Genomic DNA, 72,089 nt, shown 5'->3' on the forward strand with positions numbered 1-72,089 from the left:
TTCTGTAAATGCGACTTATACGAGAATGAGATTATAAGTCGCATTAGTTGATATATTTTTAAAGTCATTATTTGCGATTTATAAATTTACGGGGATTTATATGCATTTGTGGAATGTGATTTATAAGTCGGTTTCACTTTATTAGACCATAAGACAAAACAGCTCAAAAACTCCGTCTCTCTCTAGCTCTCTCATTGCTGAATATCTCTCGCAGTCTTCACTCCATCCAATTTCGATTCAGCAGATTTGAGTATTTGTAGCTTTCAAGACTGATAATTAAACTTCAGCTCTAATTAAGCCAATGTCGTTGCACCAACTAAAGCTAATTTAACCAATTATCAAATTTTTTTCTTTACTCATGCTTGCTATAAACAGCTACAAGTAGTTGATGTACATGTAAAAATCTCCACATTTATTCAGATTTTGTAGATGTGGGGTTATTTCTACAATTATTTTAAAAAGAAACTTTCTTTCTTATCTTTTTTGCAGTGTCTGTCTGAAGAAGCTACTTATTAGTAGTAGTTAAAGTGGAGGTGATGGCGAAGGTTGCAGCTGCAGGTCTCTCCGTCTCTACCACTTTTTCCCTATTTTACACAAAGTTTTACCTTTTATAACAAAGCTCATTGTTTTGTGCGTATGCATGTGTGGTTAAAAGAGGTTCTACCTTTGTAGCGTAAGGGAATATGCAATTTTAAATAGTAAAGAATGTGTATTTTGTAATTGGAGTGAAACCTGTATGCAAAATTTGGAGTGGAGAACATAATATGGCGCCCAACATTGGTATATATTATAATAGGAATGTGTCTAGTTCTGTTACTAGGTAAAAAATGAATCTTGGACTTAACTCGATTTCAAAAATTAGCTCATGGATCTTGGCCCAAGTGAAAAATGCAACGGAAATACCTTCCGTAGTGTCACAGATCTCTCAGTGGGTAGTGATAAGTTACATGGCTTGTCAACAATTGATATGGTACGTATTCTTGCCAGTATTTATCCTCTTTGAATTGCTCTTTGTACTCTGTCAAAACCAAAGGACTTAACTCTTACCATTTACTGCTAGGATAAAGCTTTAAGAGGTCCGGCTGCCCATGAGCATCTCGTTGTTTCAGCTAAAACTGCTTAATCGTATGAAAGAATTGGTAGCTCAAAATACAAAGGTTTCTGCTGAGAATTCCCATTTACCATGCAAGATGATGCCACTGGATTTGACTTTGAAGACTATCTTAAGAGTCGATCAGAAACCAAAGGTTCTCACTCATACATAAACAAATACTAAGTAAGTAATTTAGGAGAGATCAAGCTTTCTGTATACGCAAATCCTTCCTGATAGGTATCATAACATTGAGGCCATAATCCAAATGGTCCTGTGGATGTCCTAAATACCGTACCATAATGTTGCGAATGTCCACAAGACAGTAAAACTTTACCATTCGCAAATATGTATTTCGGTCTGACTAAAAGAAGACCAATTTCTTTTATTGTAAGCAATTCAGTCCAAGATTCCTTGACACCCTAATCGATGAATATGAGTAAAATGAAAGCAAATCATTCCTCCCAAACGAAACGTCAAGCTGGTCGGTCCCGGAGTTGGATACATAGCACATTCGCTCTAGCACGGGAATCTCTCCGCACACCTCATTTGAAACAGTAAATGACACCACATAACAACCATAAGATGACTGAGTCATATATCGGTACGCACCAAGCCAGTGGAATGCTCCATGTACAAATGCCAAAGGATACATATTAGGGTCCCAAAGAGACGACACAATGATACTCTGATTACCAACATTTCTCCAAGAACCACCTTTCAACTCAAGAATTTCATAGGGCACTATGTAATCATCGAGTACATTTCCATCAATCTTAAGGATGTTATAATCATCACTATTAACTGTTATTCCCGCCAATATTGCTGTATTTGTAAATAATAATTCTGTAAAATATAAATTATCGTAATGAAACAGTAATTAATTCGAGCCCACTGAATTCACAGTGTTTCCTTAAGGAATTTAATCAACTCCTAGTACCCAAGGTTATGGATTATTTCCTCCCAGGATAGAACGAATCACACACTGGTGTAGCGGCACTTCAAATCCCAGTGTTTCAACGAACACAAAGTTCGGTAGCAAATCACACTTACAATTGCTTTGTTTGAAGTTAAAACAATGCAGAACAAAGGTGTAGAAACTCAGACTGAGAGGAAGGAGTACAATGTATAGCCAAATCTGTTGAGCGATTTCAGTTTTGTGTCTTGTGTATTGTGTGTGTCTTTCTTCAACAGCTACTGCACATATATATAGCAGCCAGTGTTGAAGAAGAACGACCGTCTACCCTCCATGGTGGAGCATGCATTAGCATGTTTGTGGAGCAAGCACTTGGCCATGGTGGGAAGAGCATTAGGCGGCTTGTTGTCGCAGCTGGTGGTCAGTACACGGATTGAAACATATCCGTTACAAATGCGGATAATCTTACGTTAATATTTACTATTAACAAATAAATTTGGTCCAAAAAATTAATCAATCAATCGATCATTTGACCAAATCCAAATCCAAATCCGAAGCCGAAGCCGAAGCCGAGCGAGCGACGACGGCGCGAGGCTTACTTTCTTCTTAACTCTTTAAGAGCTACAAGAAGAACAATTATATATATACCCACCAAAAATCTTTTCCTCTTCCAATATGGGACAATGTCTCATTGTCAAGAGGGAAAAACTTAAAATTTTACTCAAAAATTTTATTTTCCCTCCATTTCCCATTCACCCTCATTTTAAGACTATTTCATCTTAAAAACAAAACCTCAACAATCCCCCACATGAATGGGGAATGGCTATATCACAGAAGTATGCATGGAAAAACTGTGTGATTTGCAAGCAAGGAATAATTGCATCTGGATAAAGAGACTTAACAAGTCTACATACCTTCTTTTCTTTACCTGGAACCACAAACCCTTCAGGTTGTTCCATGTAAATTTCTTCCTCCAACTCTCCATTTAAGAAGGTCGTCTTAACATCCATTTGATGAATTTCAAGACCATACACTGCAGCTAATACTACTAACATCCGTATGGACGTAATTCTTGTAACTGGAGAGTATGTATCAAAGTAGTCTAGACCTTCTCGTTGTCTATACCCTTTGACTACGAGTCTTGCCTTGAATTTATCAATAGTGCCATCATCTTTGATTTTTCTCTTAAAAATCCATTTAGAACCCAAAGGTTTATTTCCAGGAGGAAGAACAACCAATTCCCATGTATGGTTGTTCAATATGGATTCTATTTCACTATTGACTGCCTCTTTCCAAAACAATGATTCGGAAGAAGTCATAGCTTCTTTAAATATTTGAGGCTCATTCTCCAATAAGAAAATCACAAAATCTGGTCCAAATGAAGTAGACATTCTTTGACGTTTACTACATCTTGGATCCTCCTGATTACATATACTTTCTTTTGTTTCTTCCCGAGGTCGTTTAGATCCTTCACCAAACGACTCACATTCCTTTTTATACGGATATATATTTTCAAAGAACTCAGCATTATCTGATTCTATAACCGTATTATTATGAATGTCGGGATTTTCTGATTTAAGAACCAGAAATCGATATGCTTTACTATTTGTCGCATATCCTATGAAAACACAATCAACGGTTTTCGGTCCTATCTTTACCCTTTTGGGTTTAGAAACTTGCACTTTTGCCAAACACCCTCACTCAAAAGGGTAAAGATAGGACCGAAAACCCCCGAACCCGAACCCGAATCCGAAGCCGTAGCCGAGCGACGACGACGACGGCGCGAGGCTTGCTTTCTTCTTAACTCTTTAAGAGTTACAAGAAGAGCAATTATATATATACCCATCAAAAATCTTTTCCTCTTCCGATATGGGACAATATGTCATTGTCAAGAGGGAGAAACTTAAAATTTTACTCAAAAATTTCATTTTCCCTCCATTTCCCACTCACCCTCATTTTAAGACTATTTCATCTTAAAAACAAAACCTCAACAGTAGCGTCATATACGATTCCGTAAGTAGAACATATATTCAAATACTCTGAACGGGGAAGTACTGTTGATTCTCTTGTGGAGGGGTTCCACAGCAAAAAGTGCTCATAAAATCCATCATAAACACCAAGAAGAAACAGCCCATCGCAACAACAATACATTCTGCAACCCAATGGTTTGAAGTTTAAAGGGCAATCAAGTATTTGTTCATTCTCAACCAGTTGAGCCGACGATAAAAAACAACATAAGGTATACATATCACATATATTAGGCAAATTTTGGCTAAGAAGAAGTTTTTCGGAAATTTGGGTTATTCTTGGCATGACTGAGATGCTTCATCTTAAAGTAAGGATCGGATATTAATGCCTTCCAAAATTTTGAAACACATTTTAATTGAACAAGAGACTGCACGGGTAACCTGCTGAAAATGTTCATAAAAATTTCCTCTTCAAAGTGAATTTCCAGGGCCTAGATAGGAAAGGAAAAGTAATCAGAAATTATTTTTCAACTACACAGAAATAAGACAATTTCAACCAAGAGTTCAGAAAAGATAAACCTGTAAATTTCTTCACTCTACTGTTTACTAACAAACAATAAAGTAGAAAATATCAAGTGGAGAAAAATGAAAATACTTGGCAACTGGGCAGTGGCAATAGGCAACAGACGAGGTAAGTACTTTAAGAATTTCCAACATGTTTGATGCCCTTGGCTGTAGTTGTGGTGTCTAGTTTGACAAAATAACTTAGTGAAGGCATAAACTGGTGTCAGAATGAAAAAGCATAAATTCCATTGTTTTCTAGTGGTGACACAAAAGTTATATGATTGAAACCATTGATGTTTGGTAGTGATTTATTTCGGTCTTTATCTCACTGAGGCGATGTGCCCTAAGGTTCCCAGGGAATTCCAGTGACTATACCAGCGAGCACGGTTAGGAAAATATTACAGTGATAGCATGCATTATTCCCTTTCTTTCTATTTACCACCAAATAATAAACTGCTAAGTTTTCCCACTAAGGGTCTAATACACTTTATTAACAATTTTAAGTGAATTAAACACAGGAATACACCTCTTAGCCATAGCAAACACACATAGAAATCAATCTAAGTCCAACCAACAACAATTAAACTTCATTGTAAGTAACACCTTGAACTCACCAATTTCAGTGATAAGAAAAACCAATGAAGCAGTCTTTTTTTTCCAACGAGGATGAGAAAGAATAATTGGCGCTGCTAGCTAGCCATATTATCTTCATTGAAAAATGTTATCTTTAATGTTTTTAAGCATAACCTGGGGAAATGTCTAATAAACCTAATCAATCTAAGTCCAACCAATAACAAATTAAACTCAATTGTAAGTAAGTAAGAGTGTAAGACCACCTTGAAATCAGAACTCACCTGATCAACATCCTTCTGCCCTGTATTATTATCCAACACGCTCTTCCCTGCAATTTCATGGTTGGTTAGCCCCAATTATATAAACAAACAATAATAAAGCACAATAGATAGAGGCCTCAGTGGGCAGAGTTAGTTGGGGGATATAAATTTTTTAATACACTTCAAAACTTATATAATTTTTTAAGACAAAAGTGTTAAAAAATAGGATAGAAGGGACACTTTTGTGATTAGGGTTAATGACATAAATTTTAAAAATCCCAAAGTTTTCTTATTTACCAAAACATCCCCTCCCCTTCCACCCCGATTGATGTGTCAAACATCCCGGGGATGTTTCAAACTTCACGGGAGATGTTTCAACTATCCCGATGGATGTTTCAAACGTCCGGGGAGATGTTTCAACGTCCCGATGGATGTTTCAAACGTCCGGGAGATGTTTCAAACATTCCGAGATGTTTCAAATATTACGGAGATGTTTTGACAGAATACTCATTTATGGGGATGTCTCAAAATATCTCGAGTATACTTTGTAAAATTTTATATTTTTCTCCTCTCTTGTAAATTTTAAACAAATTTTAAACCAAAGATAAAATGAAAAAAGAAAAAGAATATGAAAATGAGACGAATAGGGAAGGAAGAAAAAGACAAAGAAGAAAATGAAAAAGAAGAAAATAGACATACCTGAACCACCTGCAGTAGCAACAAAAGTTGAATAGAAAGAAAAAAGTAAGGAAGAAGAAGGAGAGAATGAGGAACAAAAAGAAAAAAGTAAGGAAGAAGGACAGAATGAGGAAGAGATAGAAAAAAGAAAAAGGGAAATAAAAATTTGAAATAATTTGAACGATTGTTAATATTTACCCATAATTTTTGTTATTTTTAATTTTACCCCGATCTCCTTTAATTACATATTTTTTATTAACAAAAAGAAATGTGTCCTATTCTTACGCAACACTTGAAAGTCTTTTTTACTCTTTTTTTGGGTGCAGGTGCATTAATAAAACACACACACAGAGACAGCAGCATCAGAAGAAACAGATACCTTTGCAAATTGGATGGGGAAGCACTGATTTCTCATTAACTTTTGTCTTTTGCTAATAATTTGATCGGAAAGATTATCCTTCATTGCATTTGCAATAGATTTCTTCTTCTATTGACCTTTCGCCATTTGTATATTTGGGGCAAAACTATTTGCTAATTTTCCCTCATTGGGATTAAATTCTTCTTCTTTTGTGTCATATTGAAAGATTCTGACTTTTTGTTTCGCTTCGATTTTGAATGCTAGGGTTTCTCTTTACGATCATTGCTGGGGTGGTTTATATTTCTGAAGTGGATGACACTTGCCATATATGTTGGTAATTTTCTAGCTGTACATTGTGTCTTGGCAAGGCAACAAAGGAAAGACTCCTACTTCCTTGGAATAATTTTTTTTTCTCATTATGTGTTTAATACACTTTCTTTTGGAATTTTCGCTAGTGGTGTATTATTTTTCAAAACAAGTGCACCTTTTCTCGTTTTATTGGTTACATTCGAAAGCCACCCTAATTTCTTCCTTACTTCTTTTAGCGCTCATTTCATAATTAAAGTGTCGTAAGAGGTAAAATGATCTAGATATTATTAATTAAGAACAAAAAAAAGGTATAGACTTGCAATGTGGGTGCCAAATAAAATTCTATAAGCTCAAAAGGCTTGACTATGAATAATTTTTATTTATGGTATGCATTAAGCATAAAAAAGATCAAAGAAAACCTAAAATCATTTTTCAAACCGACTCGGTTTCAATTTATATTAACCTATTTTCTTTTTAGTCACTAGTTAGTGCTAAAAAAAAAATAACATCTTTTCTTATTTGAAAATAATTTATACTTATGTAATAGGTTTATAAACACATAAAATATATGTGTCTCATTTTATACTTCAAGTTCAAAAGTCTTCTCTTTTTTCTTAAATTTCGTACCCAATCAAATAAGTTCAAATAAACTAAAATAGAGGAAGTATTTGCTTTGAAATTCCATTAATTTGAATTCGAGAAGTCTTACTTGGGAAGGTAAAGCCTCTCTACAAAAGACGATTCCTTCCCGAGCTCGAGATCTCTAGTGAAAAATGGAGAAATACGTACTATTCCACCACAATCTATGGTGGTAGAGGAAGAAAGAAAATAATTAAGCACAAGACAATATAGATATGTACTTTCCAAATATTTGATTGAAATGTTTAAATTAAGGCTGAATATATATGTTGCCCCTTAAACTTGTTCATTTTTTTTCATTTGGGTAGGGGTGTTCAAAATCGAACTGAAATCGAAAATCGAATCGAACCTGAAGCTTAATGGTTTATTGGTATCGGGTTAACGGTTTAACGGACGGGGAACATATTAAAATTTTTCTATTAACGGCTTATCGGTTTGGGGACGGACTATTCAATTTTCTTAACGGATAATCCGTTAACCCGTTAAGAATATATATAATTTATTTTTATCCATATTACTGCTTTAGACAATTATACAAAGTGCAAAGTGAATTGTACTGATTGCTTGGAAGTATCTAATTGGCATTGAGTCTCTTCCCCACTGGAGACTAATAATCAGTATTAAACTATTAATATTTACACTTTAGAAATCCTAGCATCTAAACCCACCAGCCAACCCTGTCGCATCTCCCTCTCACTCTCGGCTCTCGCCGACTCGCTTGCCTTTTCAATACTTAAACTGGTCCTAATTGGTACAAGTTTGAATTGAAAACATAAGGTCTTGAACTAATTTTCAAAATAAGGGTGGCCAAACGGGCCTGCCTTTTCAAATTTTAATGAATATCTTCATCAGTGACATTACCTTACTATGTCAAGAAATTCTCAAACAACAACCACACACACGCATAGCCAGCAAAGCAAGGAAGACAGAAAGAGGAGGTAAAAAAATGTATCGTCTGTTATTTTCCAATAAGGTATTTCGCCCAAAGTAATCTTTCATCATGGGTATAGTGATGGATCTCTGTAGATTACTTCTCTTTTGATATCCAGTATTTGATTCTAGTAATATGGCCTCATGGTGTAATTTAGTTGATATATATGTATGAGAAATGTTGACTATATTGTTATCTTGGGGATGTACTCCCCAACACTGTGTTGAAGTATGTTAAGTTTCAATCAACTGAAACTAAACCGATAACCGCCCGATAATAGCTAAACTGATACTAATCTGCCCGATATCTTATCGGATGGCTAGCAAATTAATACATTTTAAAACCGATAACCGATAGCCAAACCGTTAAGAGTAAATAATCGTCCGATCAGTCCGTTAAGCAGCCCTACATTTGGGCACTTAAACTAAACCGTGTTCCTATTGAACACATGAACTCAATTAAAAATGTATCAATTAGACACAAGTTGATAAGTAATGATAACATGTCAAAGTGAGTGTAATTCACCTCTTTTGAGAGCGTGAAGTGCTATATTTTATTTATTTAAATATTTTTGTTTCTCTTTCTCTTTCCACCATCTCCAATCTGCCTTCGCTTCCATAACACTAGCTCCAACACCATCTTGCCCGCCTCCACTATTATAGTCACTATTTCCATTGTTATTGAACCACCAAAAAGGCCACGGTCCACCAACAATGGAAACTACCGTCCAACTCCCCCATCACTATTTTTATTCATCATGTATCAGAAAATAAAAAAACATAGAAGCAAAAAGTGAAAAGGACAAAAGCAGGAAATGTTTTTATGCAAATGCGTAGGTTGAATTGGAGAAGCCACATGGATTCAACTTCAACAATATTTCACATTCAAACCAAATTGGAATCTAATAAGAACCAAGTTAAATACACCAAAAAATTATTTTTGTAGGAAGATCAATAACCCAGTTGGGGAATTGAAAGAAAACTATTTTGATACTAGGATCTCATTAATAATCGATGCTTCTTCACATTTTATATATCAAGTGGCAATTTGATAATTGGGTCTTCTGAAATTGCCCCAACCTTTGTAGATATAGAAGACAAGTTTGAAATTTCTGGGATGTGATCAGTGCTAGAGGGAGCATTTGTTGTTGGTGGAGGTGGTTTCGAGTGGAGGACAAAGCAGGGGTGGTGGATGCAGAAGGCGGAGTTGCTAATAGCGATAGGGTGGCTGGGGGTCGTCGGCTGTGATCCTTTTATGCAGCTCCGCCAAGTGCCTTTACCGGTGTCATCGTCGCCTCTCAAAACTAATCACCACAGAAGTTTCTGTAGTTATTATGTGGGTTGTATTCCCTGAATAAGAAGAAGAGCCATGTTTTTTCTTCTCTCAATTTCTTTTGCTGATGTGCCTTTTCTTTATTGGTTTTATTTTATGCCATCCGTGGGTATATTTACGCGTTTAGATTTTAGGGTCGGCTGTTTGTGAGGGGTTTAATAGGTACAGTTTATAACAAGATAAAGTGTTCAATAGGAACCAGGTTTAGTTCAAGTGCCTAAATTGAAAAAAAGGACAAGTTTAAGGGGCTGAAGATGCATTCAGCCTTAAATTAAAATAGCAATAATATTCTAAATATTCAAAGAGGCCGTAATTGATTGACGAATATAATGTGATTACTTTAGTTAGTACATCTATTTGGTTTAATGGAACCCAGAATTATGTAACAAAGTGACATCAAATGTGGTCACAAGCTAAATTGTGAAGGTTACTTTTAATTAAGGCAGAATAGCATGGTAGATATTTGTACTTATACCGATTTGACATCTTAATCCCTTTATTCGCGATGGTCTTTAGTGTGTCTAAAAATGGGTAAGATTGGTGAAAGTTCGTGGTGAACGGTGGAGTGATTGTGAATTTGTGTGTGAGTGTCAATTAAAATCTTGTAAATTCTGTCCGTTTGGATTTAGAGAAAATGTGCGGATAATCCATTGTTTCCGGTGGGTTGATTGAAGCATGGTTTAACGGACCCAAAAATGGGGGAGAGAACGTGAAACTAAGGGTTTTAATTTTAGTTTTTCAAATGGAATTTTTAATTGACAAAGATAAAAAATGACATGGCAAGTGATGTGGATGTGGTGTGTCATTCGTGCCAAGCAAGTGAGAAACATGTATCATAATCATTACAAGGAGGTGTTAAAATACTCTGTTTGAACATGTATAAGTGCTTAGATGAAATTTCGCAAAGTAGAGAGACCGGTATATCAAAGCGGTATAAGTACAAGTGTCTACCAGACTATTCTACTTTTAATTAATAAATCTTAATTATAATACGTATGGAAATCAAATGCCATTTCAATTTTTATTTTGTTTTTTCATTACACATTTCCTTTAAAGGACATTGGTGCAAAAGATGAAATTTGCCGTATAGTTTTTTACTTTTTTCCTTGACTTATAGGTTTGACCTAATAATGTGTAACTTGATAATCAATGCGTTGAAAAAAAAACCATTTACCTAGCATGTTCAAAACACGAATTGGGACAAATTTTATTAATACTACTTGTAGAAAAGAAAAGAAGTGGTTGCAAAATATATAAAATAGTGAATGCAATTTACTTTTTCTTTTTTTAAAAAATAAAAAATAAAAAACCAAGTAAGTTTTTTTTTAAGTTGCAAAACATTCTTTCTTGGTTTTTGTGATGACCCAAAAGGTCATCTTATATTTTAGAACTCGATTCTGTGCTCTTAAGCCTTAAAAATCTTATTTTTTACCCTCCTCAATTTGCGTGCATAATCCGAGTGTATTTCCGAAAAGATTTTATGTTGAAAATTGATGAAAATAAGAATTTTTGCCTTAAAATTTAATTTTAGTTGACTTCAGTCAACGTTTTGAGTAAACGGACCCGGGCCCATATTTTGACGATCCCGATGGGTCCGTAATAAAATATGGGACCTGGGCGTATGCCCGAAATCGAATTCGGAGGTCCCTAGCTCGAGTTATGAATTTTGATGAAAATTAAAAGTCTGAAAATCTAGTGTCTTTAAGAATTGATTGATGTTTGGCATTGTTAGGACCGGATCCGTATTTTGGTTCCGGAGCCCGGTACAGGTTCATTATAATATTTAAGACTTGTCTGTAAAATTTGGTGAGAAACAGAGTTGGTTTGACGTGATTCGGACGTCCAGTTGAAAAAATAGAAATTTTAAAGTGTTCTTGAGAATTTCATTTGGTTTGGTGCTAAATTCGTAGTTCTAGGTATTATTTTATCGATTGGATCGCGCGATCAAGTTCGTATGATATTTTTAGACCTGTGTGCATGTTTAGTATGGAGCCCCGAGGGCTCGGGTGAGTTTCGGATAGGCTACGGGATGTTTTGGACTTGAAAAATCTGATTTTTTGCTGCAGGAGCTGTTCTGGTATGTTCTTCTTCGCGTTCGCGAAGGTACTCTCGCGAACACGAAGGGTAAGCTGGTCAGGGGAGTTTTTACTCTTCGCGAACGTGAAGGCTTGGTCGCGAACGCGAAGCGATGTGGGCTTTACCCTTCACGAACGCGTAGTGTTAGGGACCTGGGGGAGGGGCCAGTCTTTCCTTCATCGCAAACGCGAGCAAGGTCTCGCGAACGCGAAGGCCAGGGGGTAGCCTTCGCAAACACGAAGGGGGACTCGCGAATGCGTAAGCTTGGCAACTCTGCTCTTCGCGAACGCGATGAACACTGTCGCCTAGTGCATAAACAGTCCCAAAAACGAGACTTAAGCCATGTCTTCAACTTTTCATAAACCAAACAGGCTAGAGGCAATTTTCAAGAGATATTTTCTTCCGAGAGTGTTGGTAAGTGATTTTAAACCATTTTCTTTCAATTACCCATTACATTTCATGAATTTTCAACCTAAAATCTAGAGTTCTCATGGTAGAATTGGGGGATTGGGATGGAAAGTAGAGAGATCGGTATATCAAAGCGGTATAAGTACAAGTATCTACCAGATTATTCTAATTTTAATTAATAAATCTTAATTATAATACGTATAGAAATCAAATGCCATTTCAATTTTTATTTTGTTTTTTCATTACACATGTCCTTTAAAGGACATTGGTGCAAAAGATGAAATTTGCCGTATAGTTTTTTACTTTTTTCCTTGACTTATAGGTTTGACCTAATAATGTGTCAACTTGATGGTCAATGCGTTGAAAAAAAACCATTTACTTAGCATGTTCAAAACACGAATTGGGACAAATTTTATTAATACTACTTGTAGAAAAAGAAAAGAAGTGGTTGCAAAATATATAATATAGTGAATACAATTTAATTTTTCTTTTTTTTTTTAAAAAAAAAAAACCAAGTAATTTTTTTTGTAAGTTGCAAAACTTTCTTTCTTCATTTTTGTGATGATCCAAAAGGTCATCTTATGTTTTAGAACTCGATTTTGTGCTCTTAAGCATTAAAATTTTATTATTACCCTCCTCGATTTGCGTGCGCAATCCGAGCGTATTTCCGGAAATATTTTATGTTGAAAATTGATGAATATAAGAAATTTTACCTTAAAATTTGATTTTAGTTGATTTCGGTCAACGTTTTGAGTAAACAGACTCGGGCCCGTATTTTGACGGTCCCGATTGGTCCGTAATAAAATATGGGACCTGGGTGTATGCCCGAAATCGAATTCGGAGGTCCCTAACTCGAGTTATGAATTTTTGATGAAAATTAAAAGTCTGAAAATCTAATGTCTTTAAGAATTGATTGATGTTTGGCATTGTTAGGATCGGGTCCGTATTTTAATTTCGGAGCCCGATATATGTTCATTATAATATTTAAGACATGTCTGTAAAATTTGGTGAGAAACGGAGTTGGTTTGACGTGATTCGGACGTCTAGTTGAAAAAATAGAAATTTTAAAGTGTTCTTGAGAATTTCATTTGGTTTGGTATTAAATTCGTAGTTCTAGGTGTTATTTTGCCGATTTGATCGCGCGATCAAGTTCGAATGATATTTTTAAACTTTTGTATATGTTTGGTTTGGAGCCACGATGGCTCAGGTGAGTTTCGGATAGGCTACGAGATATTTTGGACTTGAAAAATCTGATTTTTTGTTGCAGCAACTGTTCTGGTATGTTCTTTTTCATGTTTGCGAAGGTACTCTCGCAAACGCGAAAGGTAAGCTGGTCAGGGGAGTTTTTACTCTTCGCAAACGTGAAGGCTTGGTCGCGAACGCAAAGCGATGTGGGCTTTACCCTTCGCGAACGCGTAGTATTAGGGACCTGGGGGAGGGGCCAGTCTTTCCTTCATCGCAAATGCGAGCAAGGTCTTGTGAACGCGAAGGCTAGGGGGTAGCCTTCGTAAACACGAAGGGGGACTCGCGAAAGCGTAAGCTAGGCAACTCTGCTCTTCACGAACGCGATGAAGTGCATAAACAGTCCCAAAAACGAGACTTAAGCCATTTCTTCAACTTTTCATAAACCAAACAGGCTAGAGGCGATTTTCAAGAGATATTTTCTTCCCAGAGTGTTGGTAAGTGATTTTAAACTATTTTTTTAATTACCCATTATATTTCATGAATTTTCAACCTAAAATCTAGAGTTCTCACGGTAGAATTGGGAGATTGGGGTAGGAACTAGAGATTTTGAAATTTAAGGATTTAGACCTCAATTTGAGGTCGGATTCCAAAACCAATTATATATCCGGGCTCGGGGGTGAATGGGTAAATGAATTTTAGTCGGAACCTCGGGTTTTGACCAAGCGGGACCGATGTCGATTTTTGACTTTTTGGAAGAAGCTTGGGAAAATCTTAATTTATGCAATGTAATTGATTTCACATAGCAATATTTGATATTTTTGAGTCGTTTTTGAATAGATACGAGTGGTTTGGAGGTTGATTCTAGAGGAAAAGTTGTGATTGAGTATTGAGTGGCCTTCAGAGCGAGGTAAGTGTCGTGGTTAACCCTAACTTGAGGAAATTAGGAACCTCGGATTATTTGCTATGTAAAATTCATGTGAGCGGCGTATATGTGAGGTGACGAGTACTTATGCGCCGCCAATTTACCTGTTTTCCCTTTTCCTCTTGTTTTCTCATAGTCTCTTTTTCCTATGCCTAATTGCTACGTGCTTAGACTAGTGTTGTTAAGTTTATTGTTCTTATCATGTTTATGGATCTTCTGGTGATAATTGAATATTGACTCTGAAGTTAAGGTTGATATTATGGAACCAAATGTTGAAGTAAAGTTTGTATTTGTTATTCTATCTCCATGTTGTTAATTGTACATTGCATTATGATAAGGGGGAGTGTTAATACACGAAGGGTGATGTCGTGCCATATTGTGATTGTTAATGCACGAAGGGTGATACCGTGTCGTACTGTGAGTGTTAATACACGAAGGGTGATATCGTGCTATGATATGAGAGTTAATGCACGAAGTGTGATGCCGTGCCGTTTCTATTGATTTTATGGTGAGGTTGAGAGTAAAAGCATGAAGAGTGATGCCGTGCATTTTTCCTTTACTGTATTCACTATTCCTGTTTATTCATAATATTTTGACTGTTCCAGGTATTATTCTGTTGTAGTTCTTTATCTCGTATTCCCCTCAGCATGTTTTTCCCTCCCGATATTACCCGTCTAACTCTTCATTGTTGTTATTTGTATATACACTGTTAAATTGTACAGGTTGATTTGTAGGTGTCTTGTCTTAGCCTCGTCACTACTTTGTCGAGGTTAGGCTCGACACTTACCAGTACATGAGGTCAGTTGTACTTATACTGCACTCTGCACTTTCTATGCAGATTTTGGTAACAGCTCGGGCTATAGTATTGGTGCCCAATTTGGGCTGACCTGTTAATCTCTATTGAACTATTAATCGAAAATATAAAAATCTAGACAAACAATTTCATAATTCCATAATTAATTTTGGTGTTACTTTTGATTTTGCCCATCCACTGGTCCATTTTTCAAAGTCATATTATATTTTAGAAAGCCTCATCCCAAACCCTAATTTCATTTACTCTAAGCTCCTATAATGTCTACAGGATTGGTGCCCAATTAGAGCTTGCCGCTAATCTTTATTGGACCATTAATCCAAATCATGGAAACCTGACCTAGTAATTTCATAATCTAATAATTAATCTTTGTATTCTTTTGATTCTGTCCATCCATTCTGCCCATTCAGTGTTCTATTTTCAGAGCCATATCATATGTAAGAAACCCTCATCCTAAACCCTAATTTTATATACTCTAATGCTACTAGAAAAAAACCCTAAGCTCCTATAATGTCTATAGGCTCCCAATGTTTTCCTTGCACTCAAGTTTGAATTTATAATGACTATCAAGGATGCCTTTTTGGAGAATATTTTGATGAATCAAACATGGATGACCTCAAACGTTTGGTTGATTACTTTGGAGAACCTTTGCTTTGCCAGGCTAATTTTCTATGACTTCAAACTCATGAGGACAAGATGCTTTTTATCAAGAATCGTTTGAAAAAGGCATCTGTTTGCCAAGAATACCTAAAAGGCGGATGCAGGGCCTATATAGCCTCTCTTGAAAGGTATATAAATGTGACATGTCATTTTTATTTAATTGTTTCTGGTTTAAGTATGTTTACCTAGAAATTTTGTGGTGATGAATTTTTCTCGCAGGTAACTTGAAGAACTAAAAATTGCTACTAAAGGCACTATTTCCTCTCTGGTTTTTGATCCGTTTTTGGGTCACCATGAAATAAAAATTTGTGTCATGGATAAGAGTAATAGATGAATGTTTTTAAAGTTTTTATTATTATCTTAGCTTTATTGCTTGAGTTTGTTTCTCTCTGTCTGATGTCTTTGTTTGAGTTAGTGCAGAAAATAGGTTTGTGTTGTTGAATGTTATTTTTGGGCCTGGAATGTTTAATAAGGTTTACCTTGTTGTTTAGTCTTTTGTATTGTCCATGAATATGTTTTGTTAGTTGATGTCTTTTGCAACAATTGTATATGTGTCTTTGCTTATGTTTTTTGGTTTTGTTATATTTGTGTGGTGTTTTCTTCAAGCTTACTTTCTTAGATCTCAACATTTATGAATATGTTACTGTTTTTTCCTGCTCATCCTGTCACATTCTTGCTAGATACTGAAATTCATAGCATTAAGAATTGCGTGTTATATGTTACATGTGAAACATGTAATAGTATGGTTACAATTCGAGAGTCGAAGAGCTTTAGGTGTCCTCACTGCATTGGGAAAAATTATGCTACTATTAGGTATGTATTAAAACATATTTATGGTCTCTAATTTTTTGTGGTTAGATTTGTTGTATTTTAAGTTCCCATTTTATTGATTAGAGATGCTCTTTGACTTTTGAAGTAGTTGAGGCTAGCAAGAAAATGGTATTATTAACTGCTTTTCACCAACAAGTTAGGAGAATATTTAAAATCGTGTTGAGGATATTTTTCCTCGAATTCTAAGTCTCTACGCAGAAGTAAGAATTAACTAATTATTTTATCCGCGTATAATATATTAATAGTAGACTAAGGTTAGTTTACTTTTGTTGTAGAGTATTGCTGAGTCTGTTATTCCAAGCTTAGTCCCAATGGAGATGATGTTACGTAATTTATACGGGTTGTTGCACTTTGGAGGACCTTTGCTTTCTAAGGCTAATTTTCTACGACATCAAACTCATGAGGACTGGATATTTTTTATCAAGAATCGTTTGAAGAAGGCATATGTTTTCCAAGAAGACCAAAAATATGATTGCGGGGCTTATATAGACTTTCTTGAAAGGTATATAAATGTTACCTGTCTATTTTATTTAATTGTTTCTGATTTAAGCATTTTTACTTAAAAATTTTGTGGTGATCAATTTTTCTTGTAGGAAACTTGAAGAACTAAAAATTGCAACTAAGAGCACTATTTCCTCTTTGGTTTCTGATCCGTTTTTGAGTCACCATGAAGTAAAAATTCGTGTCATGGATAAGAGTAATAGATGAATACTTTCAAAGTTTTTGTTATTATCTTAGCTTTCTTGCTTTAGTTTATTGCTCTCTGTCTGATGTCTTTGTTTGAGTTAGTGCAGAAAATAAGTTTGTGTTATTGAATGTAATTTTTGGGCCTGGAACATTTAATAAGGTTTACCTTATTGTTTAGTCTTTCATATTGTGCATGAATGTGTTTTGTTGGTTGATGTATTTTGCAACAATTGCATATGTGTCTTTGCTTATATTTTTTTTGTTTCGTTATGTTTGTGTGGTGTGTTCTTCAAGCCTTCTTTCTTAGATCTCAATATTTATGGATATGTTGCTGCTTTTTCCCCGTTCAGCCTGGCACATTCTTGCTAGAGGCTGACATTCATAGCATTAAGGCTTGTGTGTTTTACGCTACATGTGAAACAAGTAATGGTATTGTTACCATTCAAGAGTCGAAGAGCTTTAGGTGTCCTCTCTGCATTAGGCAAGATTATGCTACAGTTAGGTATGTATAAAAATATATTTGTGGTCTCTGATTTTTGTGGTTAGATTGATTGTATTTTAAGTTCTCATTTTATTGATTACACATGCTCTTTGGAAGTAGTTGATGCTAGCAAAGAAATGATATTATTAACTACTTTTGATCAACAAGTTGTAAATATATTTAAGTATCCCGTTGAGAATATTTTCCCTCGTATTCTGAGTCTCTACGTAGAAGTAATAATCGACTAATTATTTTGTCTATGTATAATATGTTAATAGTAGACTAAGGTTAGTTTACTTTTATTGTAAAGTGTTGAAGAGTCTGTTCTTCCAAGTCGTTCTTCTAAGCTTGGTTCCGATGTTTGGTAACTTTATTTTTTGTGTTCAACCAATTCTGATTTCCAATGGAGATGATGTTACCTAATTTATACGGGTTGTTGTACTTTGGAGGACCTTTTCTTTGTAAGGCTAATTTTCTATGACTTCAAACTCATGAGGACGGGATGCTTTTTATCAAGAATTGTTTGAAGGAGTCATATGTTTGCCAAGAAGACCTAAAAGGTGGGTGTGGGGCTTATATAGCCTCCCTTGAAAGTTATTTAAATACGACCTGTCATTTTTATTTAATTATTTTTGGTTTTAGCATTTTTATCTAGAAAATTTATGTTGATGAATTTCTTTTGTAGACAACTTGAAGAACTAAATATTGCAACAAAGAGCACTATTTCTTCTCTAATTTTTGATCCGTTTTTGGATCACCATGAAGTAAAGATTCGTGTCATGGATAAGAGTAATAGATGAATACTTTTAAAATTTTTGTTATTATCTTTGCTTTTTTGCTTGAGTTTGTTGCTCTTTGTCTGATGTCTTTGTTTGAGTTAGTGCAGCAAATAGGTTTGTGTTGTTGAATGTTGTTTTTAGGCCTGGAATGTTTAATAAGTTTTACCTTGTTGTTTAGTCTTTCGTATTGTGCATGAATGTGTTTTGTTGGTTGATGTCTTTTGCAACAATAGCATATGTGTCTTTGCTTATGTTGTTTTTGGTTTCGTTATATTTGTGTGGTGTATTCTTCAAGCCTTTTTTCTTAGGTCTCAACATGTATGAATATGTTGTTGCCTTTTCCCTGTTCAGCCTGTCACATTCTTGATGGAGGCTGACATTCATAACATTAAGGATTGTGTATTTTACGTTACTTATGAAACAAGTAATGGTATGGTTACCATTCGAGAGTCGAAGAGCTTTAGTTGTGCTCTGAGCATTGGGCAAGATTATGCTACAGTTAGGTATGTATAAAAATATATTTGTTGTCTCTGATTTTTGTGGTTAGATTGGTTGTATTTTTAAGTTCTCATTTTATTGATTGAAGATGCTCTTTAACTTTTGAATTGTTGATGCTAGCAAGAAAATTGTATTATTAACTGCTTTTCACCAACAAGTTGGGAGAATCTTTAAGTATCCCGTTGAGGATGCTTTCCCTTGTATTCTGAGTCTCTACGCAGAAGTACGAATCGACTAATTATTTTGTCTCTGTATAATGTAATAATAGTAGACTAAGGTTAGTTTACTTTTGTGTAGAGTGTTGTTGAGTCTGTTCTTCTAAGCTTGGTTCCAATGTTGGACAACTTTATTTTTCGTGTTCAACCAATTCTTATTCCCAATGGAGATGGTGTTACCTAATTTCTTTGGGTTGTTGAACTTTAGAGGATCTTTGCTTTGTCAGGCTAATTTTCTACGACTTAAAACTCATGAGGACGTGGTGCTTTTTATCAAGAATCGTTTGAAGGAGGCATCTGTTTGCCAAGAAGACGCAAAAGGTGGATGTGTGGCTTATATATCCTCTCATGAAAGGTATATAAATGTGACATGTCTTTTTTATTTAATTGTTTCTAGTTTAAGCATTTTTACCTAGAAATTTTGTGGTGATGAATTTTTCTTGTAGACAACTTAAAGAACTAAAAAGTGCAAGTAAGAGCATTATTTTCTCTCTTATTTTTGATCCGTTTTTAGGTCACCATGTGGTAAAATTTTGTGTCATGGATAAGATTAATAGATGAATGCTTTTAAAGTTTTTGTTATTATCTTAGCTTTCTTGCTTGAGTTTGTTGCTCTCTATATGATGACTTTGTTTGAGTTGGTGCAGAAAATAGGTTTGTCTTGTTGAATGTTATTTTTAGACCTGGAACATTTAATAAGGTTTACCTTGTTCTTTAGTCTTTCGTATTGTGCATGAATGTGTTTTGTTGGTTGATGTCTTTTGCAACAATAGCATATTTGTCTTTGCTTATATTATTTTGGTTTCGTTATGTTTGTATAATGTGTTCTTCAAGCCTTCTTTCTTAGATCTCAACATTTATAAATATGTTGCTACTTTTTCCCTGTTCAGCCTGTCACATTCTTGCTGGAGGCTGGCATTCATAGCATTAAAGATTTTGTGTTTTACGTTACATATGAAACAAATAATGGTATGGTTACCATTCGAGAGTCAAAGAGCTTTAGGTGTGCTCTCTGCATTGGGCAAGATTATGCTACAGTTAGGTATGTATAAAAATATATTTGTGGTCTCTAATTTTTTATGGTTAGATTGGTTGTATTTTAAGTTCCCATTTTATTGATTGCAGATGCTCTTTGACTTTTGAAGTAGTTGATGCTAGCAAGGAAATGATATTATTAACTGTTTTTGACCAACAAGTTGGGAGAATCTTTACGTATCCCGTTGAGGATGTTTTCCATCGTATTCTGAGTCTTTACGCAGAAGTAAGAATTGACTAATTATTTTGTCTGTGTATAATGTGTTAATAGTATATTAAGGTTAGTTTACTTTTGTTGTAGAGTGGTGCGGAGTCTCTTCTTCCAAGTGGTTCTCCCAAGCTTGGTTCCAATGTTGGGAAGCTTTGTTTTTTGTGTTCAACCAATTCTGATTCCCAATGGAGATGATGTTACCTAATTTATACGGGTTGTTGTACTTTGGAGGACCTTTGCATTGTAAGGCTAATTTTCTAGGACTTCAACCTCATGAGGACGAGATGCTTTTTATCAAGAATCGTTTGAAGGAGACATCTGTTTGCCAAGAAGACCGAAAATGTGAATGTGGGGTTTATATAGCCTTTCTTGAAAGGTATATAAATGTGACCTGTCTTTTTTATTTAATTATTTCTGATTTAAGCATTTTTACCTAGAAAATTTGTGGTGATCAATTTTTCTTATAGGAAACTTGAAGAACTAAAAATTGCAACTAAGAGCACTATTTTCTCTTTGGTTTCTGATACGTTTTTGGATCACCATGAAGTAAAAATTTGTGTCATGGATAAGAGTAATAGATGAATACTTTCAAAGTTTTTGTTATTATCTTAGCTTTCTTGCTTTAGTTTATTGCTCTCTGTCTAATGTCTTTGTTTGAGTTAGTGCAGAAAATAAGTTTGTGTTGTTGAATGTTATTTTTGGGTCTGAAATATTTAATAAGGTTTACCTTGTTGTTTAGTCTTTTGTATTGTGCATGAATATGTTTTGTTGGTTGATGTCTTTTGCAACAATTGCATATGTGTCTTTGCTTATATTTTTTTAGTTTCGTTATATTTGTGTGGTGTGTTCTTCAAGCCTTCTTTCTTAGATCTCAACGTTTATGAATATGTTGCTGCTTTTTTCCCGTTCAGCCTGTCGCATTCTTACTAGAGGCTGACATTCATAGCATTAAGGCTTGTGTGTTTTACGCTACATGTGAAACAAGTAATGGTATTGTTACCATTCGAGAGTCGAAGAGCTTTAGGTGTCCTCTCTGCATTGGGCAAGATTATGCTACAGTTAGGTATGTATAAAAATATATTTGTGGTCTCTGATTTTTGTGGTTAGATTGGTTGTATTTTAAGTTCTCATTTTATTGATTGCAGATGCTCTTTGACTTTTGAAGTAGTTGATGCTAGCAAAGAAATTGTATTATTAACTACTTTTGACCAACAAGTTATAAAAATCTTTAAGTATCCCGTTAAGGATGTTTTCCCTCGTATTCTGAGCCTCTACATAGAAGTAAGAATCGACTAATTATTTTGTTTGTGTATAATATGTTAATAGTAGACTAAGGTTAGTTTACTTTTATTGTACATTGTTGGAGAGTCTGTTCTTTCAAGCTTGGTTCCAATGTTAGGCAACTTTGTTTTTCGTGTTCAACCAATTCGGATTCCCAATGGAGATGATGTTACCTAATTTATAAGGGTTGTTATACTTTGGAGGACCTTTGCTTTGTGAGGCTAATTTTCTACGACTTTAAACTCATGAGGGCATGATGCTTTTTATCAAGAATCGTTTGAATGACGCATCTGTTTGCCAAGAAGACCGAAAAGGTGGATGTGGTGCTTATATAGCCTCTCTTGAAATGCAATAACTTCTATTACTACTACTATTAATTAAAGGCAATTTATTATTAGATCCCTAGATATTATATATATACATATATGTAGGATGCATGCAGTGAAATGAAAGGTGGTCAGTATAGTCACAGCTAATTACTGAAAAAATGGAGGCAGAAGCTATAATTACTCATATTTGATCTCCATATCTTCTTCCTCCTCATTACTCCCTGAAAAAGGAAAGAACATATATATAATATAACCCTTTGAATGACAAGTACGTGTTAGAACAAGCCCATAAATCCACTAGCTACCTATATTTGTTTTAACACTATATATGAACTTTTCCTTATATCAATGGACTTAATTATAATGTTCTTAAACGTAGAAAATTAACTTTATAAAATATAAAGATATCCTTTAACAATACCGGCTTGCTCTCTCTCTCTCTCCCTCTATAACTTTGTTAAATTTTGTTTAATTGGTTGCACCTCTTTTCTAAAATCTGCAATCTACAACTGCCACCAGAAGATCCCTTAGCAAAAAATATATACTCTCCCCATCCTTTCTTAGTTGTCATGTTTCCCTATTTAATTTGACTAATCTTAGAAACAAAATTGGATTAGATCAATTTAATATTTTAATATTAAAATTAAAATATTTAAAAAAAATCACTCTCTATCTTTATAAGGTAGGGGTAGGGTCTGCGTAAACATTATCCTCACAGATCCCACTTATAGAATTACACTGGCTTGTTGTTGTATATTTAAAAATTATATAAAAAGTACTATGTGTTACATTTCTTTTTCATGTTAATATAACGGATAATATATTTTAAAATATTGGTCAAATTCTATTCAGTTTGAATCGAGATATGAAACGTAGGACGGAGGGAGTATCGATAATGGAGTAATTAAGAAATAAAGCATTCTTAGCTTAAGGATTGAAGCGATCTCAACAAAGTAATAGATAAAGGATCCAATTTCATTTGCTGAAGCATTTTCGTATTATATTATCTTTTGAGTAACTAGCTTAGCTGTTCTTTTGAATTTCTTTCTTCACCTCTATTATTGATCCGAGAAAGTATTTGAAAATGATACTAATAATTAATCAACAAGTTTCTTGACATGTTTCTTTAAACTAGCATGAACTTACAACACTCAATCAATCAATATTAATTAAGTTACTCTAACTTGTTATTTAAGTACTCAACTAGGTATAACAATCATTGAATCTGTTTCCAACATTACGCAATTAAATAGAATTTAATACTGTAGTCATTTCTTCTATAGAAAGTGACTGATAACAATTTTCTATAAATAAAATGTCCTTACATTACCAATATCATTAATCATTGATATGTGGCAGGTAACAATATTACTAATTCTAAATAGCACAACATAATTTTTTTTTTTCTTCCTTTTGAGTATCGTACGGGATTCCAATTGTTCAAAATAATAATATAATATTATATATCCTGGAATTTATTGCTTAAATTAATGATACATTCGTCTATTTAATCTCAACCATGATCATTCCATATGCTCAAATTTTCAAAAAATGGCCACTTTGAGCCGATTTTTCCAATCTGCATGCACTCTAGTTTTAGGATATGGGAACCAAATTTCAAGTCAAGAAACTGAGAAAATACAGAAGATTAAGATGAAAAAAGAAGACGATCATAGTGAAGTTTGTGCTTCATCTTCATTGTCAGAAGGATTTCAGATGCCACTTCATTATCCACGTTACAAGAAGGGAGATTATGAGAAGATGGAAGAATGGAAATTAGACATTCTTCTCAAGCAATATGGTTTCTTGAATTTTAATGGGACTTTGGACGAGAAAAGAACATTTGCTATGGGTGCATTTTTATGGCCTGATCAATTTTGAATATGCCTTTCTTGGTCGAACCAATTCAACCAACGACTTCCGACAAATCTTTTTAAAATACAGTTTCTCCACTTCTCAAGTTATCTATCTATCTATCTATTATATGGAAAAACTACTATAATGAACTTCTATCCGAGGAATTATGTTTCCTTTTCTCTTTTAACTTTTCGTAGATTGATAAAATATGCTTGTCATCGTCGAATATAAGGAGAATCGTAGGAGAGGAAGAAAGTTACTTTTGTATATATTAGTATGTGCACCATAGTAGTGAACTTTATAAGTTATGAATTTCAAGATACTGTAATGGAAATCTTCACTCTTGAAGCATCCAGGCCGAAAAAGTTATAATTCGTACAAAATTTGTTCGTGTTTAATTTAATGAGAATTAGTCGTACATGTTTAAAAATACAAACCATACATTAGATAAAGTAATATCAAATTCTTTAGCCCCATATCTCTATTGATTTTATTTTATTTTATTTTTTGTGAGTATGGAGGAGGGTAACAAAAGCCCCCTCTCTAATGAACATGGCTCTTAATTATGCTCCTAATGTTTGTTAATTATAACAGAGAAACTCCTTGAACTGATGTATTTCGATTAATTAGATCTATTGCCGAATATAAGTTATGATCATGAGTAATTATTGTGAAGATAATTTGACTTTTCAAAACAAAACTTTTCTACTCGCTGCAAATCTTTGACTTTGAGGCAGGATTTTGTCAAATAGTCACACTGCGTAGGTTGAAACAACCCAAAGTTGCTTTTAACGAAAGGCTGATATGTACGTACTACACATTTATTCCCTTTTCTAAAAAATCCCTACAAAATTTCCTAAAAAAAAACAAAACTTAATCCCAGAGCCATATTAGGCCTTGGGCCGTTTAATGTGTACACGGGTGAAATTAAAACAATAATCATATTTACAAGTGATAATTGAAAAATAGTCACATTTTCAAAAGTAATCAAAATTTAGTCATTTTTCATGTAAAAATAAATCTGAAATACTGTTCAAAATCCGAAAAATACTCCAACATAATATACTGGAGTTCCAGTATAATAAACTGGACTTCCAGCAAATATACTGGTCCAACATAATATGCTGGAAGTTCATACACAGGTGCTCCAATGTCCAGTATATTATGCTGGAACTTTCCGTGTGTTGGAGTTCCAGCATAATATGTTAGAAGTTCATACACAGATGTATCAATCTCCAGTATATTATGCTGGAACTTTCCGTGTTGCAGCAAAATAGTGGCTATTTTTCAATGAGTTTGCAAACGCTAGCTATTTTTCAATTACCATTCCAAAAATTAGCTAGCCCGTGCTATTTGCCAACTCGCACTTCAAAATGCTATAACAAAGAGCCTCCTAAGACGGTCCAAGCCCTATTGTATGAACTAGATTTATTTTTTGGAGAATTAAAATAAATAACTGCTCAGAGTAATATGGTCACCGAACGTTTAAAATATGTGTAATTTATGTATAATAATATACGTATAACTTATGTGTATCAGTTAGGAAAAATGAACAATAATTTTGATGGACTATTTACGTAAAGATCCCAATTTTGTACACATTGGCCAAGGTGTAAGTTGTGACCACTGATTTTAATTAAGCTCATCACCAACACCTAAGTTCAGTTCAGGTTCGCCAAATGGTGTTCAATCTCACATCTCTTTCACCAACCTCATTCAAGACTTCTTAGTTTCATCTTTTTCCTATTCAACTACTTATAGGAATTTATTTGCCAAATACTTAATACTTATTTACTCCATCTTATTTTTTTGAAGGATCATTCAGTTACTTATTAAATGGTTGATGAAACAGTGACTTTTGTTCCCTCTTTTTTGCTTAAGGAAGCCTCTCGGTAGTGAAACCATGAATTCTAATCACATAATTCAAAGAAAAACAAGAATATAACAGTTGAGATTTGAATTTGTAATTTAAAATAATTCTTGAACTAATTTAACTCTACACTAATTAAAAGTTTGCAACGAATAAGATTCAATTGGACCCCCTTCTATATATTCATCTCCACCACTACAAGAAGTAGTATTTTTTTTTAAAAAGTTGGAAATGAAATATTTCATTTGGTATAGCCTATAGTTCGATCTAGGAAAGCAAATTAACACCCAAAAAATAAAACAAAGACATAGTGTGTTATGACATTCTACATGAATAATATTCTATCATAGTAGCAAGATAAAAAATACTATAAGATGCATTTGTAACATTTTCTTCATTACTAAAAAGGAAAAAAAGGAAAAAGAAATTGAAGGGCAAATGATCTTAATGCATGATTTTGACCGACCGAAGAAAAAAAGAACTTTAAATTCCATGTTGAGGAAAAGCCAATTTGAGTTATTTTTTTAGTTTTAAACTTTTAGCTATACTCTTTTTGATCCATGATAAGTGACTTTTTAGCCTTTAGCACACCTCTTTAAAACACGAACTTCAAGAGAAAAAAATGTGCATTCACTAAATTACCTTTAATTAAAATTTGCATATTGTTACCTTGACGTATTGGAATTAAAATTTGCATATTGTTACATTTACATATGTAAATAAGAAAAAATTTTGAAAAAATAAAATTAATTCTTCTTGATTATGTAAATTGACACTTATTTTGGACCAAAATAAAAAGGCAAAAAAATCACTTATTATATTCCGGAGCGAGTACTTTTGAATTTGTTTTTTTCTTTGTGGCCTTCTCCGTTTTTTAAGCTTTGTTTCTAGAAGTCCACTTCTTCTTTTGATTAACTTCACTTCTGAAATGGATCCCAAAGTAAGCAACAACCTTAGTTAATGATGTGCTTTGTTTTTTTAGTATCTAAGGTTAGGATAATTATTGTTTGACCAAAAAATATAGATCTTGGTTCAAATAATTAAACTTATATAAATGAAGGTTAATTTTAGCTAACAATAATATCCTTGAGATGGAATTCTCAAAAGTACACTAAATATTATGGAGATATATTTGGGTGATGACGAAGTATTCCAAAAATCAAAGATAATAATGTAGCGTTCAATATTAATGTATACCAATAAATGACATTTAAGTAAATAGAATAAATGAGGCACCAAGAAAGGATGAAATCAGTGAATGTTCCTTCTGATAATGGTGAATGATGGACAATCCTTTGAATATTTGAGTTATTCTCGGATCTAGTGGAAAAGTTTAGACAAGAATCTTAGTGAAAATGTGATGTTTGTATATTTGTAACGAGATCCGATTCTCTTTCTCAAGTCCAAGTATATTTTTGCAAATGAATATTGCATGTCCCTTATCATTGTGTCTATTTCTATTTATAGGGAACATGTTCCCAAAAACCCTAATAGTACAAGTGTAGAGAATATTCACTAGAATATTTTGATTTGTATCCTATCTCGAAACTAGTCGTTACTGCTCTGTTAAGGGTGCCCGACCTCGGCCTCGATGACAATTCCTCGACTTCAGACTTGCTGACTCTTCGACTGCGGCACTCGCTGATAATTAGATTACTTCGATGCATGGCATCCAAGGGATATTTTACTAATACCATTTTGACTAAAGATGAATTTTGACCCATACAATTATAAGCTTGATGTTTAAATTAATTCACTGATTCGTGATTTAATTTTTTTTTGAATGATATGAAAATGAGAGAGAATCACACCGTATTCATATCAATTCGAAACCTTAATATTGCCTCTAAAACTTCTTAATCCGCCTATATTTATTTCCTAAAGTAAAATGTCAAAAAAAAAAAAAAAAAAAAAGTAAAATGTCAAGGGAAGTAGTTATTTGACTTGTTCTCATAAATCAGTATAGTTTAACCAATTATAACAAATCGATTACTTACTATTTATTTCAAATTACTAATTAAAAGTAATAAAGTTACCTAATTATTACTTGCATTTTTAGAGCATTGGCACACACAACTTATGTCTCTATTTCTGCTGCCACTCCATGTGTCATATCAGATCGCAGGTAAGCTAGTTGTTTTTCTTTATAATTATCTTGAGCATTTTGGTTAATTTATTAAGTAAAATAATGAATTATATATGCCTATATTATGGGAATAATAAATATATATAAAACATAAAACAAAAATTTATATATTAGTGGATCTTATTGAATGCTAGTCATTACTATATATATATAGAGGGATTATAATTGTCTAACTGTCCACTTCACAGAGTATTTAATGACCAAGTCCAGGAATGTTTTCAAGTAGTAATTGAATTGAAGTACTACTAAGTATTGTTGTAAATATCAACTCAGCCGTAGGGTTCATTATTCGATGTGACTTAATAGTTACTCCCTTTTCTGACTCCAACTCCTACTTTAATAGGAGTTTATGAATTTTTCACCGCGTTTGAGAAGCAAACCGACTAGTTTTCTACGATAAAATATCAAGTGATCGAAAGGCATTTAAAACCATTAAAGTATTTGTATATTTCTCCGAGGTCTATCGGAAATAGATACGGATAAGGTCTACTTATACATTATATTTTTTCGACCTTACTTGTAAGATTATACTAGTGTATACGATCGAAATTGGGCATGTCAGATTTCAAAGGCACTAGGAGCTGCCTCGAGAGTAAGTTCGTAATAGACCAGGCTCGAGCTCAATGGCAGAGTATGGAGCATGAAAATCGAAGTGCTTGCTGAAGATCGAGACTGAGCATGACCGACTTCGAGTAAGGCATAATAACGGAATGACGAAATATTAGCAACCGACCGAAGATCTCGGCGGAAATCCCAGAACAGATCGAATCAAACGGTTATTGAGGCCAATCATGGGATTTGTTTTCGTTATTAGAATTGTACCTTATTTAGGATTCCTCTAATATATAAAGAGGGACCCCATTCATTTATAGGGGGATGGATTCACTGAAAAACATATACAAAAACGTTACTCTCTATTTCACCTACTATCTATTACTGTTCATCTTTGTTTATTTTCTGTTCTTTACTGTTCTTCTTACCCAACCTCGACACCATCCCGAATCGAGGTCGGAAGCACTGCCAGAATACTGGTTTGATTTATTTTACTATTCAGATTATCTATTCAATTCCTTGTTTACCAATTGATATTGGATTAAATCATGTATCCTTAAAACCACTAAATAAGTTTAATTGTTACTCGAATTTTAGGGTAAACAGATTGGCGCCCACCGTGGGGCTAAGGATAATAGTGATTTTTCAGTACTGATTCTGGTGACACACACTATTTTATGAAAGTTCTTGTCAAGTATCTTTGCTTTCAGGTTAAAACATGTCAAACTCACAAAACAAATCCACACGCGGTGACAATGGCCTCGGATTCCATGGAGAAAACGAAAATGTGATTGCTCCAAGAATCGAAGTACCACAGGCTACTCACGGGGGAGCACCGATCGCCAACCTCATCGATGTCAATTCGCACATTACTCTAAATACGGACCTAGGCGCAGATCTCAATAGGAGTGTACGCAGAGAAGGCCGATCTAGTGGCCAAAGAACACATAGCAGAGGAGACGAGGGAGTCAGTCTCCAAGCAATATTTGAGATGCTTCAGGCTCAGCAAGCCGCTATTGCTCAGTTACAAAATCAACATAGAGCTCAGAATAGGGTTGAGTCGGAAATTACTCGTCGTACCGAGCCAGTACTGGAGAGGCCGAATGGTAACGAATCGGGGACTGCTCCTGTGATAATTAAAATACTGGGGGAGCTCACCAAAAGAATTGAATTTGGAGAGAAGAGAATCGAAGCCAACGATAAAAAAATGGAGATATACAACTCTCGAGTTGATCAGATACCCGGGGCATCGCCAATCTTGAAAGGAATGGATTCCAAGAAGTTTATACAAAACCTTTTCCTCCAAGTGCGGCTCCGAAGTCTATTCCAAAGAAATTTCGTATGCGAGACATACTCAAATATAATGGTACCACCGATCCCAATGAGCATGTTACTTCATATACATGTGCCATCAAGGATAACGATTTAGAGGATGATGAAATCGAATCTGTTCTGTTGAAAAAATTCTAAGAGACCCTTTCGAATGGAGCAATGATTTGGTATCACAACCTGCCATCAAATTCCATCGACTCATTTGCCATGTTAGCAGATTCTTTCGTAAAGACATATGCCGGGGCCATAAAGGTCGCAACGAGGAAATCGGGCCTTTTCAAGGTAAGACAAAGGGATAATGAAATGTTAAGTGAGTTTGTATCCCGATTTCAAATGGAACACATATAGTTTCCACCAGTCACAGGTGATTGGGCCGTCCAAACTTTCACCCAAGGGTTGAATGAGCGGAGTTCGGTAGCATCACGTCAGTTGAAACAAAATTTGATCGAATATCCAGTTGTAACTTGGGCAGATGTGCATAATCGATACCAATCAAAGATAAAGGTCAAGGACGATCAATTGGGAGCTCATTCCGGTTTAGCACATCCAAACAGGTCGGCAGTTAAAAATCAGAGGAACATCGACAGGGAGCCAAGGTCAAACAGATACCGATATAAACCATATACCGCAGATCGAAGAAACATTAAGGATAATGGTTTGGGACGCAATTCCGCCCGGAACGATCGGAGAAGTGATCGAGGACAGAATTCTCGGGAACTTATGAGCAAGAGTGGTTTTGACAAGTACGTCGATCCCACAGATGCATCTCGGTTATCGGAATATAACTTTAGCATTGATACATTAGGCATTGTATCGGCAATCGGAAAGATCAAAGATACTGGGTGGCCTAGATCCATACAAACTTATCCTTCTCAAAGAAACCCAAATTTGATATGCAAGTATCATGGCACACATGGTCACAAAACCGAGGATTCCATGCAATTAAGGGAGGAGGTAACCCATCTATTCAATGAGGGCCACCTTCGAGAGTTCCTCAGCAATCAAGCCAGGAATCATTTCAGAGAAAGAGACGCCAACAGGAAAAATGAACAGGAGGAACCCCAACATGTCATTCATATGATCGTCGGTGGGGTCGACATTCAACAGGGACCAATATTCAAACGCACTAAGGTATCAATCACTAGGGAAAAACAAACCCAAGATTATGTGCCTGAAAGCACTTTATCATTCAATGGCGAAGAAGCAGAAGGCGTTTCTCAGCCCCACAATGACGCTCTGGTAATTTCTATCTTATTAAATAAAGTTCAAGTTAAGTGTGTTTTAGTGGATCCAGGTAGCTCGATGAATATCATCCGATCGAAGGTCGTGGAGCAGCTCGACCTACAAAATCAAATCGTACCCGCAGCTCGGGTCCTAAACGGCTTCAATATGGCTAGTGAAACAATTAAAGGGGAGATTATTCTACTGGTGAACATGGCTGGAACCATTCAAGATACTAAGTTCCACGTGATCGAGGGCGACATGAGGTACAATGCCCTACTCGGAAGGCCTTGGATACACAATATGAGAGCAGTCCCTTCGACACTCCACCAAATGATAAAATTTCTGACATCGGACGGTGTAAAAATAGTATACGGGGAGCAGCATGCTGCAAATGAAATATTTGCGGTCGATGAGGTAACACCGATATCAATATTATCAGCCTCGGAAAGGTCGAACATCAAAGATAAACAGGAAGTCAAATAGCAATCACAGCCACCAGCCTCGACCGAATCGGGGAAGCTGGAGATAGAAGAAGAAGAAGAGGATTTTCTGACCCCTCGAACTTTTGTTGTTCCCGAAGATACTAACGCCACCAAATCAACGGTTGAAGAGCTAAAACAGGTTGTATTGATCGAGCACCTGCCCGAGCGAAAGGTATACTTGGGAACGGGATTAACCCCCGAACTTAGGAAAAAAATTATTCAATTTCTTGTTGATAACATAGATTATTTTTCATGGTCCCATTTAGACATGACAGGGATTCCACCGAAGGTAACGACACATCGGCTAAGCCTGGACCCTAGATTCAAACCGGTGAAGTAAAAGAAAAGACCCCAGTCCGAAGTAAAGCACGCATTCATAAAGGACGAGGTAACTAAACTTCTCAAAATAGGATCAATTCGGGAGGTGAAATATCCCGAATGGTTAGCCAATGTAGTTGTAGTCCCTAAAAAAGGGATAAACTTAGAATGTGTGTATATTATGAGGATTTAAACATAGCGTGCCCAAAGATTCTTTTCCACTGCCTAACATCGATCGCATGATTGATGCCACGGCCGGCCACGATATCCTTACTTTTCTCGATGCCTATTTCGGGTACAATCAAATCCAAATAAACCCGGAAGACCAAGAAAAGACTTCATTTATCACCAAGTATGGAATATATTGTTATAATATAATGCCCTTCGGGCTAAATAATGCAGGAGCTACTTACCAACGCCCGGTGAATAAAATGTTTGAAGAACAAATAGGTAAATCAATGGAGGTTTATATTGATGACATGCTAGTTAAGTCCCTGCGCGCAGAGGACCATTTGGCTCATTTGCAGGAAACGTTCGAGATTTTAAGGAAATACAACATGAAGCTCAACCCCGAGAAATGTGCTTTCGGGGTTGGTTCAGGCAAGTTCCTTAGCTTCATGGTATCAAATCGGGGAATCAAGATCAACCCCGATAAAATCAAGGCCATCGAAGACATCGACGTCGTGGATAGTGTAAAAGCAGTACAGAGGCTAACTGGGAGAATAGCTGCCTTAGGACGATTCATTTCGAGGTCATCGGATCGAAGCTACAAATTTTTCTCTTTACTAAAAAAGAAGAACGATTTCGCCTCGACCCCAAAATGCCAACAGGCATTGGAAAAGTTGAAGCGATACCTATCGAGCCCACCACTGTTTCACACTCCAAAGGCAGATGAAAAGCTTTACTTGTACTTGGTAATATTGGAAATCACGGTAAGTGGTGTCTTAGTTCGAGAAGAGCAGGGTACGCAATTTCCCGTTTATTATGTAAGTTGAACCTTAGGAGAAGTAGAAACTAGACATCCACACTTAGAAAAATTATCACTTGCACTGATAAGCGCCTCTAGAAAGTTAAGACCATACTTTCAATGTCACTTAGTATGCGCATTAACCACTTACCCACTTCGTAATATTTTGCACAAGCCCGAACTGTCGGGCCGATTAGCCAAATGGGTCGTTGAACTTAGTGGATACGACATCGAATATCAACCTCGGACGGCCATCAAGTTCAAATTTTAGCGGACTTCATGGCCGATTTCACGCCAACCCTCGTACCCGAAGTTGAAAAGGAACTCTTGTTAAAATCGGGTACGTCATCGGGGGTATGAACCTTTTTCACAGACAGTACTTCAAATGTGAAGGGGTCCGGGCTACGCATTGTTTTGAAGCCGCCTACGAGTAGCACTATTAGGCAATCTATCAAAACTTCTAGGTTGACTAACAATGAGTCCGAGTACGAGGCCATAATTGTGGGTCTCGGTCTAGCTAAAATCTTGGGGGCAGAAATCATTGAAGCCAAGTGTGACTCTTTACTGGTGGTGAACCAAGTAAACAAAACCTTCAAAGTTCGAGAGGATAGAATACAAAGGTATTTGGACAAGCTGCAGGTAACTTTGCACCATTTCAAGGAATGGACTATACAACATGTACCTCGAGAACAAAACGGTGAGGCCGATGCACTTGCAAACTTGGGGTCATCGGTCGAGGAAGATGAGATCAGCTTGGGGACTGTCGTTCAACTCTCAAAATCTGTGATCGAGGAAGGTCATGCCGAGATAAACTATACAAGCTTAACCTGGGATTGGAGGAATAAATATATTGAATACTTGAAGAATGGAAAGCTCCCATCGAACCCTAAAGAGTCAAGAACCCTACGATGGACCATTGGCAGTGAGCTTAGGACCAGGAGGCACCGATTATGTTTTACGAGAGGTCCATAAAGGCACTTGTGGGAACCACTCCGGCGCCGAATCACTGATTCACAAAATCATTAGAGCAGGATACTACTGGGATAGCATGAAAAAAGATACTAAGAAGTTTGTTAGAAAATATGATAAATGTCAAAGATTTGCATCGATGATCCATCAGCCCGGAGAACAACTTCATTCAGTCTTATCCTCATGGACATTCATGAAATGGAGGATGAATATCGTCGGATTTCTTCTATCGGTCCTAGGTAAAGCTAAGTTCATTTTATTTATGACTGACTATTTCTCTAAATGGGTTGAAGCACAGGCGTTCGAGAAAATGAGAGAAAAAGAGGTTATAGACTTCATTTAGGATCACACCGTGTGTCGATTTGGGATACCCGCAAAAATAGTATGTGGCAATGGTAAACAATTTATCGACAGTAAAGTGACGAAATTTCTCGAAGACCATAAGATAAAAAGGATATTGTCAATACCGTATCACCCTAGTGGGAATGGACAGGCCGAATCGACGAACAAGACTATCATCCAAAACCTTAAGAAGAAAAGGTTGAACGAAGCTAAAAGGAAGTGGAGAGAAATTCTACCCTAAGTCCTTTGGTCATATCGAACAACATCAAAGTCCAGTACAGGGGAAACTCCATTATCCTTAGTATATGGCTCCGAAGCTTTGATTCCAGTCGGAGAACCCAGCGCCAGGTTTTGACATGCAACGGAGGAATCGAACCATGAGGCGATGAATACTAGCCTCGAATTATTAGATGAAAAACGAGAAGCGACATTAGTTCGAATGGCTGCACAAAAGCAACGAATTGAAAGGTACTACAATAGAAGAACCAACCTTCGCCACTTCAGGGTTGGGAACTTAGTTCTAAGGAAGGTAACCATCAATACTCGAAATCCTAATGAAGGGAAGATCGGCCTGAATTGGGAAGGACCCCATCAAGTCCTCGATATAGTCGGAAAATGGTCTTATAAACTCGGAACGATAGACGGCGAACCACTGTCAAGCAACTGGAACATATCACTTCTCAAACGATATTATTGTTAAGGTATCACTTTCTCCCTTCTTTCATTTATATATATTCGACGCTAACTCATTGCAGGAGTTCGACCAAAGACATCGAGACCTCAGGTTTTTAAAGTACGCATTGCACTCTTTTTCCCTTAGATCGGTTTTTATACCAAATGGGTTTTTCCGGCGAGGTTTTTAACGAGGTAAAAATTATGTGCTACCTGAGGACAATTCAACAGTATCCAAGGCTTCTTTGTAATCAACCTCGAATATTGGCGCGCATCACCCTCGTATGTTGTATTCTTGAGAATAGTACTTCATGTCAAAGGGCCTCGATAGGGAAGTATTGTAATGGGCCAAATGCTCAAGTGAACCGTGTCCATATAAATTAGTCGATCCCTGATGGCAAAACATGTGCAAATGTATAAACTATTCAAAGAAGCATTCTCTCTTTATTTAAACATTTTGTATCTCGAAGAAAATCCTCTACTATACAAACCTCATGCTTATGATTGTGAGAAACGGCTTAGGAGCCAAAGTGAAATATACACTCGGGGACTACCATCGATGATAGGCATATTCGAGTTATCTAAACTCAAATTCATAAGACCTCAAAGAGGCACCCCTCGATCTATAGGTCAAGGCCACCAGTCTCGGGGATTGACATTTAAAACTAGTTTGAAATGTTATTGGGAAATAAGCCCAAGAGGCATACCCGAAGTCTACGGCCAAAATACATACCCGAAGGCTACGGCCAAACTAAAGGCTACGGCCTAAATAACGCGGCTCGGAGATGTCCGAATTCCACAATAACGATAGGCCTTCAAATTCTCTCAAAAACCGGTTAAAAAAGGATACCCTCGAAAAATAATCAAAAGGGCTTCGATAAAATCAGCCCTCGAAAAACCTTATGAGGTATCAAATTATCTTTAATACAAATGTGCTAAGGCACAAAAAACAAAAGAGTTTCAACCGACATCGGACCCTCAAAAAACCCAATGGGTAAAAAAAATACATGCTAAGGCATAAAGAAATTTTCACAAAGTCTTTTAAGTCGAAAGGGGGAAATAATAGCCATCTTTTAGAGGTTATGGGCCCAACCTAAAAGGGACTAAGGGCCAATACATTTAGAGTTTGAGATTATATTCTCACTCAACTCGGACCTAAGGGTTCCACTATTCCGAGTACAAATAAAGTTAACTTGAATTTAGCTCAAGGATTCGCCATAAAACCTTAAGGGGTATATTACTATAAGTTCAAAAACTACCCATTATTTGATAAAAAACCTAAGGGTTTGCTCTATTCTAAGTTTGAAATATACTCGAATTTAATTATAAAAATAGTGCAGTCATGGCATCGATCAAGCCATCCGAAATCTCGAACATATTATTGAGCTCGAGGACTCACCCTTGCGCGTCTAAAAAACCTAAGGGTTTATTCTAAAGTTAGAATTAGTGTTCACTCGATTACAGAGGCTGCAACAACAAAATTTTTACAAGGCAAAAGCACAAAACACGTTTGAACATAAAACTGATAAGACATTGAAAATAAGTTTTTCTATTATATATTGGTAAAAAAGGTTGTGTACAAAAGACCGATCAAGGTCTTACAAAAAGAGAAATTAAGCCCTAACTACGGCCGGTTTCGACCTCTTCTCCGGGAGCAATCGGATCTGCCTCGACTACCTTCTTCATCATCGTCTTCGTCATCGAAGGAGGCAAGTTGCATGGCTTTAGCTTCAAGCACCTTGGCTCGGGCTATCTCCCCGGAGAGGTCAAAACCTAGAGTATGGATTTCCTCGAGGGTTTCCCTCCGGGATTGACACTTTGCCAAGTCAATTATCCATTGCTCTCGGTCAGAAGCCTCCCTTAGCTGCATTTGAGCAGCCTCAGCATTGGCCCGGTACATGGCAATGGACTTGTCTACCATGACCTTTGTCTTCTCGATCTCCGCCTTGGCCTCAACAAGCCCGGTTTCAAGCTCCTCGATCCTCTTGGCTTGGGCCGAACTTTTCTCTTTAACGCCCCAAAGTTGAACCTCGGCCGATGACAGTTTGGCCAAGGTAGTTTATTTTTCCGCATCCAGGTAGTCCATATTCTCCTTCCACCGATCACAATTGGCTTTTACCTGATCGACTTCTCCCCGAAGCAGGTCGATCCTTTCAACCTTTCACTGTAGCTAAGATAATGAAGTATTAGCCTCCACAGTTGGGTCGAGTCCGTACTTTATCAAAAGTATGCTTACCTTCTTATCTAGCTTGGCCTCTTCCTCATGAGCCTTGGCCAAATCCGCTTGAAGGTCCTTTATAATTTCGTCTTTTTGGCCGCAAAGAAGCTTCAGAGTGTTCCTCTCCTCCGAGACCTTTTGGATCCCGGTTTCACACTGGCTATGGTCAGCTCAAAACTTGGCGAAGGCCTATACAAAAAAAAGGAAAACACAAGTCAGATTTAGAGAAAAAAAAGAGTAATCAAAAGAAGTGCAGTAAACTGATTCTTACCCGAGATAAGAGACGTTGGGCCTCTTCTAAAAGAATAGAAGTGTCACTGATATCAGAGGTATCATCGACTCTGGTAAAGCAACCCCGAAAGGGATCTCCTACACTAGAGTCTCCGCCTATATCAGGGGACTTCAACTCTCGAGCCTCCCTTAGTGCCTCCTCAAAAAAAGTCGGAAGAGAAGGCAAGTGATCTGCTGTCATGGTCCCAAGCAAGTCGCTCGGTACGCTCTGATCAATCTTCGGGGTCTCAAAACTGACCCCGTCCAGTGTAGTTGCAGATGGCCGAGAAACGATCTCAACCGAGAAACGATCTCAACCTCTGGTAACTCGAGATACTCGCCCGGTTTCTTTTTGGAAGCCCCCTCGATACGAGGCTTGATTTTAGCAGCCACCGTCGGCTCAGAAAGTTTGGTGAGCTCGACGGATTTCCTAGGTCGGACCGTCAGTGCCGAGGCATTTTCCTCTTCTTCGTCTCTCAGTTTTTGAACCGAGTCCATCATGAGAGCGATTACTTTCCTCCTTACCCTTCGAGGTTTGGACTTGGGGTCCTCGGACTATGAGGCAGTTTTCCTCTTCTTGTCTTTCCCTGAATTCGGAACCGGGGACATGGTTTCTTCCTCACCACTTGAAGGCCTCAAAATGGCATCCTTGGTCAGGCATGTATGAAGGAAAATTAGTGACGAATGAAGTATAAAAAATGTTTCAAAATATGAAAAAGGAGATCCTTACCGTGATTCTTGGCCTCCCATCTGCCCTTTTCCAAATCACGTCATACGCGTTTGGCATAAGTAGAAGTTGAGGCATCACTTGAGGCATCCAAGGGATAGCTGCATGTCGAAAGGGGATATCAGTCGAAGTCGAAGAAGGTACGAAGAACAAAGTTTAAAAGATCACTTACGGTCGAAGTTCCACTCCTCAGGGAACGACATCTTCTCTTCCGGGATAATGCCGCGGTTCCTTACCCGTATAAAACGGCTCATCCAACTACGATCATTGTCCTCGTCGATACTCGAGACCAAGACCTTTGTTGCCTGGCGTTGGAGCCTGATTAGTCCTCGGTAGATTCGAGGCCGGTATAATCGCATGAGGTGATTTAGAGTAAACTTTAGCCCATCGGCCTTGCTAAAGAAGAAGCGCAGCATGATTACTATGCGCCATAGAGAGGGGTGGATTTGGCCGAGGATGACCTGATATCTTTTACAAAGATCAATAATCACTGGGTCGAGGGGACCCAATGTGAAGGGGTAAGTGTAAACACTTAGGAATCCCTCCACATAAGTGGTGATGCTCTCTTCGGGAGCAGAAATTTGCACCACGACCTCGGGACCCCAGTTGCAGTCCCTCTTCACGGCCTCGAGGTGGCTCTTCGATATCGAGCACATATACATCGACACATGCTCACATCAACCCGGGATCTATGAAGGGTTTTCGACCTTGAAGTCGGATTTTACAGTACACGGGCTGGAAACATATTCGTGGGGAAGCGGCTCCATCGATGCCTTACCGCCGTATGGCCGGGAAGAGGAGCATGAAGCTTTCTCCTTCTGCGGTACGATTTTTGAGGTTTTCGCCATTTGTATAAGTAAAGAAGAGCAAAGGAAGATGAAAAACTGGTGGTTTCGGTGCTAACGAAGGTGGCTCTATAGACGGCGAAGAGGAGGAGACGAGAAGAGTGAAAATACTTAGAGGTTTGATTAGAGAAAAAGTAAAGTTTGATTCAAGGAAGGAGCGGGTATTTATAGGTTCATGGTGACGGTTCGGTGGCGTTAGTGGCCGACCGCTAACTAATAGGCATTAATGATTTGGGGAACTGAACTGACGAGACGTTTCGATCACAGTCGTCACTTACGTCATAAGGACGACGTCATGATCGAGGTTTCAAAAAATCAAGGCTCAAACCGTTTCTTATCATTTTATTCCAAGAAACGAGGGGACTATCTTTATACGGTCGAAATCGGGCATGTTAGATTTCATAGGCACGAGGAACTGCCTCGAGAGTAAGTTCGTAATAGACCAGGCTCGAGCTCAATGGCAGAGTATGGAGCATGAAGATCGAATTACTCGCTGAAGATCGAGACCGAGCATGACCGACTTCGAGTAAGGCATAATAACGGAATAGCGAAATATTAGCAACCGACCGAAGATCTCAGCGAAAAACCCGGAACAGATCGAATCAAGCGGTTATTGACGCCAATCATGGGATTTGTTTATGTTATTAGAATTGTACCTTATTTAGGATTCCTCTACTATATAAAGAGGGGCCCCATTCATTTGTAGGGGGATGGATTCACTGAAAAACATATACAAAAACGTTGCTCTCTATTTCACTTACTATCTATTATTGTTCATCATTATTTATTTTCTGTTCTTTACTGTTCTTCCTACCCAACCTCGAGACCATCCCGAATCGAGGTCGGAAGCACTGCCAGAATACTGGTTTGATTTATTTTACTATTCAGATTATCTATTCAATTCCTTGTTTATCAATTGGTATTGAATTAAATCACATATCCTTAAAACCACAAAGTGAGTTTAATTGTTATTCGAATTTTAGGGTAAACAACTAGATTTTTTTTATTGTTGTTGTTGTAAAGTATTTGTATATTTCTCATGGATTTTAGGAAGCCAGTGAAATGCACTATAGGGATTGTCTATTACAGTGCCACTGTGTTATATAAATTAAGCATTATCTTAATCTCAGCTCATAAATTTGGTTTTCTTTTGTTTTGTTTTCTTTCTCCTGTTTCTACAAAACGTGGGACGGAAAATTTTTGATACGTAGTGCTTCCTAAATTTTCATTTTTTTCTTGTTTTCATTCTTATATTTCTGCACGAAATCAGATTAATAGATTTTTGATACCCAATGATTAAACAAAAAAAGAAATGTTTTATTCCGAGAAAAACGAGAGAGAAGGGATATCATTATTGCCGCCTGCATTGCATTTGCGAAAAAGAGTAATTGAACATTGAATAAAACAATACCCGAAGGTTCACAATCAACTGAATATTTATTCCAGTTGTACCACGTAATTTTTTAAAAATCGTTCTGAGTGAGTTATTTAAGCTCCGTACCTTTTTTCCTTTGAATCAAAAGTCAAGCAAAATCAAGTAGAGCACTAAGTTCAATTATTTTATTTGTGTTTGTAGCAAAAAAGTAGTTAGTTTATCGGAATCAAAGTAAATAAGATATTAATGGCGCACTCAAAATAGCAACTCTTTTCAAAATCTTACTAAGGTGTTAGTTGGAATTCCATTATAACTAAGAATGAGTCATTGCCCTTCTCCGGGCCTGCTCAACCTGAGAGCGGACGACAGCTAATGCGTTTCACTTATTGAACATGGTTCTATGATCGGTCCGTGAGGGAGGAGTCTATTACGCAGATGATCACTGAACTATGCAAAATGATGGAACAAAGTCATTTTATTTTAGTGTGTAACAGGAAAAGCACTCAACTTTTCCTAGTGCACACAAATAGTCACTCAACCAGAAGTATCAATATTTCTGGTGGAATAAAATGACATGGCAGTCCACATGAAATTTTTTTATTATTTGACCAAATAACATCCAAACAAAACATAAAAAATATACCCATATATCCGACCCGACCCAACTCGCTAAATAAAAACTCACCCACTTAATAAAATAAACTCTAAAGATTATTTGTGTGCACTAGAAAAAGTTAGAGTGATTTTCCTATTATAAACTAAAAGTAAAATGACTTTGTTCCATCATTTTGCATAGTTCATGATCATTTGGGCAATGAACTCGAGTAGGGAGTAGTGGTAAAGAGCAATTAGATTGGGGTGATGCGTACCATCCTTCACTAGTTGGCTTTCCCATCAGCAATGAATGAAATTAAATACGATAAGTCTGCCAATTCCTAAGGTTGATTGATTTCTAATCTTATCAAAGTGCAAATTGGCATTCATTTCAAAGAAAACTCCAGTCATTTTCTTCGCACCCTATATATAACTACTCCATATTTTAGCATCATGGATGAAATGGAAAAGATAGTGACACTTGAAGCTGTAAATAACTAAAATATATTAAATTTTTAGATGAGCAAAGGTGAAAGAATTAATTCAATGCATTTACGGTAGTTGAATATGTATATATTGGACGATTCTTGAATTGTGCTTCTTTCGCTAATCATGGTTATGACATTAAAAAGGAATTTGACTCGCGCATGAACTACTACTAGTATTTAATAGGACTTTCTTCACTTTTAGCCCCGCCATAAATTATTTGTATTTGTTAGCCGAAAAAATATATAATTTTTGTATATAACATATATATATATATATATATATATATATATATATATATATATATATATATACACACAAAAAATATATATATTTTTTGGCTATTATTTTGAAAGCGGCTATACAATGTCATTTTTCCTATTTAATACACGTCACCGATATGAATAATTATATACTTTCTCTGTTCACTTTTTTTTGTGCAACTTTAATTTTTTCGCGTCCTTTAAGAAACAATAAATGAAATATATTTATTTTATAATTTTACTCATAATAATGATAATATTTTTTAAAAATTTTGGGAAATAAGTAATTAATGATAAGGGTAAAACAAAAAAAAAATATTTTCTCATGATTTAGTAAAGTGGACAAGTAAAAATGAAAATATATCTTTAATATAATGGAGAAGTAAAAGCGAACGGAGGGGGACTACATTTCAAGGGGGACTACATTTCAAGAGAGGAGGTTCAGGCCAAGCCTAGTATTACAATAACTTCTACTACTACTATTAATTAAAAGCAATTTATTATCAACCCGACATTATATATATATATATATATATATATATATATATATATATATATATATATATATATATATATATATATATATATATGTAGGATGCTATGCAGTGAAATGAAAGGTGGTCACTATAGTCACAGCTAGTTACTGGAAAATGGAGGCAGCAGCTATAATTACTAGTATTTGATCTCCATATCTTCTTCCTCCTCATTACTGCCTAAAAAAGGAGAGAACATATATAACCCTTTGAATGACAAGTACGTGTTAGAACAAGCCCATAAATCCACTAGCTACCTATATTTTAATACTATATACGAACTTCTCCTTCTGTCCATATTGGACACTATAAATTTCTCCTATTCTTGTTAGATTTACGTACCCCGCAACCTAAAGTTTTGCTTCTGCGCTAGCTGCCACCACTACTACTACTACTACTAAAAAGTACAAACTCTGTAAGTTTGCTTCATATTTATTCTCACGCACTTTACTCTGCAGCTTTCCTTCCTTTTTCCTACTACAAAAATTTTCATTCAATCTTGTATGTGATGGTTCATTTTTTTCCTCATTTGCAGTTCAACGTACTAAAACAAGGGCTGAAATTGAACGACAATGAAGAGTCTTTTCCTGGTCTATATGGTTTTGTTGCTTGTTTCATTCTCTGGTATATATTTTCTCTCTTCTTTCCTTCTCCCTTCATTTATCTTCCTTTTATGTTGAGTTTGATATTTATAACTAACTGGCCTTTTTCTTGCTTTTCACCTTTGCCGGAAAGAGTAATTCTTTGCTCAACTCCATGTCACTTCTGCAGCTCCCTATCTTTTTAAGAAATTCTTTTTTATTCAGAAAAGAAAAGTGAAGTTGGGAAATCTAAACTATGGTTACTGCTTTGATATATTTATTCTACTGCCATGCATGTATCCCTAGCTTCTATAGGATTTTTTCGGTTAAACATCCGCGATATTTTAATTTCCCCTTCTTGGGGTTTGATTTCCAACTCTATATTGAATGTTCTAGGCCTGAAAATCTCGAAGCAAGTGTTGTTATCTTTTTGAAGATGCAGTAATGCTCATTATTCTCATGCATTGGAACTTGCTGAGTAAGGTGGTGCAACTTTTGAAAGATAATTAAGGCACTTTGGAACAACATAGAGGCAAAAGCTTCTGAACTTTATTAGGATAATCAAATATGCAGCTTTTCTATTTATAATTACCAAGCCACAAACAAGGCGCAATGTTAATCTGGGATATATGTTTTACCAGGAAGGCGCAGTAACTTCCGAACATGAGTGACAGTGCATTGTTTTCTTTTCTGAACAAAACATATTTATTCTACTGTTATGCATGTACCCCTATAGGATTTTTTCGGTTAATGTTTTGGGTTTTTTTCCCTCTTGGGGTTTGATGATTCCAACTCTATCTTGAATGTTCAAGGCCTGAAATCTTGAAGCAAGTGTTGTTATCTTTTAATGATGCAGTAATGCACATTAATCATGCATTGGAACAAGCTGAGAAAGGTGGTGCTATTCAAGAAAGAGCCCTAATTCCCAGGCAAAAATACACTGTCACTTCTGCTCGGAAATTACTACGCCTTCCTGGTAAGACATATATCCCCGATCAACATTAATTGTGCCTAGCTTGCACGCAACTTGGTTATAAATAAGCTCAAAAAGCTACATATATTTGGCTCCTAATATAATGTTCCACATGCTTTTCCCTTTATATTGTTATAAAGTGCCTTAGTCATTATGTATCACAATCAAAATAAACCTTTTAAACTTGTTTAGTCAGTCAAGTTTACTATCCTTCGCCAATCTTGTTATTTCTCAACTTATGATTTTTATATAGCAAAAGCAAAGTAAAAGAAACGAATATGCCCTTTGTCAACCCCTGTTACCTAGGCGAACAATTCACACATTGGCATTTGCCTGTTGCATAAAATTTTTAAAGGTGTAAAACTTAGTACCATATTGTTGAGCACTTGAACTAGTAGCTACATTGCTTGACTTAATCTTGTTCTTTTCGAGCATTGAATAGATATTGGTGATGGTGATGGTGATGGTACTGGTGATGACGGTGATGATAATGATAATGGTGACAGTGGGGATGATGGCGATGATCAAGGCGATGGCTCGGAGAATAGAATAGGGCCATCATCATGTTCAAAAGACAGCATCCAAGTAAACCAAGGTGACACAGCGCCACTTCCAAATGGCATTCCAACATACACAGTCATAATCGAAAATGCATGTTACTCAGGAGGAAGTTGCACTGTGTCCAACATTCACTTGAGTTGTGGCTGGTTTAGTTCAGCAAGGCTCATAAATCCTAGAATTTTCAGAAGACTTAGTTATAATGATTGCCTTGTTAATGATGGAGAGCCTCTCAGTCCTGGACAATCCCTCACTTTTCAATATGCTAATACTTTTAAATATCCTCTTTCTGTTTCTTCCATTGCCTGTTAGATGTGTTGCTTTGTAAAATTTACTTATTAATCGTATGTAGATGGCTTCTTTTGGGATCTTTTCTTGGGCTAAGATTAGACTGTGGGTATGTTATGCCCGAGAATAACTTAGTAGTAGTCTTTGTGTATGGTGTTAGTATTTATCTTAGTTCTTGTAATTTAGTTAATGGCATCAATGTGAATAAATGTGAATTCTTAATTCTCAGTGAAGTGTGCTTCAACAATATTTGAGTTTAGATTTGAACGCCTATTCTAAATGGATAACAAAGTGTGATTCCTATTTGGGCTGGTAACGGTTAAATAGGGTGTAATGGATTTTGAAGTTTTATATAGTAGTTGATTTCAATTGGTCTTCAATTGAAGTGTAGTTGACTGATTGATTGCACTTGTTGTGGTTTGTTTTAGCTGTTGAGTTTTACACTCTAGTTGTGGATTTAATTCAATGGCATCAGTGGACATGTCTGTTTGATACTGAGAAAATGAAGACCAATTGCAAAATAAAATCAAATTTGATCCCTCTAAAGCTTGACAAGAAAAGGTGATTTTAGCAAATAGGGAAGCATCAAAGGGAAGCCCGGCGCACTAAGTTTCCCCTATGCGCGGAGTCCGGGGAAGAGCCGGACCACAAAAGTATATTGTATGTTGCCTTATTCCGTATTTATGCAAGAGGTGATTTTCATGGCTTGCACCGGTGACCTCCTGGCCCAACAACCTTATTGGTTACTCCAAGACTCCCAAATAAGGACGCATTACATACCAAAATCACAATGGTGTTCGGAAAAGCAAATTTACATTTACAGATATGACCATATCAATAGTGACCTGTCAAAAAACTATACTAAAATAGTATGCAACACTATGAGTTTGAAGGCAATATATATTGCTTACTGAATTTAAGCACAAACGTATAGAATTTGCATTGGATTAACAAGGAAAGTCCCTCTTTATACAGAAGTAAACTGAAATCTAATAGTTATAATCATAAGCAAAGTCAGTAATACCGACCATAGCTGATACCACTTGAGAAACAATATAAAAACTGCCTCCCATAATAACCAATATTAAAATTGCAGAAATGGGATTCTTCAACAGCTCATAAATGGGTTCAAAAACAGCCCAAAGAACTCCAGTACTAACTGTCAATGCATAAATTGCATATCTCCTCATATTATCCCAAAATTCCTCCATTAATGGACCTTCAGGACCCAATGCTAATGCCTTGTTTTGATCATCAAATCCCAGTAAAAACAGCATTACCCCAACAGATACAGCTCCCAATACTAAAAGCTTTGAACTTTTCTCATTTAAACCAGCTTCAGACTCAGAAATTTCAGTTCTTGAAAATATCTTGGATTTGTGCGAGATTTGTCGAGCTATTGGTTTAACTAAGCTTCTTTTTTCTGCAGCTAGCTGGTGAATTTCTCTCTTCCCATATGGCAAATTTTGAGGTTTATTAAGGGGTGAATTGTGCTTGAGTTGGACGAGCAATGGAAGATTAGAGCGTTGGAAATGGAGTTGAAGTCTCATTTTTTCTTTTTGCGAGATAGAGCAATGAAAGGTTGTGGTAGATTGTTTTAAATGTATTTATGCCTTATCTTCTTTCTCTTATCTTGAAAATGGGCCTTTAGATTAAACAGATTGAGTTCGGGCCCATTTAATTCTAGGCCCAACTCTATATCATTCTCTATCAATCTAAGCCCATATGGTCAAAAGGGACATGCAGTTTACCAAAATCTAGTTGTATTGTTGAGTTCTTTTGTTTAATAATGTATTCAAGAAATTACACTCAATCACCTTGAAAATGGGTGATCTTGATTTTTAACCTCCGTTTGTCTCACCCAGATCCCACTTGTGAAATTTTATTGGGTTGTTACTGTTGTTGTTGTTGCCTCATGGGCAAATGTCAAAAGTCAAAAGTGTTGCCCATGCCCCATGGGACAAGCGAGGAACGACACTTGTTAAACTTAAAGTTGTGTCCACGGGTCAAGTGGGGTCAAAGAATTAATAATGACATCGAAGTGTCTTATTTGTGCAAATCACCCTACGCTATTGGGTATCAACTAGTCTAATTAATTTGCGATTGTGCTACGATAAGCTCATTAAAGAGGAAGTCATTCTGAGGTTCGAATTTGAAATCTCTAATTAAAAGTATAAGAACTTCATCCATTCTTGTTGAATTCTTATACGACGCTAGCAATTACGAAAGGGGAAAAAAGAGGAAAAGAAAAAAGAGAATGAGATAGAAATAAGAAGTACAAAGAGAAAATAGGAGATGAAAAGGGAAAGAAACATTTTAGGAAGAAACCTATTTCCCTTTTTGACCATTTCCCTCTTTCTATTTGTCAAATCAAGCAAAGGAGGAAAGAAAAGTTCCTTTATAAATTCCAATCCAAATTAGTTAACATTTGTGACATGAAGCTGCGAATGGAAATTAAAAAGCACGTGCTATAAGTTATAGGTGTTAATCGGACGTGCTGGACATAGGAAAAAACAGGTCGTCCGGTTAATGGGCTGGGATTCCGGGCTGATAGTGGGCTGGAATATTTCGGGTTTTAGTGGGTCCGTTCGGGTTCGGATTTATCGGCTCCGGATCGGGCCAGGTTAATTTTTTTTTGTGTATTATGTTTCCTTGTTCAATGTAATTATTGCTTAAGTGTTTGCAAACTTTTAAATAATAAAATAAGTATTTTAAGGGATAAAATTAAACTTTTAAACTTTAAACTTTTAAATTTAAAATTTGAATTTTAAAATTTAAAAATTAAAATTAAATGGCTACATAAAATTATTTAATAAGATCAATATGTAAGGATCAAATTTCAAAGGTTTTCATTTCATATTTTCATTGCATAATAATACTTCAAATTAACTTGTCTTATAAACTAACACATTAAACTTAAATAAGTCTAACAAATTCAAAATAACCCAAATTGTCTCAAATCAACTTAAATACGAATTCCTGGAGGACGCACAAGACAACCCTTCATATGCCTCCTTAAACCATTTGTGCCCTCCCACTTTCGATGAACATTAAAGACTCGATCACAGTTCTTGTACTCTACTTTGCGAACTTCTTCATTTTCTTCTATCACCTCAAAGTGTTCCCAAATGTGTGAACGCACTCTAGAAGGCATGATTTAATTTGAACCTAACAAAAATTGTAACCACACTTCATTTGATAATTATAATTTTATAGTGGCTACCGTAAATAATTGATAAAACTTGAAATATTAATTAATTGATAACTTGAGAGCAATAGGCAATTCAATAATCAAAAGGGAATTGAGAGAGAATTAAAGTAGAAAAAGAGAGCAAGTTGTGAAAAAAATAAAGAGGGGGGGGGGGGAAGGCTATTTATAGTTATTAAAAGACTAAGAATGTAATTTATCAATTATTAGGAGGTGGAGGGGATATTTTAATAAGGGGATATGTCGAAATGGCTAGAAGTGCAAAAAATGGTCGTTGCCCAACGATCATTTTTGATTTGACCATTGGCAACAGTCATAATTTAAAAAAAAACACACACAAAAACCCGGCCGGAAGGGTTAGTGGGCTAGCCGGATTCCGGGGCACCGGTTATCAAAATATGTTTGTTCCCGCCCGTCTCCCTCCAACCCTTCCCAACCCGTCCCACCCCCTACCGTACCGGGCTGAATCGGGTTGAATTGGGCTGTGATTGAGCTGACCCGACCCAATTAATAAGTACATGGAAATTTGTAAAACTGCGTACAAGAATTTAAGTACAATTGGACTTAAAAAGGTGGCAAATGGAGCAATTAGATTTAAATAATATACTCCTTTTATCTAGAAAGGCATTAAAACAGATACCCAAAAAAAAAAAACACCCAAAACAATAAAATTGCACTGCTTACTTGAAAAATGACAAGCCAATCAATTTTTATTTGATCACGATTTTCTTAAACAAAATTTACTATAATTGAGATTAATAGTAAATATGTAAAACTATATTTAAAAAGGATTTAAAAGTTTAGTGTTAAAATTAATCCATCTCCTTAATTTATGTAAAATTATTTTTTTTTTTAATCTGTTCCGAAAATAATATCATATTTTTATTTAAAAATAACTTAACTCTAAAATTTTATTTTACATGATTTACAGAAGATAATTTGTTTTATTTAAAAAAACAAATAGAAGAAACCCCAGAAAGGTGAAAGGCCAAAACTCAAAAGCTTCAGTTTAGTAGTAGTCCATAGTACATTTTGTTTCTCCCTCCGGTTTGCAGCTCCCACATGTCACTGCGGCACTAAGGAATTTCAAACCCCTGCAACCACTTGGCCATGGCACTTGCCTTTTCCACCTCTCTTCTTCTTCTTTTTCTTCTTCTTTTACTCTTTATTAGTACTATTATCTTTCCTTAACCGTCACCGCTTGTAGTGGAAAAAAGCCCAACTTATCACCTTTCTCTGGTTTTTCTCTGAAGCTGTTCTCCTCTGTTTCCCCAAAAAAGATACAATCTTTTTGCTATTTTCAGGTCAGTTACTGAGTTACGTACTTACTTTTTTCCCCTCCCTGAATTCTGCCTTCTTTTTTGGGTTCTTTTTTGTTGCTTGTTTCCATTTCCAACCCTAAGCTTATTTGTGTATGTGATCACTTAATGTCTGGTCAATGCTGCTTCAATGTTGTATGTTTATGTTCTTGTACATGCTTAATCTTTTAAAATCAGCATTACCCATTTTTGTTTCTCACGTGGGTTTTAGCTTCATTGTTGTTTTTCAATGGAAAAAAACCTGTTCTTCACTTCTTTGTGTCTGATATTCTGTTGACAGCTTTCTGGAATTAAGGTTAGTTAATCTTTGAAACTAAGCAAAACCCTCTTTGTGCTTACTTGGGTTTTGTGCTTTGATGCTGCTTTTCCATTTGTTTAGTTGGTTGTCAGGAGCTAATCGTTGGAAAAACCTGTTATTTGTATCTGATGTTTTTTTTCATAACCGAGAAATCCCGAGGGCTAGTGGCGCAAGGTTTGAAACTCCGGTAGATAATGGGGGTCCGCCCCTTTACCCTTCTCCACTTTAAATAACGGCGTGTGATATGCGCCTAACCTAAACATCACAAGTTGAACTCTTACCCCAAAAGTCCTGGGGGATGGAAGGAAAAACCTGTTCTTTGTATCTGGTGTTTTTACTTACATACATTTCTGTTTGTTTTAATAGGTGTAATGTTTTGCCACGTTTTGATCGGGTCCTAAATTGTGAAAGAGCTTAGTGGGATTATGCTTGCTCGTGACTCTTTAGCCCAAAATGATTGTTTATGTTTCTTTAGAAAAACATTGTTTATGTTTCTGGATGAGGGTGTTTAGGAACTGTGGTTGTTTTCGATTAATCCAAACTGTTTGTCCTCTGTGTAAATCAGGATGGCTGCAGATAATCATGTATTTGTTGCGTGGGAAGAGCGGGTTATTTCTCAAGAGAAGGGCCATCGTGTTGTGCACTACTACTTGAAGGGTTTCTCGGGGGAGTCAATCCTTGCTGTGGTGGGTACTGAAAGAAGTATAAGGCACATAACATATGTTGTCTCAGAGGATTATTTGGATGCTTTTGGGCATACAAGAACTATAAACTCTGGAACAAAGTGGCGTACAAGACGAGAGGTAGTGGAATGGCTGACGTTTTTGGTTTCAAAGCGTCGCCAATCATCACCTATTTCAAGTACGTATAATCATGTTGCTGTCTAAGATTTCAGTTACATGAGATTTACAGTATTTATTGGCATAAATGTACATTGAATTGCTCTAGTTTCTGGTATTTGGCATTTTCGGAAGAAGTTGACAATAGATTATTGGCTGCTGGTTACACCCGATCAATGCAGAGAAGGCAGATGTTTTATGATCATGTTTAAAAGCAAAAAGTTCTGCGAATGTCCAAACTATCTCCTTGATGGGTTAATCCCAGTCTCACATCTTATGAACTTTTGGTTTGCTACAATGCTTTGCAAATTAATTCGTAGATGAAAAATCCTTTTTTGATGAACTGTAGAAGTGTAGATGAAATATCTTATGCTTTGACAGGAAAGAAACTGAATTATGTCTCAATTATTGTTTCCATGAAGAAGCCTCCCTCCCGAGGGATTTTGGGGAGGGAGCGGAGAGAGATGGTTGAACAATATTTCCGGTTCCTTTTTTTATTTTGGGATTTTGGTTCTGGACTTGAGTTTTCCAGGCACAAACTGAATTTTCAATTTACTTTTGTATCTCGATTTAACCTAGAGTGGTGGAGCGATGGTAGTTATTTGTATCCCAGGGACGGATGATCCTTGTTTGAAGAATAAATAGGAACGTATCTTCCTAAGTAACTACCTCACTATGCTTTGTTTTGCAAGGAAAGTATACTTTGTGCTCCTTGTTCTGACCACAATCGCCTGTGTGTTGTTGTACTTTCAAATGTGCAGCACACAAGTTTGTGGTTTAGTATGATACTTTGAGAATGAGGCTTTTCTTCGGCTGATTTGAACTTTACAAGTTGTGGTGATAATAGGAGAAATAATTTGATAAATAAGGTTACACCCGTCCAGCAACATGATGGGTCATTCGATCCCAAAGCCTAAAGTACAACGTGATTTAAACTTCAACTCTCCCGTTTAATTGTTGAAGCACATAAGTTAATATAGAACAATAGTTATGACCACTCATGTGACGTCTTAACACTAGCTACCAGTTGTGTTAGCGAGCACGAAAGGAAACCTCCTCTTTTTATGTTACTCTTTGATCTGGAGATTTGGAGTTTGGACTTGACATGGTATTTTGTGCTTCCCTTTTGGGAGGCTCTTCTATACTCTCTTCACCAGGCAATAGACAAATAGTCATACAGATCATGGTTTCCTTACTACTTGCCCATGTAAAGTACTAACTTATTGTTAACACTATGTTGCCTTTATTTAAAGTAAGTGGTCTAATTTTACTGCAAAGCCATGTCCTCCTGAAATATTTGTAATTAAGATACTTTATATTATCTCACAAGTTTTTTGTGTTTTGTGTTAGTTACCAAAAAGCATCAAGTATTTAGTGGTTACATTAGTTGTGAAGTATTTATAATAAATGACCTTGGAGTTGTTTAGGACTATGATTGTATAAGTGGAAAAAGCCCTACACTAGGTTGCTAAGGATGTCGGCTTCTACTGTGAGAAGTTTAGATGCCATATTTATGTTATCATGATCCGGTGATTTTCAACATGTGTATAGAGAGGAAGACTTCTAAAAGTGAAAATATACAGTTCGAAATTGGATCATGTAATAATCAGTTGGCCAAGAAGCAATTGCTCATGCATCCAATACCCAAACTCCTGAACATAGAGTACCGAGAAACATTACTACCTATCACTTTTGAAACGTTTGGAACCCTTACACAACATAGGGACCAAGAATCCGGTAATAATCATATTCTGAAGTGTACAATGGCAGAAGAGAAGGTGCATCATTATTCACTTTTCTACAGTTCTGGCTTGAGTTGTTGACCTTCATGGCATTAGTCGATTTGACTCATAAGGGAGGTCCCCCGTCGAGTGATTCTCACGAATTTATTTTTTACATGTGATGTTAAAAAACATTAAAAAGAAAAGGAGTCAAATCCAGGGTGGAGGCGCAACTCCTATTATGCTATTGGTTCTGTTGTTATTCAATAGACCAAATTCAGTAATACATATTCACACCTTGATTTTGCGCTTCCTAACATCTTAAGATTGGAATCATACTTAATCATGGTTAAATTGACACCTCACTACGAAACTATTTTTTTTTTTATGATGTTATTAACATCATGAAAGAAAAATTCCTTTTTACTGAGTCAACATTAAATTATTTAAAGAAATTTTAAATGAGTTGTTTTAAGAAGATCCCCCACAGTCTTACTTCATGCTACGTGATTGATGTGTTATGGCGATTAAGAAGGTAACTATCTCTAGGTATCGAGCTGGTAAAAATGGGACGTTATAGTAGAAAAGTTGAGGAGAATCCTATAGGAAAAATATAGTATTTAATTCGAATTGTGATGTAATAATTTAAATTGTTGAAAAGTTGTGTAGAAACTCCGCCTATGTGTGTTAATGTAATACATTGCCGGTCCCAAATCTGGATAAAAAAGGAGTCGAAGAGGGCTGTAGTAGGTTGAGGACCACTTTAAAACAATCAAATATGATGGTCTGTATAGAGTGGAGTTGATATATAATATTCATTCGCCAAATGGAGAGATTTAAAGTATTAGATTACCTGAATCTTTACCAAGGAAAAAGAATTGAGTTTGGAAAGGGTGCAATTGTGTAATACCAAAATGCTTACTTCCATGTGTTTGACTGCACTTGTGGTGGAGATAATATAAATACAATCATCACTAGTATCTGAGGAGTCTCAGCAGGTGTATCTGACCTTCTGAGTCCATCTTTTCTCTTTTTATAGTATTTGTGTTGCGCAGAGAAGAGATCACGGTAAAAATGTTTGCATATGACGATCAAAAAAAGAAAAAACTAGATCGAGGTAAAAGTGTTGATACCTGGAGATATCCGATCTTAGAGTTTTGTTATCCTTCTATGTCTATATAACATTAAAAATTGTATATCTTTTTTCCCTGATAAAGTCAATTTTAACTCTTTCACAGACGGGGAGGTTACAGTTCTCAGACCCTTTGTTTTGTCAGTATCTGTTTTGATTGATTGGTGATAATCAAAGAAGAATGTAGTTTTTGATGCTTGTTGATCTTAAGAGTTTCTAAGCTTTGTTTCTATTACTTTAAGTAACTACTTTGAACTTTCCTAGGTCGTCCTGTTCTTTCTAGGGGCTAATTGGAACTAATACATCTTTTTCTTTCTCGATGGATAGCACTAGTACATCTTTTTGCGTGGTTTTGGCCAACAAAAAATAGATATCATCCCTGCTCTAATGTGCAAGGGCCCAGTTTGACCTCTTTTCAACTTCCACCCTGAAGGAGAAAGGGGCTAAATGCAAGGAAATAATCCTTGGTTCCTGGAGGCGGCGCGCTTCCCTCAGGGAAGAGGGAGAAGGTCGATTGGCCCCTACGTAGGGTTGTGGCGGCAAGGAAGAATTAATTTTTTTAAGGATATGCAATTGGGATGTTTTATATAAGCAAATGATGAGGTCACAATTTGTCTGATTGTGATCTTGGTGCTGTCTGGTTGTGATCTTTTGCATTTCCAAATAGGGTAGAATCTTTAGTAGACCTAGACTCCTAGTCAATACGAGTCTGCCCTGTGCCTTTTACACTATTTTGGTATTTGACTTGAACGGCAAACTTTTTCTCATTTTTGTCTTTTGCTTCCCTCTTCCATTTCTCCTTATGCATCTATGTGTGATCCTTAATATCATGCATGTTTGGTAATCTTATTAATATTGAAGAATCGGATTGCATAATCTTGCTATGTTGCTTTGCTTTTCAATTGATATATATGTTCTGTGTTGTGCTTGATATTCTTGTACTTCCAAGTATGACCCTAATTCAATAATACTCGACTTTAGAATAGATTTTCTTTAAGGAAATGTAGGCTAGGCGGCTGAACTTTGTTAAATTAATGTCCTTTAATTATAGCTACTTGTCTTGCTTGAATGTGGTCGAAGGCAGGAGAGTTTTCCAATTATATTCCTTGTTTCAGCTAATACAAAGATAGGGAAAGATTATATTACACCTGATACATGATCTATTCCATAGCCGCCTGTGGAATCATAGGCCTTGAACGCTCTTGTTTTTAGCTGAATTCCCGGTAAATTGCTGTTTCAGCTGCAAAGTTGCTATTTGCTTTCTGAGTTGTGTGATGCTGGGTACAGTTAAATCACTGCTTAAAGAATGTTTGCCTAATAGTTATAAATTATTTTTTTCTTAATTTAATCCGCTTTGCTTTTAGTAAATTTGACTTCCCTTCTCTTGCAGATACCCTGACAAGTGAAACGAGAAATTCTTTAATGGCTGGTTTACCTAATAGGGGGATCCACATAGCTGATGAGGTCTCAAATATGTTGATCTATTCTTTGAGATTAGTTTCGACTTTGTTAAACTACATTTAATGAAGGGAAAAATATCTATTGCAGGGCTTGCTTCCTAGAAAATTGAAGGCCAGAAACTCAAATATTTTGTGGTCAGGTACTGCTTGGACCTGCTCCCAGCAACTTAAGCATTATCCTTCTTTTTGCAGGAACGGGACTAAAATAGCTGTAAGCACTTTGTAGCATTAAATCAGTTCCTTGACCTCATATTTCTTTCCCTTCTTTAATTTCTTAGTTTTCTGCAGATTAATTCCTTTGCGAAAGTCATGGCCGAAGAAGAAAATCACTACCTTGGTTACTTGGAAGATTTATACGAGAACAAGGGGCAGAAAAAAGTTAAGGTGCAGTGGTTTCACCATATTCAGAAAGTTCGATGTGTAATTCCTCAGCTTGAGGGACACCCTAGAGAAGTATTTATCACATCTCATGTTCAGGTGATCAATGCGGAGTGTATTGATGGCCCTGCTGCAGTTTTGACTCCTAGAGATTATGAGAAATATATCTCTCTCGTCCCAAAAAGCTCGTCTTCTGGTGTCTACATGTGCTTTAGGGAATTCAGACACAACAAGGTCATGCCAGTCTCTCTGAGTAAATTGGATGGCTACTATAATCAAACGATATTTACTGTGTTACGCAGTCAACATGTTTCCCAGCATAAGTCAAAGGGTCATAAGTTGCATGAAGTAAAACATATAACCCATGAAGATCCTTTAGAGCGAGGGCCAAGGAGGAGTACAAGTGTCAAGGAGTGTCCGAAACTGGAGAGCAGCCATTCTGGTATCAGAAAGTCAATTCCTGGGAACCAGATAGCAAAAGCCGAACCAACTTGCCAAAAGTTGAAAATAAAATTGTCAAGCAGAGGACTAGTTGGAATTCAGCTTGTTCGGCCCAAGGTCCAATGTAAGCTGTCTTTTGAAGTTGGTGACAACATAGAGTTTCTTTGTCAGGACAGTGGCATGAGAGGCTGCTGGTTCAGGTGTAAGGTCTTACAGGTCTTACATAAACGTCTGAAAGTTCAGTATGATGACATTCAGGACTGTGACGGTCCAGGGAAGCTAGAGGTACCATAATCACTGCGACTATAACTTCAGTTTATATGCAGTAATATTCGTAAATACAAAAGGGAGAAAATTTGAATCTGTTCTACGATCTACTTGCATTTATGTCAAAAATATATATTGACCTGTCCTTTCTTTACCCTGTTTTCTGACACCTTTGCTTGATTTATAGGAATGGGTTCCCTCCTCCAGAGTTGCAGACTCTGATAAGTTGGGCATGAGATGCACAGGACGCTTCACGGTCCGGCCCCAGCCTCCGGAGGATTCTTCTGATCTTTCTTTTGAAGTAGGAGCTGCAGTTGATGCTTGGTGGTGTGATGGGTGGTGGGAAGGTGTTGTTGCTGGATTTGATGTTTGTGGAAGTGGTCATCTTCAGGTTTACTTCCCTGGTAAGGTTCATGCTGTCAAAAGATGGATCCCCCCCCCCCCCAAAACCCCCTTACTGATGAAGATATAACAGTCCCAAAGAGCACCAAAAAAACTAAAAAGTCAAAATAGAAATAGAGAACAAGAATAAAAGGAGAATTCTCGCTTATTGGCTGATGCGGCATAACATCTTCTTATAAGGAACTAACTCAACAGCCTATGGATGTAACATTGGAGTTTCCAATTACTTCAAATCTAACTTGAAATCACAGGTCTAAGCTCAGCATTGTCATCTAACATAGGAGTGGAAAAAGCTCAAAAAGTAGGCCTAGCTTCTGGCTAATTTGTTGTCTGAATTCTGGATGTTCAATGTTTGTCATGACTTGACGTCCCAAAGTATTTTTTTTTTTCAATAATAGGTGAGAACAGATTGTTGGAATTTCAAATGAAGAATGTGAGGGCTTCAAGAGATTGGATAGATAACAAATGGATTGAAGTTAAGCGAAAGACAGACATAAAGTCATTCATAAGCTCAAGTTTAACTGAGGTATCCAAGTGCAGTATCAAAGTAGAGTCAACTTCTAAACACACAATGGAGAAGCAAGATAGCAATGTGGCTCCTAAACTGAAAAGGCGATGGCGTAATGATTATCTTGAAGGTAAGAAGAACTGATTTCAGACATGCTACAGGTGATAACGTTGGCGTCTAGGAGTCAATTTTTGTGATAGTTTTGACAACCTCTACTAATGGTGAAGCAATAGAAGCAGGAAGAGAGTGACAAATTAATGCTTTTTTGGCACTGTGGGTAAAATTTTTTGACTTGTAAGTAACTCTCAACAGTGCCCCATTTGCTTTTTTTGTAAATATATAGGCCTTGGTATAAAAAGAAGAATTAACCCTAATAGCCGCTCACCCTACCACTTAAACTAAAAATAGTCGGTGAATGTACAATATATGCATAATTTATGTATTACATGTATATAATATGACCGGCTATTTGTGTAAAAAAACCCATATAAAAATATGGAAAGGAAGGCTTTATAGAACTTAGGACTATAGGCAAGCAGTCTCCTTGCATTAATACAGTCATAGCTCTATAACAGTATCACTATATAACAGTTATTCACTATAAAAGTTAAGTTTTTTATGGAACCAATTTTCATGCAATGTTTGTTAATATACGTGTAGACAATAAATTTGGGTCAAGAAAATAAAATCAAGACCGAAAACTGATTCTTCTTTCCAATAGTAAATAAATTCAAGGGCCTTTGAGCTTGATTTTGAATCTATATTTGTTTCCACGAACGATGATCTTGAATTCAACTAGCACGAGCTTTGATTTGAACTCGTACTCCTTGAACCTTGATTTGCTCTTCGTTCTTGAGCTTGAACTTGATTTGTTCTTCATTCTTGAGCTTGAACTTGATTTGTTCTTCGTTCTTGAGCTTGAGCTTGAACTTGAACTTGATTACTTGAAGCTTGAAACTTGTGGAGGAATTTTCAGCGTTTGATCCACGAGCTCTCTCTTGTTTCTTGTTATAACTTCTGGTCTTTTTTTTCCTGAGTTATGAAGACTCCTATTTATAGTTGTGGGAGAGAGGAGTTATGATAAGAACAAACTCTTTCCGACCAATCAAATTGAAGTGTGACATAGCCGCATTTAATTGGCCAGAACATGTCACTTGCACACGTGGCGCGATTCTATTAGCCTTTTAATGTGACTTGGCATGTCTTGTCATTTTGACACGTGACATGATCCTATTGGCTCTTCCGCTTGACTTGGCGTGCCACGTCATACGACACGTGGCACCAAACTGGGCCTCTAGGAAAATGACATCTTGGGCTTGATGAAGTGGGCTCATCACTTTAGCCTAATTAAATGGGCTAGCCCAATGGATTAAGAATTATTTATTTAATCCATATATATTGGACTTATATAATTAATTCAATTATATTAATCCAATAAGTTTATTTGAACTAATATATCCTGAATGTAAAATATAGTCCAAATTATCTTACGAATTTAATTCCAATAAAATTTATATGTCTACAATACATTCTCTATAACAACACTTCGCTATAACAACTAAAAAAATTCGGAACATATGTGATTGTTATAGAGAGATTTGACTGTATACGTATTTTACGAAGCCCCAAAAGTGAGTCCATCGAACACCGCATACTCTTGTATTATGCACTCTCGGAGTGTTTATCTAGACCAAGTTTATGTTCTTTTATTTTCCTACGTATGTCTATAAAAAACAAATTTTGGGTAAAAGTCTATAACTTTAGTTTGTACTAGTATAGCTCAGAACTTTTTTAAAATATGGTTATTGTCATATTGTGTCTAACAAACACGATTAATTATTCATGATAAGGGTACCGACGATATACCAACTTAAGTAAAAGGCAATTAATAATACTAGTATCTATAGTATTTAATAATGGATGAAAACACAACCCTTTATATCAAAACGAATCAATAAGCTCAATGGAGTTATTTGAGCAAAAAGGACATTGTCTCGGAATTAGATATGATATGGTGTGAGTAACTAAACAATAAGTAAAGACCAAGTTTATATTTTTTGTAATTTTTCCTACGTACTACAAGGAAAATAACATTATTATTTAGGTTTATAATTTTTTGTTGGGAGATTACTCTATATAGTCGCTCCCAAAAATAATAACCAGCAAATATATTTGTTTATATATTAATATATAATATATATATTTATACATAATCAATGTATAATTTTTTGTATATTTGGCTAGCGATGTAATTATTTTTGGCCAACTTGCAAAATTTGTAGCTTGCCCTTTTTGTGTAAAAATAGCACTTGCTAGCCAGTTTTCGGACTGGTAATTCAAAAATAGTCAGTATTTGTAAAGTCATTGAAAAATAGCCACTATTTTGCTACAACACGGACCGGTCCAGCATAATATACTGGAGATTGGTGCATCTGTGTATGAACTTCCATCATATTATGTTGGAATTCCAACACGCGGAAAGTTCCAGCATAATATGTTGGAGATTGGAGCACATGTGTATGAACTTCCAGCATATTATGCTGGACCGGTATATTATACTGGAACTCCAGTATATTATGCTGGAATATTTTTCGGATTTTGAACAGTGCTTTCGTTCAGATTTATCTTTTCATGAAAAGTGGCTAAATTTCGATTACTTTTGAAACTGTAACTATTTTTCAATTACCACTTGTAAATCCGGCTATTTTTGAATTTCTCTCCCTTTTTGTTTGTACTGATATAGCCCATATTCATTAAAAACAAGGACCAATTACACTTAGAATCACATTGCTGGAACACATAACGCAAATTGGCCCATATTTCAAATCTTTACCCGACATAGCCAAATGTGTACATGATTTGAAAAGAAAATTATTGGAAGCTACCCGATTTAGTTGTTTGGAGCTTCTGCTTTGCATTTTATGCTATCTTTGTGTGAAAATAGTAGTTGATTGTGTGAAAAAATTGATTTTTTTAAAACCTTGGCCTATTATCTTTGGGCTACATATTTGCAAAATTATAAATGTATCACCTAGTTGCAATGGCGTGTGGATGTAAGAAAATTGAAGAACATAAAATTGAAGAATAGAAGTCCACCTTTGACGGTCATCAAAGCTTCACTTTCGAAAATAATTTTTTTTGAGTTTGTTAGTATTGGATGTTGTTCCAATTGATTGAAAATCTCAAGAGGAGTTCAAAATTAAAATTTGAAGTGATTTGGATTAGATTTGAGCAAGATTTGAGTTAAATTTCAGAAAGACGCAAGGAAAAATATGAAGTCACTTTTTGTATAATGATGTATAATATTGTATAATAGTATATATGGGTGTATAAATACCTCTTATACACTTTTATACACCTTTATACAAAACGTCTGTATATTTACGATTTTCAGTTGCAATTTTTGTTCAAAACCATTCCAAATCTCTGTTAAGTGACTTCAATTTTTGTATACAACTTCCTTATACTATTCCTAACAAGTCTAAAGGACAACCACTCCAAAATTCTCCCAAAACCAGATTCGAAATTTAAATAAACTTATTTAAGCTTGTTCAACAATGGTGGACCAGTCTAAATCTTTATTAAATGACTTCAAATTTTGTATACAACCTCCTTATACTATTTCTAACAAGTCTAAACAACATCCACTTCAAATTTCTAACAAAATCATATTCGAAATTTAAACTCACTTATTTAAGTGTGTTCAACAATGGTGGATTATCTTAAAAATCTAACTTTTCACCACCCAAATGTATTTGGTTTGTTGAACTAATATTTGAGTCACAATTACATATTCGAAAATTAGATTAAAAGCTTGAGCATTTAAAAAAAAAAATTAAATAGTAATTTCGAGAACCTATTTGGAGTTGAATGTTGAATCTTAGCCTTTTATTTTTGGAATGAGAGAATTAATTCATGCATCTTTGGTATATTATCCTTTATTAATTCCTTTAAATAAGTAAAAGCAATGTCAATTGTAATGTCAATCTCAACATTTCACATCAGTGTTGCTTGGTTCATGTCCAAAATAAAATTGGTATTTTGAGTGAATCGTCCGTTTATTCTCTTGTACTTGTATACTTTACTTATGCCTAAGTGAAGGACGATAGGAATAGATGTTGGAATAAGTGGTAAAAAAATATTTGGTAATTCTGGATTATCTTAATTGAAAATTTGTTTGTTGTCTGTTGATATTTATATTAAAACTTGTTTCATATGTGCTATACAGAAAATGAGGATATTAAGAAGAGGCTTTCTAATGTTGGGCATACTTTTGGTTCTCCACCTCTGGATTTGCTTCAGTCATCCTCGTCTTCTCAGACGATTCAGAGTTGTTTCATATGTCACAACACCAATCCAACAATAAATTATCAGGGATGTGTTTTTGTTGAATCGTTTACTAGGGAATCTGGTATTGATGATTTCTTGGGTCCACGCGAATTCTATGGTGGTCAAGAAAAATTGAGAAACAAGCTAACTGATATAATACCTCTTAAAAAATAAGCATGGATAACTAATCGAGTGAAAGAAGTTGCACCACTGAAAGAATCAGATCACGTGGATGGTTTCATAGTTAAGTTAGAAGCTTTAGAAAGGACAGTTGAAAATTTAAAGAGGTATACTTAGTTTTTTCTAAGTTTGTTTATTGTGTTTATCATATATTAAAGGATCTTGTTATGATTTTTCAATCCATGTTTTTTTTTTCTCCATATGATTTAGGGAAAACGAGGATCTTAAGAAGCAGCTCTCTAGCCATGTGCCAACTGCTTCTGATGTTGAAGAAAGCTGGATGACTTGATTCTGGATGGCTTCTCATCACCACCGCTAACTACTAATAATGCTACATCTGACGGGTATTATTAATCTTCTTGTGTAAAACAGTTGTTTCAAGTGGGGGCTACCATTTATTTCAAGGTTGCTCATATTGGGTTTTTCAAAAGTTGAATATTTATCTCACTAAAAACACAAAAAATATCAGTTGTATCATAATTACTTGCTAATAACAAAAAACGTTGTCTTTGTATATATTTAAATACATATGCTTGAATTCTTTATAAATAGACGATTGTTAAAGAGTCACTATAATATTCTGAAACTAGTATAATAAGTTATATAAGATTTTAGATATTTTGAAATAAAGAATTTAGTTAAATATATTTATGTTTTGTGGATTTTCAAAGTGATTTAAATTTCAATAGTAGATTCATTCTTGGTTTTGAAAAAATATCTTGATCGCAAATTGATGAAGTTATTCATGAATATTATTTAATTTTATTTTAAAATTTTCAAAAATTTCTAGGTTATAAATGGGTTGATTTCTTTTGAAATCATAAGCAAGTTTTAATTGAAAAATATTTGGTACAAAAATTGTTCAGAACGTGATATTTTAAATCAAAACTATAAGGGCATACCTAATAAGACTCTTTAAATCTTGTATAATATTTTAAATGTACTTGAATTTCTTTTCGAAGGAAAATATGCATCTAAACTAGACAGATCACGCATAATTCATAAGCGGAAAACTTATATGAATCTCCTTAAACGGAACCTGATTGAGTAAGATGAATTGCCAATAAAATATCACGCATAATTCATTGGTCGGTGATGGTTATCATATTATATACTCACTCCGTTCCGGTTTATGTGAACTTATTTTATTTTTGGTCTGTTCCAAAAAACAATTACCATTTTCTAAATTTGGAAACAATTTTGCTTAAACTTACAATTATACCCTTGATGAGAAGCTTTTATAACCACACAAATAACTTGGGCCACTTTTGACTTGTTTATTACCACAAATTCTAAAAGTTTTATTTTTTCTTAAACTCCGTGTCCGATCAAACATGTTCACATAAATTAGAACGGAGGGAGTATTATTGTTTTACTCTTATGGGCTTTTAAAGCACCCTTATAGATGAACTTTTGTCTTACCCCTTTTCTACCCCCACAAAAGATAATATGTGTTATGGATGGTGGGTTAAAGAGTTTTTCTATTTGAAGTGACAAATTTGAGTAAGGATTATTTTATTTATAGAGTCACCATTTGGAATTGATTTTTTGGGTGTTCCAAGTCACCTTTTGTTTGAATCCCTAGTCAAAGGAAGATTTGACTCTTTTAGTATTGGTCTGCGAAAATAAAGTGCAAGTAAGGAATTCTGTTGACCGGGGAGAAGGTGTAAGGCATTCCCCGAGTCCCGTGGTTCTAGCACGGTCACTTTATTGACTACAATTTGGCTTGAATTAATTTTGGACAAACTGTGATTTATTGATTCTCATGTTTTACCTTCCGCTTTTAATTATTAAAATATAAAATTATCTTTGAAACAAATCACCCGCACATGTACTCGTTTTGTTTGGTGTACCAAAAGTTATGTCACACATACGTGTATACAACTAATAACACTTTATTTAATTATTACGATTGTTGCGTCCAAAGTTGCGCGAACGCATACCTTGATTTTAATTTTGATAATCGTAATTATATCACGCGAACATATACATAATCACGATAATTTGATTAATTAGTAGTAGCTAGCGTCATGGAAAGAGATGTCACTTATTCTTATTTGCATTTGAGTCAGCTCCATTGTCTTTTCGTGTAATCTAATTCCCCTTACCATTAATTACTACTTCCAATTCAAGTCAATATTTTAAAATCCTATCTTAAATTCGACAAACAATTTGATGGAATATACATTAATTCTTATTTAACTACTACTAATGAACACATGTTAATTCGTTCTCAACTCAAACTCATGGCCCAGTGAGTGACTGACCAAATTCAGCCTAAAGCTTTTAGTTGTAAACAAAGTAGGACTACAAGTTCCCAATTTACCAGTTTATTATCACAAAGAAAAACTACAAAAAATAACAACCATCAAGAAAATGGATAAACTAATCAAGGTGACAAACCAAAAGCATGATAGCATATAGCAATGACGAAATGAACAAGTATTCGCTTAACTAACAAAATGGAAGGAAACAAGATGAATGTAAATAACTGAACCTTTTATAACTTTCAAAACATCAAAGATCTTCCAACTGGTTTACAAGAAGAACACCTCGATGAGGTTGAAAACAAACAGACCCGTCACTCGGAGACCACGTACGAAAATCTCGAACCGGCAACGACCTCGAGCACAGAGCTTCAACTGGATTAATGTAAGATTTTGGAGATGTTTTAATGGTGTTTATCAGAGGTATTTCAGCTATTTTTATGGTGTTTGAAGGCTGATATCTGGAGGAAAACGGACGGCGTGTTCGCCTGTCCGAAAATGAAGATTCAAAGTTTTTTTTTTGACTGTCTTTTTTCGGAAAAAAAATATAGATGGGAAGAAGATGTTATTTTATTGGGTGATATTTTTGCACCCCTCATGTGAAGAAAAAGAAATGAGGATATGTGGGGGGTTGTGTGTGGGGGACAAGCATGGGGGACAAAGCATGTGGGACAAACATGGGGGACAAGAATGAGGGACAAAGTGTGGAAGATAAGCATAGAGGGCAAGCTTGGGGGACAAGGAAAAGTGGAGTGGGGACAAAGTGTGAGGGACAAAGAGTGGGGACACGCATGGGAAGATGGGAGCGGAAAATATTCAAGCACAGTAAATGCTCACAACTTTCATTACTGGCACTTTTCATATCAAAAAGTTATGTTACATTAGATCACAATCTGGTTTGGTAAATTTGTTAACCTTTTAAAATATGGATCTTCGTTCTCTATGTAAATATCAAGAGTCATGCGTATATTATACTTTCTTGTACTTTATGTTTTATATATTTATTCTATACTTCTATATTATAAAGCAACATAGGCAAATATTAATATATGGGACCATTCTTTCGCGATGTTTAATTGAACACAAAATTTAGGAAAGAAAATATTGACACATAACTAAATTTAGAAGTCCATGAAGTTATCCTGCCAATCATTTTATCTATTGGTTGACATCATATGACAATAATCTTTTAGAGCTTAGTGGTACCCCCAAGATACCTAATTGGTAGTTCAGCTATGAAATAAAACGGCTATGTGTAAGCTATTGTAAAAGTTGAGTAAGAAGAAAGATATCTTATGGGTGAAATGGATTCATATACGACTCGTTGTGGGATAAATTTTCCAAGCAAGCTTGTTGGATCTTGGATGATACAAAAGGTTTTTAAAACTAAGCAATATATTGAGGGGGCTGGTATGACCAAAGAAGATTTGATGAATCTAAGCTCATTTTCAATCAAATAGATGTATCTAAAGATGCTTGGAGAGTACACAAAAGTTAGTTGGAAAAGATTAATATGTAACAACCCAGGATCTCCTAAATGGTTGTTCATGGTGACTATGGTGGCTCATGGAAGGTTATATACAAAGGATCGTCTAGCTCACTGGGGAATGGTGGCGGATTAGACATGTTCTTTGTGTCAGGCAACATTGGAAAGTATTGAACATCTATTCTTCACATGTGTTGTATCTACTTTTATTTAGGGGAAGCTATTGGAATGGCAAGGTATATCAATGAATGTTATGGAGTGGACCGAGAAAATACAATGGCTTGAAAGTAATCACAGAGGGAAGAGTGCAACAACCACCATATACAGAATAACTTTGGCAGCAATTGTGTATTGCAATTGGCAAGAAAGGAATTTGGTGGTGTTTCGTAGCAAAAGAAGACAACCTACAGGAATTATCAAGATGATCATCATCTTATAAGGATTTTAGGCTATTTGACATGGTTAACTGAGTAGAGTCGGAGTGCAAACCTGGGGTAGTCCAATCAGGAGCGGCTCAATAAAGTTGGTGGCCTAAAGCCAAATTGTATTAAGAGGTCTATTTCACAAAATTCATGTAACACTTAGACACAAAGAGCTTCTGTTCTAATCAATGAGTCAATTAAATATGAGAAAGTAGCTAAATCAAAGAAACAGAGTTTGAAATTGGAAAGAAAAATTTCAAAGTCATGTGAAAGAAAGGAGGAAAAATTAGAACGGAAGAGGAAAATAAATATGCTACTAACAAGACGGAGATTTATCGCTCTTTACTCACTCATTTGTACATTCTTAACCAAATAAATAAATATTAAAATTTGGACTATCGCATAAGATATATAATACATAATAATATAGTATAATATTTTTGGGGGCCTCTAAAATTTGGGGCCCAAGGCAATGACTTGAGCAGCCTTACCCTCCAGCCGGCCCTGAGTCCAATTTGCCATTTTCTTTTTTTTCTTGAGTTGTATTCTCTTAGTTGGTAATAAAATTGCTTATTTACAAAAAAATAAAAAAAATAAAATACTAAAATCGTTCCTATAATCTTGTGGTCAGATTCTTTCTTACAAGAAAGTGTAATTTAGGATAAAATAAAATAATAAAGGTAAAAGATCTTCAAAAATATAAAAGTAGCATTAATTACAAAAGATTAAAAGAAGTGACAAAATTTGTACTCCAATATTGAGGACCCGACCCGGCCCATCTCTAATTATAAAAAAATACCTACCATTCAAATCAAAGCTCCAAACTGACACGAAAGGCAAATCACAAACAGAGGAAGAAATCAAAGAGTTGGTGAAGCCATCAAAGCAGATGGAGGTTGTTGATGAGGTGAGTTCTTTTGTTGAACACACTTTTTGTTTTTTTCTATGGCTAAAAGGTGTATAATTCCGTGTTTAATTTTACTTAAATTACTGTTAATAATGTTAAAGTCACACTAGAAAAGTATAACCAATGCATCAAACGTGTCGGAAATACTGAAAGTTTCAATTTTGTTACTATTTCTTTGTAAAATTTAGATAGAAGAAATCAAACATGTTTCAGGTTTATCTTTTCTAAACTCATGGTTGAAATGTCTAATATTGGAGTGCTTTTAAAAAATTGTCTGGTTGTTCTAATCTAGGTCACGGCAGTTCACTTCCCAGAGGAAATACTTGGGGACATCCTCAGCAGGTTAACTGTGCGGTCTCTTCTTCGTTTCGAATGTGTTTCAAAATTTTGGAATACATTGATCTCCAAGCCTTACTTTAACGTGAAGCATCTCAATCATGCCAAGAATGATCAAAATTCCCAAAAGTTTCTTATTTGCCAAAAGTGCCCTAAGGATTGTATATTTTCCATGTATTGTTGTCCTTTATCCTCGGTTCAACTGGTTGAGGATGTACAGAAACTTGATTGCCCTTCAAACTCTAGACCAAGGTACTGCGAAATCAATTATTTTTACAATGGCTTGGCTATTATCACGGTTGATAATATTTTTGATGCAACGCCCATACTCTTGCTATGGAACCCCTCCACAAGAGAATCAATTGTACTTCCTAATCCAGAATTTCCTTTGAAGGGAGATTCCTATTTGGGATTGGGTTAATGACCAGTGTTTTTAAGCGCGAGAAGCGCAAAAAAGCGACAAGGGCTCGCCTCGCTTCAAAAGCGAAGCGCACGCTTTATTAAAGTGAAGCGCAATTCTTAAAAAACATAATGTAAACCTTGCAAAGACACAATATAAAATTATAAATAATCAAAAAGTTCAAATTGTCAAAATCAAAGCTACTAAATTACTAGAATAAACCTCTTATTCTTCTACTCTTCTTGTTCTTCTTCAAGATTGTCAAAATCTTGAATTCCTCTATTATCTTCATATTGCTCATCATCTTCCTCCTCCCCCTTCTATTCCTCTTCATGATCACTTTCATCTTCATCAATTAGGGATAGGGATCGACTTGTAGTAGCCACACTTTTTCCCTTCCTAATCGAGCTTGAACTTGAAGTATTCCCCCTTAAACCATAAGGATTCTCCCCAACTCCACTAGCAACCGCAACATCACCCCAAGTGAAATTAGAATCGCCTTCAAATACTTCTTCATCTTCACAATTTTCGGGGACTCCGGTTAGCCACTCATTAGCCTCATCAATATTGTCCAAAAGAATTGGATCAATTAGATTGCGGTGGTTGTAGCGACGCCTCAATGCTCTATTGTATTTTATGAACACTAGATTATGGAGGCGCTTCAAGGTTAGTCGATTCCTCTTCTTTGTATGAATCTGATTCATACAAACAAGATGTGTCAACTAATTAGTAGGAGTTGGGACAATTGAGATATAATTTACTTTATCTCAAAACACGAAATAATTCTTTTTATTTCTCACGTGTTCAAAAACGCTCCAGTTCCTTTCACACCCGGATGAGCTACAAGTTAAACTTAGAACTCTGATGGCGAAAGTCTGTAAATCCGGAGTCTCTACACCATATTGGTCCCACCACTCAACTATAGAAGTGAAAAAAAAATTCAAGAGTTAATAAGTATAAAAAATACATTAAAGTTAGAGCTATAAAATATAGAAGCACTTGGTCACCTGGCGATTTCGTCTTTCTTTGTTTAATAGCAAGTCGGAGCTTAAAAAGTCCCTCAGCTGCCTTGTAAATAGCAACCTGATCTACTATCTTTTCTTGCATGTCTTCATCTGGGGTCAACTTGATAACAACCTCATGGAATCCTGTCCACACTTCTCTAGCCAATGAATTATTCTCATGCTGATCATAAAAGAGTGACAGGTTCAGAATAAGTCCAGCTGCATGCAAAGGTGTATGAAGTTACTCACTCCATCTTGCATCAATGATCTGAAAGACCTTTGCATATTTCTGCTCATCAGTGAATGATGCTTGAATAGCCTCCTTGGCCCTATCCATAGCTTCATAGAGGTAGCCCATTGGTGGTTTTTGCTCCCCATCCACCAAACGGAGTACTTTAACCAAAGGGCCACCAATTTTAAGAGCATGAAGGACATTATTCCAAAAAGAATAAGAAAGAATAATGCGTGCAACATCTTTCCCTGCACTTTCCTTTGCAAATTTACTCTTGCTCCATTCCTCTGAAGTGAACAACTTTCTCAAATTGGATTTTTGTAAGTGGATACTATGTAAAGTCAAGAAAGCAGTGGCGAACCTTGTCTTGCCCGGTTTCACCAAATTTTTTTGTCCGGTGAATCTTCTCATCATATTCAATAACAAGCGTCGCTGAGAAATATAAGAATGTACCCTAACGCCCTAGCCAAAAACTGTAGAGAAGGGTTTTTCCTTGAAAATGTCCCCGAAGATTAAGTTGATACAATGAGCCGCACATGGAGTCCAATAGACATTCTTGTACGCTCCTTCCACCATGCCACCCGCTTTCACATTTTCACTCGCATTATCAGTGACCACTTGAACAACTTTGCTTGGGCCAATCTTTTCAATGGTGTTCTGAAACAAGGTGAACATTTTGATGTGGTCAGTGGATCATTTTCCCAGTTCTTGCCGTCCACTTATCCATCATAATGGAGCAGCCATACTTGTTCCACGCAACTTTATGTTCCTCCACAATTTTATTAGTCTTCTCCACTTCCTTATTTAGATAAGGACCTCTGATTTCATGATAAGTGGGAGGCTTCATTCCAGGTCCGTATTGACCAACGGCCTCAATAAAGTCTCCAAAAGTGTCAGTATAGTTGACACAATTAAGGGGAGCCCAACATCATAGACCCATCGTGCAAAAGCTCTAACTGCACGATCCCTCAAAATGTCCTTAGCAATTTTTTGTACATCTTTTCCACCGCTCTTTCCTTCCGGCTTCTTTGGGAAATAGCAATCTATAGGACCTTTAGTCCTACTCGTACCCGTCGATCCATGGCTTGAAGAGATTGCATCTCTTCCCCGTTTTGTTGGAAGTGACAATTCTTCAATATCATCGTAACCATCATCATCAAGATTGGTCACCAATGGTTGATAACTCATTTGATTTTTTTGCTCCTTCTTCTTCTCAACAAAATTCTTTATTTCATCCCTCACCTCCGGTGGACATTTCGGACAACTTGTGACGTTTCTATCGCCACCAATAAGATGGAATTTAAAGCGATAAATTCCACCCGTTGTAATCTTGTTACAAAAATTGCATACAATATTTGTATTCTTCTCATTAACTCTATCGCCATATCGCCAAGCCGGGTCTTTATCTTTCGATCTTTGAGACATTTTGAAATCCCTATTAAGATATAAGAAAATACATAATCAAATAAACTGAAAATACATATAATATATATAATAATTAATTTTATAAACCGAAATACACATTAAAAAAATCAAATAAACTAAAATATAACATATATAATTTTCTAAAATGAAATACATATAAAATTAATCAAATAAACTGAAAACATAACATATATATAATAATTAATTTTATATACTGAAAAATACATTAAGAAAATCAAATAAACTGAAAAATATAACATATATAAATAATAATTAATTTTATATACTGAAATATACATTAAAAAAATCAAATAAACTAAAATATAACATATATATATATATAATAATTAATTTTCTAAAGTGAAATACATATAAAATTAATCAAATAAACTGAAAAATATAACATATATAAATAATAATTAACTTTATATACTGAAATATACATTAAAAAATCAAATAAACTAAAATATAACATATATATATAATAATTAATTTTCTAAAATGAAATACATATAAAATTAATCAAATAAACTGAAAATATAACATATATAAATAATAATTAATATTATATACTGAAATATGCATTAAAAAATCAAATAAACTGAAAAATATAACATATATAAATAATAATTAATTTTATATGCTGAAATATACATTAAAAAAATCAAATAAACTGAAAAATATAACATATATAAATAATAATTAATTTTATAAACTAAAATACACATTAAAAGTAATAAATAAGAAGAATAAAAGGGGGGAAAAAACAAAATGGGTTAGAGATAAAAGGAAGAAGAAGACGCTGAAGTCTGAACAGTGCAAACTGGACTGTCAGAGTCTCAGAGATAAACGAAGAAGAAGAAGGAAGAAAGAAGGAAAAAGAAAGAAAAAAAAGCAGAATCTGACGGGACCAAGAAGAAGAAAGAAAGAAGAAAGAAAAATAAGAGAAGAAGAAAATTACCTGGACTGGTCAGCAATGTCAATGAAGTTGAACCCTAAGCTTTGGTCGACCTCGATCGAAGAAGAGAGAAGAAGAAATGGCCAATTTTTGTCAATTTAGGGTCTGTTTTGTATAATAGAAAAACAAACCCAAAGTTTTTTTTAAAAAAAAAAGGGCCCTCTGCGCTTTTTTAACGAAAGCGATCGCTTCGTCGCTTCCTCCGTTGAAGCGTGCGCTTCCCTCGGTCGAGTCGCCTCAGGCAGCTAGAAGCGACACTAAGTCGCGTCGCGTCGCTTCGCGCTTAAAGCGACGAAGCGATCGCTTTTCTAAACACTGGTTATGACTCAACTAGTGGCGACTATAAGATCCTTATTATTCACGATATCATATATAATGATGGTTTCCAATGGCCTAGTGAAATTCTCGCGCTGAAAAGTGGTCTCCGGAGAGAAATTGATAAACATCCTTGTGGCAGTCACAATGTGTTGTCTGGTATGCATTCTTTAGCATTTGTACACCAGGCATTTCATTGGATTGGAAAAACACAAGGAAATTATTTTGTGGTTTCATTTGGTATTTCAAATGAAGTGTATGGAGAAATACCATTACCTGAGGAAATATGCTTGCTGAGCGACATCAATGTTGGCGTTTCAGTATTGGAAGGAATGCTTTGTGCTTATTCTACTTATGAGTCTCATCGGGAGGAGGGCACTTTTAAGTTATGGGTAAAGAAAGACTATCACGTCAAGGAATCTTGGAATGCATTATTTACTATAAGAGATTCCGAGATTTATGTAGTTGTTCCGAAGTATAGGTTTGTAGATGGTGAGTTGTTATTCTGGTGCATACACTTTCAAGGTGGGACTAATGTATTTAGGACATCCAGAGAACCATCTGTATTATGGCCTCGAGCTCGTGGTCAGAAGGGATTTGCTTTTACGGAAAGCTTGATCTCTCCAAAGTTACTTACTTAGTATTTGCTTTTGTATGATGTGGCACTCTCTTTTTTAAGTTTAAGTGGTTAAACCCCCTACTCGTTTCCCTATTATTCTTTGTCTAATCTTATATACTAATTGCTAGAATTAATGCACTGCCTATTCTTCCCTAGTAGTTTTAGTGGAACAACATCCTAGCTGGATTGATAATTAATACTCTGAATCAATTAATTTAATGTTTGCTGATTAGAGTTGTGAGTTGGGCTTAAGTGCTATCGTATTTTTAAGGATTTGTGGCAGGATATGTTAAAACTTTTGTTAAGTGAGACATGGTAGAGAAATTAGCCATATTTGTTGTGCAATAATGTTCGTCAGCAGTGGCGGAGGCAGGATTACCGTCAAGGGGGTCAACAAAGGAAAAAAGTTAAAAAGTTTGTAGCTAGTGGGAATAGAACCAATGACCTCATAAAGTTTTTGAATCCCGTTGACCACTAAGTTTTACTTTTGGGTTGTGTCAAGGGGATTCAAAACATAATATATAGAGGTAAAAAATAGATTTTGCCTTACATATATAATGTAATTTTTTGGCGAAGGGGGTTCGGGTGAACACCCTTCCGCCCCCCCTAAATCCGCCCCTTTTCGTCAGTATTAGTGGGTTCACTTTTAGCAACTGTAAGACTTACCTTTCTTTTTTTCTGGTAAGAGCAATTGCAGCTGTCCCCGATAATAACTCGTTTTTGCTGTTGGTGCTTGTATGTACATGTTTTGATAGTCAAGGTAATTCA

General features: G+C 35.7%; 3 protein-coding genes, 1 long non-coding RNA gene and 1 pseudogene across 4 annotated transcripts; 4 read left to right on the top strand and 1 right to left on the bottom strand.

The window, feature by feature from the left end:
- Positions 1-420: 420 nt before the first annotated feature.
- Positions 421-6,511, bottom strand: LOC107766551 (putative F-box protein At3g23260; annotated as a pseudogene).
- Positions 6,512-23,577: 17,066 nt separating this feature from the next.
- On the top strand, positions 23,578-23,907 carry LOC107766549 (uncharacterized). The gene has a single exon (XM_016585345.1). The coding sequence runs from the start codon at positions 23,578-23,580 to the stop codon at positions 23,905-23,907; it is 330 nt and encodes a 109-aa protein (XP_016440831.1).
- Positions 23,908-42,343: 18,436 nt separating this feature from the next.
- LOC142166477 (TPD1 protein homolog 1-like) lies at positions 42,344-44,606 on the top strand. The gene is made up of 4 exons (XM_075225873.1): positions 42,344-42,483; positions 42,604-42,692; positions 43,506-43,625; positions 44,065-44,606. The coding sequence occupies exons 2-4, from the start codon at positions 42,641-42,643 to the stop codon at positions 44,490-44,492; spliced, it is 600 nt and encodes a 199-aa protein (XP_075081974.1). The 5' UTR covers positions 42,344-42,483; positions 42,604-42,640; the 3' UTR covers positions 44,493-44,606.
- A 4,044-nt stretch (positions 44,607-48,650) lies between these two features.
- On the top strand, positions 48,651-56,799 carry LOC107766548 (uncharacterized). Its single transcript, XM_075224605.1, has 7 exons — positions 48,651-48,980; positions 49,859-50,154; positions 54,376-54,449; positions 54,534-54,656; positions 54,734-55,549; positions 55,719-55,935; positions 56,332-56,799. Exons 2-7 carry the CDS (start codon positions 49,860-49,862, stop codon positions 56,583-56,585), a joined length of 1,779 nt encoding a protein of 592 aa, XP_075080706.1. The 5' UTR covers positions 48,651-48,980; position 49,859; the 3' UTR covers positions 56,586-56,799.
- Positions 56,800-65,768: 8,969 nt separating this feature from the next.
- LOC107766546 (uncharacterized) lies at positions 65,769-71,314 on the top strand. Its single transcript, XR_012696354.1, has 2 exons — positions 65,769-66,032; positions 66,325-71,314. It is a non-coding gene; the product is annotated as an uncharacterized LOC107766546 (long non-coding RNA).
- Positions 71,315-72,089: the final 775 nt, after the last annotated feature.

The sequence above is a fragment of the Nicotiana tabacum genome, chromosome 11 (assembly GCF_000715075.1).
Source record: "Nicotiana tabacum cultivar K326 chromosome 11, ASM71507v2, whole genome shotgun sequence".
NCBI classification, from domain to species: domain Eukaryota; kingdom Viridiplantae; phylum Streptophyta; class Magnoliopsida; order Solanales; family Solanaceae; genus Nicotiana; species Nicotiana tabacum.

Bases quoted from the DNA above. Each gene is read 5' to 3' on its own strand.
- LOC142166477 (XM_075225873.1), top strand. From the start codon at position 42,641: ATGAAGAGTCTTTTCCTGGTCTATATGGTTTTGTTGCTTGTTTCATTC. The intron at 42,693-43,505 runs GTATATATTTTC...TTAATGATGCAG, and splicing joins GTTGCTTGTTTCATTCTCTG to TAATGCACATTAATCATGCA. The intron at 43,626-44,064 runs GTAAGACATATA...AGCATTGAATAG, and splicing joins GAAATTACTACGCCTTCCTG to ATATTGGTGATGGTGATGGT.
- LOC107766548 (XM_075224605.1), top strand. From the start codon at position 49,860: ATGGCTGCAGATAATCATGTATTTGTTGCGTGGGAAGAGCGGGTTATT. The intron at 54,450-54,533 runs GTCTCAAATATG...TATCTATTGCAG, and splicing joins GGATCCACATAGCTGATGAG to GGCTTGCTTCCTAGAAAATT. The intron at 55,936-56,331 runs GTAAGGTTCATG...TTTCAATAATAG, and splicing joins TCTTCAGGTTTACTTCCCTG to GTGAGAACAGATTGTTGGAA.
- LOC107766549 (XM_016585345.1), top strand. From the start codon at position 23,578: ATGGCCACTTTGAGCCGATTTTTCCAATCTGCATGCACTCTAGTTTTA.